The sequence below is a fragment of the Triturus cristatus genome, chromosome 8 (assembly GCF_964204655.1).
Source record: "Triturus cristatus chromosome 8, aTriCri1.1, whole genome shotgun sequence".
In the NCBI taxonomy this organism is placed as follows: Eukaryota; Metazoa; Chordata; class Amphibia; order Caudata; family Salamandridae; genus Triturus; species Triturus cristatus.
The window spans coordinates 8,211,712-8,283,800 of NC_140591.1; positions in this window are offsets into that span (position 1 = coordinate 8,211,712).

Genomic DNA, 72,089 nt, shown 5'->3' on the forward strand with positions numbered 1-72,089 from the left:
CTCCTACCAATCGGCGCTCCTCTCCCTTTCCACTGCCCTTAGGGCCCATGCACCCTGCTGGGCAGCGTGATTGCGCTGATCCTCTGCCTGTGTCCAGATACAATGGCCTCAGGACCTGGTGTCAAAGGTGAACGTGCACAGAAATATCCCGCGTGCACGCGCCACTGTGTGCAAAGACGGCAACATCTGCGCTGGAAGATACAGAGGGGCAGATTTACAAGGCCCTTGCGCCACTTTTGCGTCACTTTTAACATGGGAAAAGTGACGAAAAAGTGGCGCAAGGGGCTTGTAATTCTGCCCCAAAGTCTGCGGACAGTCTCCGGCGCCTTTGGGTGTCTCACAGGGCAGTGAACACCACCCCGTAGTGCAAATAACAGCCTTCCACGACTGAAGGCGAGCGCAAACCAGCAAACTGTGCAAACGGAGCGAATGGAGAAAACTGTGAACTTCGCAAAACGTCTCGGGTATCACCCGCACCTGCGTGCCCTCCATGCTTTTGGCACCCATGCCCAAGGGTTGCCCTCTCTGTTCACATGACCTGCCCCGCTGCTGGCACAAGCGAGCCCCAGTCTTGAGCCGAGTGCCAGCCAGGGAGGACTGAGGAAGGAATGACTGATGAAGGAATGACTCCTGCTGTAAATATCCGCGGATGTCTACAGATGAGTGACATGCTGGTGAAAATAATAGTTCACAGAGATGGCTAAATTATCCCATAATCTCCCTTAAACGGCCTGAAATATGGAACATGCTTCGTCGGTAAACGGAGTCAAATAAACTCGGACAATTCTGCATACCAGAGGCCTCCTGGAATCAATTTCCCAGACCTGCCCTGCTTGAGCGGTTCAAGCAGCCCTGGCTCTTAGCTCCCTGTCCCATGATGCCAGGAACCCCCGGTATCACTGGGGTCTCATCAGGTGCGGGGTTATCTCCCTCCCACCCCACAAACTTCAGAGATGAGCCCCGAAAATGCTGACTCTTAACTGATGCAAGATTCGTAGTGACGTCATTTTTTGATAGAAACGTCTTCAAACGTGCAGACGCGACCTAGGGTGCGGTTCAAATGTATCAGCATTCAAGGGGGGGGGGGGGCGACTGGCTTTGCTTATAAAGTTTTATAGAGATCTAACATCACCCTTGTAAAGAAGAGAAAACAACACATTTGTAAAATTTAAATTTTAAATTTTAAATTAAATTTATTTGATTTGATTTAGTTCTCTACTGAGAACAACAAATAATTCGATAAGACATTAAAATTACATTCATAATTAGTAATATTTGTAAACACTTATCTTAATACAAGTTTAAAAAAGTTTAAAAAAAAATGTAAACAGGTTATGGGATACAAATTCATTAGGGGGTGATTTGAGACTGGAAATCAAACTCTGTACATTCGCGGAGTTACACTTTGTTTGAATTGGATTTAAAAATCGTTTTCTGGCGACAGCCACTGTGGAATTGGGACAAACAAACAAAGCATGCATCAGACCTTGAACCCCTCCCGTGCAAAGGTCACATAAACTACTAGAATTATTATCATTTGTCCATTTACAGATTAAAGATTTAAGAGGGAGAATCCCAAACCGAAGTAAGATCATACAACGCCGGGCACCGTGTCTTAAAGTAAAAGTGAGGTATTGTTGCCGTTGTTTGAATTCCATTTAATCGGCATAGACCTTGTAACATTGCAATTTTGTACAGTGCTGGAAGTCGAGATCGTAGGTTATCCTTGGAGTCAAATGTTTTAAAAAGAGTTTGAAATGTGCCGGGGTCCAAGTTCTCAACAGATCAATTGTACATTCAGACAACTTCAGTGCAAACATTAAATTTCGATAAAGGACATATTTTGAGGATCCTTCGTCAAAGATTTCCAGTTTTAGTAGAGCTCTCAAAGAACCTTGTTCAGCATGTAAAATGTTATATGCCCATCGAATAATACTGGTGATTCCTCTAGCGTATGTACTAGTTAGAGAAAACTCGAGGCGCAGGGCCTGCACAGGAACAGCTTGAGACATTTTGGTTAATTGCCGAAGAATCTTACTCTCTTTGAGTTGTACTGGATGCCCTTGATTTATTGGAGAAAACAACAACATATTGAAGAGCGGAACTGAGTGTTGTAGCTCCTAATCTGAGGCAAGAGACCCCCACCAGGCCCGAGCCGACGCGTCATCAGACACGATCGAAACAGGCGAAGAAAAACACTCATGGGTGTGGTCACTGTGTCACTCATGGGTGTGGTCACTGTGTCACTCATGGATGTGTTCACTGTGTCACTCATGAGTCTGGTCACTGTGTCACTCATGGGTGTGGTCACTGTGTAGCTCATGGGTGTAGTCACTGTGTCACTCATGGATGTGGTCACTGTGTCATTCATGGGTGTAGTCACTGTGCCACTCATGGCTCTGGTCACTGTGTCACTCATGGGTGTAGTCCCTGTGCCATTCATGGGTGTGGTCACTGTGCCATTCATGGGTGTAGTCACTGCGTCACTCATGGGTGTGGTCACTGTGTCACTCATGGGTGTAGTCACTGTGCCATTCATGGGTGTGGTCACTGTGCCATTCATGGGTGTAGTCACTGTGCCATTCATGGGTGTAGTCAGTGCGTCACTCATGGGTGTGGTCACTGTGGCATTCAAGGGTGTAGTCACTGTGTCACTCATGGGTGTGGTCACTGTGTCATTCATGGGTGTGGTCACTGTGTCATTCATGGGTGTAGTCACTGTGTCACTCATGGGTCTAGTCACTGTGTCACTCATGGGTGTAGTCACTGTGTGTAGGAGAGTAGGGTCTGCTATCCTATGGTCACCCCAAATTTTTGCTTTTTGCTTCACTGGTTTTTGACATATTGAGGCTGTGGGCCTGCCAATCAGACCCCCAGCCTGCTGTTCTCTCTACTAAATTAAAACTATGCACCCTAGGTGCATAACCAATTGGAAGTGGATCACCCTGTCAGCCCCTGTACCAGTGTACACTAGGTACCCAGGGCATTGGTGTACCCAAGGCCTGCCAGGGGCTGAAGCATGTATTATGCCACCCCAGGCTTGGCCTAACAATTTGACACAACTGGCTGATCACTCAGCTGGGGTAAGTTGGTGTAATCACCTCTTACTTAGGTGTAGTATACCTATACCTAACCTTAAATGGGACACCTGGTAACCTATAAGTCACTCCTATGGCAGGCCTTAACAATCCTGAAGGCAGAGTGCTTGGTTCCATGTGAGATGGTGCTCTAGCATGAGCTGAGCCTGTCTGCAGTGGTCGGAACAACTTCCTTCTACTGTTTCCAGATATCGTCATACCATATACTCTTAAGTGCATTATGAACCTCGCGGTTAAATGCTATCTTTGGTTTGGCTTTATCAAAACATGTCGAGTAAGGTGTCATACGAATTGGAATACTAACCCCTCGCCAATTCTGGCGACGGGGTTAGCATTCCACCCTTCTAGAGGGACACGACATGTACAGTACCTGAAACCAGGGTAAAATCAGACATAGCCTCAGCTCCACAAAATGGATGCTGCCACCACAGACACAAGTCTGCCCTCCTGCTGCTGGGAGTCCTTCCAGCTTGGGAGGTGTGGACAAAGGGTTTCCTGCGAGGGGAGGTGCATGCACCACCCCAGACAGGATTTTGTGTATTGGTCAGGTAGGGCTTGAAAGAAACCAGACATGCCTGTGGCTCACAAGGAGCCTCGGTGCATATGCCAGTTCAAACCGGTCCTGGGGCACACCAGTCCCGGGCCTGGGGCGAGCTGGACAAAGGATTGGGGGTGTAACCACCCCCCTTCCTGGTCCCACCCATAGGGAGGGACCTAGCAGGTAGTCCGGCCCCTAGAATCCGCTTAAAGGTAGGAGCTGTGTCCTAAGACTTCAGACATCCTGGAATCAACTTGAAACTAAGAAGAAGACGGGAACTTCGACATTCTGCTGCACAGAAGACTGAAGGAAATCTCCCCTGTGGTCAGGGAGTGACCACCTTGCTAACGCAAGCACCATCCAGCGAATCAACATCTGCTTTGCCGCCGCCTCCCGCCGGAGCCCGAGCCCAGAGACTGACAAGACCTGGACCTCCAGACTTCTCACCGCCCGATCCACAGTCCCTGAAAAGAGGAGACCCGTGGAGGCACCGAGACACGTGGAGTCAGCCATCTTGAAACGACCACGACAAGCTGACAAGTGCAACAACCGAGGCTCCCTCCAAGTTGTGCTTTGGGATCTGAGAAGCCCAACCCTCGAGCAGCATCTGCACCAAAGGTGAGCCCTCCAGCATCTCCACGATCTGCGTGGGGCCCTTCTGCATTTTGCCACTCGACGCGCCTACCCGGTTGCTGGCCCGCTGGTTAGTAGCCATCTTGGCGATGAACTTTACAAAATACTCCGCTGGTCTGGTTGCTCCAGACTGGCCCTTGCTCCCCTCCAAAGGAGCAGTCCCTCTGACCTTGCTGGTCAGAACCATCAGCTTATTTCATCTCCTACAACAATTGCTTTTGCCAAGGCTTGTTTGCTTCGATCAAGTCGCGGACCCCGCCGGCAGCGAGAGCCTGCGTGGGACAGCTCGTGAACCGACTCCTGGACGTCGTCGACCCCCATGGACCACGTGGCTGCAGAGACAAGCTACACCTTTCTTCCTGTTTGCACCCGACATTGCCTGGTACCCACCTGGTGCCACGCTGGTCACTGGCTAGTGACTGTGAACACTGTCCCCTCTGCTTACAGGTCTTCAACATCTCCGATCCACTCTTGGATCCACCGCATCTCTCCCGGACCGACCGCCTGCAGCATCTTTGTCTTCAGGCTCCACGGAACAGATAGAAGAAACCCGACGCACTTCGAGGCCTATGCACCCGCTTCCTGTGGTTGAGGTAAAGCTGGCACTCCTGTGCCCAAGTGTAGTATTACATCTCTAGTGCCTGTGTTCCAAATCTTGAGTTCCTAGTCCATCCGGAAGATCCTCTTTGCAGTAACTTTGTACTTTTTACGCACCCATTGAAACCTATGGGAGCACGCGTGTGACTATTTGCTCTGCACACGCCACCCGTGGACCTCCTGGTCACTAACTGAAGTTAGCTCCTTGTAGGCCCAGCGATTCTAGAGGCCCTAGGCCTTTTCCCTTTTCTGTTCGTGGTACTTATACCACTATTTTAGTATATGGTTCGAGCGGCCACCAGGGCCTATCCATATAAAGTGCAACTTCTGTGTATTCTACTGTAATCTTGTTTGACGATTTGTGCTCCTGTGCTCATAAAGAGACTAGGGGTTACTTTGAGAAATAAATACATATATATTTTGAATATATATCTGTGTGGTGTCCTTTCATTGGTATAAAAGGGGGTTGCATTTGGTAAAACAGCTGGCTTAACACGCTTCACGAGTTTAGCCTCAAAGTCTGCTTAGCCTACGCTACCACTAGGGCAGCTAGTCCGAAAAGGTTGACTTACAACCACACCATAAGGGTTGCTTGGCATGGTACAAGGTGATCACTTTAACTAGTGAGCATCATATTCCAGGCCAACTTCTCACATTGGTGAGCAGCGGTTGGATTTGAGCTTGCTGTGTTTTACCATTGTAATCTCTTGGTTACCAATTGAAAGATCACATAGGTACCTGTAGGTACATATAAAACAAGATTAGATATACATAAGTTCTACTGAACTTAGTTGTTGTAGAGCAAAGGGAGTAGCACACCCTGACTACAACTACTAGATAGGTTTAGTAGGTAAACCCAAGTGTAGGTAGATTGCAACACATCCACCCACACTTAAGAGCAATGTCTGGGGCAGAGGGGTCCACTGTACCCATCTCTTTTGAGAGTGACCCCCAGAGGGCACCATCCATCTTTGCTACCCTTAATCAGAATGAGCTCAGGCATTTGGCAACTCTTAGAGGCCTTAAACAGCCCAAGACCCCTACCTCTGCTGAGCTCAGAGAACTCTTGCAAAATGATGAGAATCAGAGAGAGCTCAAGAAAGCTTCCCAGTTAGCCCCCTTAGGGACAGGAACAGGAGGCCCCCCTTCTGAAGATGCTACAGAGGTACCCAGTTCCAATAGTCACCCCTTAGATGGCAATAATACCACAGAGGATGAGAGTGATAAAGGTGCTGATACAGAAAGTAGTGATGATGAAGGGAGAACTAGCCCAGTGCCAAGTGTTATACTTGGCCCAGCTAAACTAAGGCTATTGGGGACTGACAATGGGTTTACCCCATTGGATCTCCCCAGTGGACTTAACACAGGGCTTGGGAGGCAAAGGAATCGTTCAGGTGACTCCAATGCTTCTCATGGCTCTAGAGGCTCTCAAGGTCACTCCAGGAAAAGGATGACCACCCCTCAGAGGAGGGAACATGAGGCCAGAATGCAGGAAGCCCAGCTGAGGATCAGGAAGCAGGAGCTAGAAGTAGCCCTGATGGAAGAAAAACTGAACAAGGCTAGGCAACCTAGAGAGAGTGGGTCTATACCCACTGGTGGCAGCATTGTCCCTAAGGACAAAGATAGGGTCTTTGATAATAGGAACCTGTCTAAGGTTGTGCCCCCCTACAAAAGTGGGGATGACATCCACAAATGGATAACTGCTCTTGAGAGAGCCTGCAAAGTACAGCAGGTTCCTGAAGACCAGTGGGCAGCAATCCTCTGGCTCTCCTTTGAAGGAAGAGGCAGAGACAGACTCCTCACTGTTAGAGAAGAGGATGTCAGAAATTACAGAGTCCTGAAGAGTGTTCTGGTAGATGGGTTAGGCTTAACCACTGAACAGTACAGGTTAATGTTCAGAGACACCCAAAAGACACAGACTCAGGACTGGTCTGAATATGTTGAATGTGCCACTTAGGCTTTGGAGGGTTGGTTGCTGGGAAGTAAGGTATCTGATTTTACAGGATTGTATAATTTGATGATGAGAGAACAGATTTTAAATAACTGTCAAAACCAGCAACTGCATCAACACTTGGTTGACTCTGATCTGACCTCTCCCCAAGAATTGGGAAAGAAGGCAGACAAATGGGTCAGAACCAGGGTTAAGCAAAAGAACCAGAACCAGGGCCAAGAGGGTGATCAGAAGAAAACAGACCAAAAGGGTGGAGATCAGAAACCTAAAGACCAGAAGTCTTCAACAGGGCCCCAAACTACTGCTAAGGAGGGTGGGTCCCAACAACAAACTAAGGGAAAGAAGAAAGAAGGTCAAAAGAAACCCTGGTGCAATCATTGCAAGAATACAACTCACTGGACTAGTGATTGTAAGAAGGGTGGAGCCCCCAACACTGTTGCCCCTAAGGCACCTGCTCCCAGTACTACTGTTAGCAGTGTTGGTCCCCAGACAAAGGGTGTGGTGGGAATCACTATGGGAACTGAAGGAGATTCTGACTTAGACAGAACCCTGACACAGGCAGTCTTGATCTGTGATGGGGACATTGATTTGTCCCTGACTGTGAGCCCCAGTAACCTGGGCAAGTACAGACAGACTCCTTTAATTAACGAAAAAGTGGCTCAAGCCTACAGGGACACATGTGCCAGTGTCCCTATGGTGACACCAGGCTTTGTGGACCCTGGACAGTACATACCAGGTGAGAACTACCTGGTGACCAATGCCAGCAATGCCACTACTTCACATAGTGTGGCAGTTGTTAACTTCTCATGGGGAGGGGTAACTGGCCTCAAAAGGGTTGTGGTTAGTGCAGACCTCCCAGTAGAATGTTTGTTGGGCAATGACCTAGAGAGTTCTCTATGGTCAGAAGTGGAGTACAGGACTCATGCGGAGATGTTAGGTATATCATCACATGTCCTTGCTGTGACCAGGTCACAGGCCAAACAGTGCCTCACTGAACCTCAGGTCTTGGATCCTGGAACAATGGACCAAGCACCTACCAAGAAGAAGAACAGGAGGGTCAAGGCTGTGCCTTCCCCCCTGCCTCAGAGTGATGATCAGCCTTCCCAGGAAGCTGATCTAGAGGACCCTGAAGGAACTGTCCCTGAAGAGCTTGCACCTGATCAGGTTGAGTTTCTGGGGACAGGGGGACCTTCAAGGGCTGACTTGAGGCAGGCTCAGTTATCCTGTCCCTCTCTTGAACCCCTCAGACAGCTGGCTGCTGCTGAGGCTGCTGGGAATGCTCAAGGTACCCATAAAGTGTATTGGGATGAAGGGCTCCTTTATTCAGAGGCTAGAGACCCCAAGCCTGGTGCCACCAGGAGGTTGGTTATACCTCTGCAATTTAGGGGCTTCCTTCTTACCTTGGCCCATGATATTCCTTTAGCAGGACACCTAGGCCAGAACAAGACCTGGGACAGACTTGTCCCTCACTTTCACTGGCCTCACATGAATGAAGATACAAAGGAGTTTTGTCGCTCCTGTGTGACCTGCCAAGCCAGTGGCAAATCAGGTGGCACAACAAAGGCCCCCCTAATACCACTACCTGTGGTGGGGGTCCCCTTTGAAAGAGTGGGAATAGACATAGTGGGTCCCATGGATCCTCCCACTGCATCTGGGCACAGATTTATACTGGTGGTAGTGGATCATGCCACCAGGTATCCAGAGGCAATTCCCCTTAGGACCACTACAGCTCCTGTTGTGGCCAGGGCCCTGCTGGGAGTATTCTCCAGAGTGGGGTTTCCTAAGGAGGTAGTATCTGACAGAGGTACCATCTTTATGTCAGGATACTTGACAGCTATGTGGAAGGAATGTGGTGTCAACTACAAGTTCACCACCCCTTATCACCCACAATGCAATGGGCTTGTTGAGAGATTCAACAAGACCCTAAAGGGTATGATCAAAGGATTACCTGAAAAGCTCAGGCGAAGATGGGACATCCTTCTACCCTGCCTTCTGTTTGCTTACAGAGAGGTCCCACAAAAAGGAGTTGGCTACAGCCCCTTTGAATTGCTGTTTGGGCACCCTGTAAGAGGCCCACTGTGTTTAGTGAAGGAAGGATGGGAGTTACCTCTCAAAAAGCCTAAGCAAGACATAGTGGACTATGTACTTGGTCTCCGCTCCAGGATGGCTGAGTATATGGAGAAGGCATCCAAAAACCTTGAGGCAAGCCAGGCCTTACAGAAAGCTTGGCATGACCAAAAGGCTGTCTTGGTTGAGTTTCAGCCAGGACAGAAGGTATGGGTGTTGGAGCCAGTGGCCCCAGCAGCTCTCCAAGACAAATGGTCTGGACCCCATACAATCCTGGAAAAGAAGGGAGAGGTCACCTACTTGGTGGACCTAGGAACTCCCAGGAGTCCCCACAGGGTACTCCATGTTAACAGGCTTAAAGCATATGTTGACAGGGCAGACATGGGCTTGCTCATGGCTACAGATGAGGGGCAGGAGGAAGAGAGTGACCCTCTCCCAGACCTGTTGTCTCAGAACCCTGAAGATGGCTCAGTTGAAGGAGTGACCCTTGGAGGCAACCTCACTGCCCATCAGCAGACTGAATGTAGACAGGTTCTACAATCATTTTCACATATGTTTTCCTTAATACCTAGTCAAACTGACTGGTGTACCCATGTGGTGGACACTGGTGACAGTCTGCCTGTAAAGAACAAGCTTTACAGACAACCTGACCACGTCAGGGACTGTATAAAGGCTGAGGTACATAAAATGCTGGAATTAGGTGTCATTGAACCCTCAGAGAGCCCCTGGGCTAGCCCAGTGGTTCTGGTCCCCAAACCTCACACCAAAGATGGCAAGAGAGAGATGAGGTTCTGTGTGGATTACAGAGGACTCAATGCTGTCACCAGGACAGATGCACACCCTATTCCAAGGGCAGATGAGCTCATAGACAAACTAGCTTCTGCAAAGTTTTTGAGCACATTTGACTTAACAGCTAGCTATTGGCAAATCAGATTAGCTGAGGAGTCTAAGGCCAAAACAGCATTCTCAACCCCAGGTGGGCACTACCAGTTTGTGGTGATGCCCTTTGGTCTGAAGAATGCACCTGCCACCTTCCAAAGGCTGGTGAACCAAGTCCTTACTGGGTTTGATCACTTTTGCGCAGCATATCTTGATGACATTGCTGTCTTTAGCTCCACCTGGGAGGATCACCTGATCCACCTGAAGAAGGCTCTTGAGGCTCTGCAAAGGGCAGGCCTCACTATCAAGGCTACTAAGTGCCAGATAGGGCAGAGTAAGGTTGTATATTTGGGCCACCTTGTAGGTGGAGGCCAAGTTCAACCACTGGAGAGTAAGATACAATCCATCAAGGACTGGTCCCCTCCAACCACCCAGACTCAAGTTCGAGCTTTCTTGGGCTTGACTGGGTACTACAGGAAGTTTGTTAAGAACTATGGGTCCATTGTGACTCCTCTTAATGATCTGACATCCAAGAAGATGCCCAAAAAGGTTCAGTGGACAGTAAGCTGTCAAAAGGCATTTGATGACCTGAAGGAGGCCATGTGCTCTGCACCTATCCTGAAAAGTCCTGACTACTCCAAAGAGTTTATTGTCCAAACAGATGCTTCTGAGTTGGGTGTGGGAGCTGTGCTGTCACAACTTAATATAGATGGTCAAGACCAACCCATTGCTTTTATTAGCAGAAGGTTGACCCCCAGAGAGAAGAATTGGTCAGCTATTGAGAGGGAGGCCTTTGCTGTGGTGTGGGCCCTGAAGAAGCTGAGGCCATACTTGTTTGGCACTCACTTCAAGATTCAGACCGACCATAAGCCCCTCTTGTGGCTAAATCAGATGAAGGGTGAAAACCCCAAACTGCTTAGGTGGTCCATTTCCCTACAGGGGATGGACTTTACAGTGGAGCACCGGCCAGGTACTGACCATGGGAATGCAGATGGTCTCTCCAGGTACTTCCACTTAGGACATGAAGACGAGACTGGTCAAGGCTAGTTTAATGTCCCAGCGTTTGGGGGGGGGGGTTGTGTAGGAGAGTAGGGTCTGCTATCCTATGGTCACCCCAAATTTTTGCTTTTTGCTTCACTGGTTTTTGACATATTGAGGCTGTGGGCCTGCCAATCAGACCCCCAGCCTGCTGTTCTCTCTACTAAATTAAAACTATGCACCCTAGGTGCATAACCAATTGGAAGTGGATCACCCTGTCAGCCCCTGTACCAGTGTACACTAGGTACCCAGGGCATTGGTGTACCCAAGGCCTGCCAGGGGCTGAAGCATGTATTATGCCACCCCAGGCTTGGCCTAACAATTTGACACAACTGGCTGTTCACTCAGCTGGGGTAAGTTGGTGTAATCACCTCTTACTTAGGTGTAGTATACCTATACCTAACCTTAAATGGGACACCTGGTAACCTATAAGTCACTCCTATGGCAGGCCTTAACAATCCTGAAGGCAGAGTGCTTGGTTCCATGTGAGATGGTGCTCTAGCATGAGCTGAGCCTGTCTGCAGTGGTCGGAACAACTTCCTTCTACTGTTTCCAGATATCGTCATACCATATACTCTTAAGTGCATTATGAACCTCGCGGTTAAATGCTATCTTTGGTTTGGCTTTATCAAAACATGTCGAGTAAGGTGTCATACGAATTGGAATACTAACCCCTCGCCAATTCTGGCGACGGGGTTAGCATTCCACCCTTCTAGAGGGACACGACATGTACAGTACCTGAAACCCGGGTAAAATCAGACATAGCCTCAGCTCCACAAAATGGATGCTGCCACCACAGACACAAGTCTGCCCTCCTGCTGCTGGGAGTCCTTCCAGCTTGGGAGGTGTGGACAAAGGGTTTCCTGCGAGGGGAGGTGCATGCACCACCCCAGACAGGATTTTGTGTATTGGTCAGGTAGGGCTTGAAAGAAACCAGACATACCTGTGGCTCACAAGGAGCCTCGGTGCATATGCCAGTTCAAACCGGTCCTGGGGCACACCAGTCCCGGGCCTGGGGCGAGCTGGACAAAGGATTGGGGGTGTAACCACCCCCCTTCCTGGTCCCACCCATAGGGAGGGACCTAGCAGGTAGTCCGGCCCCTAGAATCCGCTTAAAGGTAGGAGCTGTGTCCTAAGACTTCAGACATCCTGGAATCAACTTGAAACTAAGAAGAAGACGGGAACTTCGACATTCTGCTGCACAGAAGACTGAAGGAAATCTCCCCTGTGGTCAGGGAGTGACCACCTTGCTAACGCAAGCACCATCCAGCGAATCAACGTCTGCTTTGCCGCCACCTCCCGCCGGAGCCCGAGCCCAGAGACTGACAAGACCTGGACCTCCAGACCTCTCACCGCCCGATCCACAGTCCCTGAAAAGAGGAGACCCGTGGAGGCACCGAGACATGTGGAGCCAGCCATCTTGAAACGACCACGACAAGCTGACAAGTGCAACAACCGAGGCTCCCTCCAAGTTATGCTTTGGGATCTGAGAAGCCCAACCCTCGAGCAGCATCTGCACCAAAGGTGAGCCCTCCAGCATCTCCACGATCTGCGTGGGGCCCTTCTGCATTTTGCCACTCGACGCGCCTACCCGGTTGCTGGCCCGCTGGCTAGTAGCCATCTTGGCGACGAACTTTACAAAATACTCCACTGGTCTGGTTGCTCCGGACTGGCCCTTGCTCCCCTCCAAAGGAGCAGTCCCTCTGACCTTGCTGGTCAGAACCATCAGCTTATTTAATCTCCTACAACAATTGCTTTTGCCAAGGCTTGTTTGCCTCGATCAAGTCGCTGACCCCGCCGACAGCGAGAGCCTGCGTGGGACAGCTCGTGAACCGACTCCTGGACGTCGTCGACCCCCAGGGACCACGTGGCTGCAGAGACAAGCTACACCTTTCTTCCTGTTTGCACCCGACATTGCCTGGTACCCACCTGGTGCCACGCTGGTCACTGGCTAGTGACTGTGAACACTGTCCCCTCTGCTTACAGGTCTTCAACATCTCCGATCCACTCTTGGATCCACCGCATCTCTCCCGGACCGACCGCCTGCAGCATCTTTGTCTTCAGGCTCCACGGAACAGATAGAAGAAACCCGACGCACTTCGAGGCCTATGCACCCGCTTCCTGTGGGTGAGGTAAAGCTGGCACTCCTGTGCCCAAGTGTAGTATTACATCTCTAGTGCCTGTGTTCCAAATCTTGAGTTCCTAGTCCATCCGGAAGATCCTCTTTGCAGTAACTTTGTACTTTTTACGCACCCATTGAAACCTATGGGAGCACGCGTGTGACTATTTGCTCTGCACACGCCACCCGTGGAACTCCTGGTCACTAACTGAAGTTAGCTCCTTGTAGGCCCTGCGATTCTAGAGGCCCTAGGCCTTTTCCCTTTTCTGTTCGTGGTACTTATACCACTATTTTAGTATATGGTTCGAGCGGCCACCAGGGCCTATCCATATAAAGTGCAACTTCTGTGTATTCTACTGTAATCTTGTTTGACGATTTGTGCTCCTGTGCTCATAAAGAGACTAGGGGTTACTTTGAGAAATAAATACATATATATTTTGAATATATATCTGTGTGGTGTCCTTTCATTGGTATAAAAGGGGGTTGCATTTGGTAAAACAGCTGGCTTAACACGCTTCACGAGTTTAGCCTCAAAGACTGCTTAGCCTACGCTACCACTAGGGCAGCTAGTCCGAAAAGGTTGACTTACAACCACACCATAAGGGTTGCTTGGCATGGTACAAGGTGATCACTTTAACTAGTGAGCATCATATACCAGGCCAACTTCTCACACTGTGCCATTCATGGGTGTAGCCACTGTGTTACTCATGGGTCTGGTCACTGTGTCACTCATGGGTCTGGTCACTGTGTCACTCATGGGTGTAGTCACTGTGTCACTCATGGATGTGGTCACTGTGCCATTCATGGGTGTGGTCACTGTGTCACTCATGGGTTTGGTCACTGTGTCATTCATGGGTGTAGTCACTGTGTCACTCATGGGTCTAGTCACTGTGTCACTCATGGGCGTAGTTACTGTGTCACTCATGGGTGTGGTCACTGTCACTCAAGGGTCTGGCGACTGTGTCACTCATGGATGTGGTCACTGTGCCATTCATGGCTCTGGTCACTGTGTCACTCATGGGTGTGGTCACTGTGTCACTTATGGGTCTGGTCACTGTAACACTCATGGATGTGGTCACTGTTCCACTCATGGGTGTGGTCACTGTGCCACTTATGGGTGTAGTCACTGTGACATTCATGGGAGTAGTCACTGTGCCATTCATGGGTGTAGTCACTGCGTCACTCATGGGTGTGGTCACATTGGCATTCATGGGTGTGGTCACTGTGTCACTCATGGGTGTGGTCACTGTGCCATTCATGGGTGTAGTCACTGTGTCACTCATGGGTCTGGTCACTGTGTCACTCATGGGCGTAGTTACTGTGTCACTCATGGGTGTGATCACTGTCACTCATGGGTCTGGTCACTGTGTCACTCATGGATGTGGTCACTGTGCCATTCATGGGTCTGGTCACTGTGTCACTCATGGGTGTGGTCACTGTGTCACTCATGGGTCTGTTCACTGTGTCACTCTTGGATGTGGTCACTGTGCCATTCATGGGTGTGGTCACTGTGCCACTCATGGGTGTAGTCACTGTGCCATTCATGGGTGTAGTCACTGCGCCATTCATGGGTGTAGTCACTGCGTCACTCAAGGGTGTGGTCACTGTGGCATTTATAGGTGTGGTCACTGTGTCACTCATGGGTGTGGTCACTGTGTCATTCATGGGTTTAGTCACTGTGTTACTCATGGGTGTAGTCACTGTGCCATTCATGGGTGTAGTTACTGTGTCACTCATGAGTCTGGTCACTGTGTCACTTACAAACAGAAACAAAATAGGGAGTAGAGAGGTACCACTTGTCCGAGTGGTGGAGGTGGATACTTCCTCCCGGTCAGATGCTATTAAACATAGGGATCCACCCGTTGGTTCAGTATGTCAAGAAACTCCCACAAGAAAATATTATGTATCCCACAGCCGTGGAGAATACAAATCAGTTGTTTAAATACCCCTCACACACCAAAAGGGCCCTTGGTGTCATGCTTCATCATAGGGGTCTTCCCGCCCCTCTACGGGACGGGGCGTGCTACAACCTACGTCTATGTGGGAGCACTGTTATTAATGAGACGACTATGTGTGATGCGACTTATGCAGGTGGTCACTGTGCCATTCATGGGTGTGGTCACTGTGTCATTCATGGGTCTGGTCACAGTGTTACTCATGAGTGTGGTCACTGTGTCACTCATGGGTCTGGTCACTGTGTCACTCATGGATGTGGTCACTGTGCCATTCATGGGTGTGGTCAGTGTGTCATTCATGGGTGTGGTCAATGTGTCATTCATAGGTGTGGTCACTGTGCCATTCATGGGTGTGGTCACTGAGTCACCATGAGTGTGGTCACTTTGTCATTCATAGGTGTGGTCACTGTGACATTAATGGGTCTGGTCACTGTGTCACTCATGGGTGTAGTCACTGTGTCACTGATGGGTGTGGTTGCTGTGCCATTTATGGGTGTGGTCACTGAGTCACTCCTGGGTGTGGTCATTGCATCATTCATGGGTGTGGTCACTGTGCCATTCATGGGTGCGGTCACTGTGCCATTCACGGGTGTAGTCACTGCATCATTCATGGGTGTGGTCACAGTGCCATTCATGGGTGTGGTCACTCCTGGGTGTGGTCACTGCATCATTAATGGGTGTGGTCACTGTGCCATTCATGGGTGCGGTCACTGTGCCATTCATGGATGAGGTCACTGCCTCATTCATGGGTGTAGTCACTGTGTCATTCATGGGCGTGGTCAGTGTTCCATTCATGGGTGTGGTCACTGTGTCATTCATGGGTGTCGTCACTGTGCCATTCATGGGTGTGGTCACTGAGTCACTCCTGGGTGTGGTCACTTCGTCATTCATGGGTGTCGTCACTGCGCCATTCATGGGTGTGGTCACTGCATCATTCCGGAGTGTGGTAACTGTGTCATTCATGGGTGTGGTCACTGTGTCATACAGGAGTTGGTCACTGTGTCATCATTCATGGATGTGGTCACTGCGTCATTCATGGGTGTGATCACTGTGGCTTTCATGGGTGTGATCACTGCATCATTCATGGGTGTGGTCACAGTGCCATTCATGGGTGTGGTCACTGAGTCACTCCTGGGTGTGGTCACTGCATCATTAATGGGTGTGGTCACTGTGCCATTCATGGGTGTGGTCACTGAGTCACTCCTGGGTGTGGTCTCTGCATCATTAATGGGTGTGGTCACTGTGCCATTCACGGGTGTAGTCACTGCATCATTCATGGGTGTGATCACAGTGCCATTCATGGGTGTGGTCACTGAGTCACTCCTGGGTGTGGTCACTGCATCATTAATGTGTGTGGTCACTGTGCCATTCACGGGTGTAGTCACTGCATCATTCATGGGTGTGGTCACAGTGCCATTCATGAGTGTGGTCACTGAGTCACTCCTGGGTGTGGTCACTGCATCATTAATGGGTGTGGTCACTGTGCCATTCATGGGTGCGGTCACTGTGCCATTCATGGGTGAGGTCACTGCCTCATTCATGGGTGTAGTCACTGTGTCATTCATGGGCGTGGTCATTGTTCCATTCATGGGTGTGGTCACTTCGTCATTCATGGGTGTCGTCACTGCGCCATTCATGGATGTGGTCACTGTGTCATCATTTATGGGTGTGGTCACTGCGTCATTGAGGAGTGTGGTCCCTTTGTCATCATTCATGGGTGTGCTCACTGCGTCATTCATGGGTGTGGTCACTGTGTCAATCATGTGTGTGGTCACTGCATCATTCAGAAGTGTGGTCACTGTGTCGTCATTCATGGGTGTGGTCACTGCGTCATTCAGGAGTGTGGTAACTGTGTCATTCATGGGTGGGGTCACTGTGTCATACAGAAGTTGGTCACTGTGTCATCATTCATGGGTGTGGTCACTGCGTCATTCATGGGTGTGATCACTGTGGCTTTCATGGGTGTGGTCACCGCGTCATTCATGGGTGTGGTCACTGCGCCATTCATGGGTGTGGTCACTGCGTCATTCATGGGTGTGGTCACTGCGCCATTCATAGGTGTGGTCACTGTGCCATTCATGGGTGTGGTCAATGCGTCATTCATTGGTGTGGGCAATGTGTCATTCATGGGTGTGGTCACTGTGCCATTCATAGGTATGGTCACTGCATCATTCATGGTTGTGGTCACTGCACCATTCATAGGTGTGGTCACTGTGCAATTCATTGGTCTGGTCACTGCGTCATTCATGGGTGTGGTCACTGCGCCATTCATGGGTGTGGTCACTGTGCTATTCATGGGTGTGCTCACTGCGGCATTCATGGGTGTGGTCACTGCGCCATTCATAGGTGTGGTCACTGCGTCATTCATGGGTGTGGTTGCTAGAGCAGAGTTTTCAGTTTGAAAATTAACTGGGTTTTGAAGCTCTGGCATGTCTATTTGTTATATTAATTTATTAATTATTAATTATTAATTATTTGTCTTGTGTAAGTGTTTATACTAATCAACTCGTTTGTTTTAACAAGAGAGAATTACACGTGGGAATGCATAAGTGTGCTGTTTAACAATAATGTGCATGTTTTCATGTTTAAATGTTGCTGAGTGCTGTTTATTTTTTAAGCACAAAACGCTTTTCGAATTAATGCTTTTCTATGTTGCAAGAGCTAGATAATTGCATACACATAAGGGTATTAGTGGGGTTAACACTGTTCAATCACTATGCTGTGGTAACGTTGTTTTTGTCTCTTTTAATTAAGATGGTCTATTGTGGCCTATTGTGGCCTAAACAAAGATGGCCGATATGTAAAACCTGGCCTCGAGTAGAATCTGTGACGAGAGAGAGCCTTGCTGAATATGGTCCTGAAGTCAGCTGACCACAGTCCTTGCTTTGCCTGGTTGAAATTTTCCGTGAGGACAGCAGCAGTTTTGGGCGATCTCCAAATGAAATGAAGCGTCCTTGGCAGCTTTGGGAGACAAAGGAGCTTTAAAGAAAGACTCTGAACTGTGATCTCATTGCCGAGGAGACGTGGAAGTTACAAGATACAAATGTATTTTTTGGTTCCTGTTCCGTTATGTTTATTTTGTGATTTTTCCTGAGCGGAGATTTTCAAATGTAGCGATGCTACATCCTTTCCTTCTCGCTTTGCTCAGAGGTTTGACGGAAGAAGTTAATACAAATTATATTTTCCTTTGTTCGACTTGCTATAAGAATTGTTAGCCTAGAGAGGGCTTTTGCCACTTGCCATTTGCCTTTGCCGCGTTCCGAATCTGCGTTGGTGAGGATCGTTGCTGAGAGGATTTCGTCTTGAGAGACTTTACCGAGAGACTTGTCCTGACCCGTTCTGACATTTAGCTAGAATAGGTAACTATGAGAAAAATGATTTATTCTGATTGATTTTCTTTGACTAATTTTAGATAAAGCAATATAATTTTGAATATGGTGTTGGTTATTATTTCTTGTCAATTATTGAGTATCCTATTTTGATTATTATTGTATAGATTGTTTAGATTATGTTTAAGGGCAGTCTCAATAACCAGATCTTATTGACCTCGATATAGATGCAGGGTGTTTAGGAGTTTTCTTTCCACAGGTTATTGCTGGTAGAGTATTTGAGCGTATGTTAGTGAAATGGGCCCTAGTGTATGAAGAATGTATGTGCGTGTAACTGTGAGATTACTCTATCCGTGGAAGTAGGGATATTATATACACCCTGATCTCTATCATGGTCACTGTGCTATTCATGGGTGTGCTCACTGCGGCATTCATAGGTGTGGTCACTGCGTCATTCATGGGTGTGGTCACTGTGCTATTCATGGGTGTGCTCACCGCGGCATTCATGGGTGTGGTCACTGAGTCACCCATGGGTGTGGTCATTGTGTCATTCATGGGCGTGGTCACTGCGTCATTCATTGGTCTGGTCATTGCGTCATTCATGGGTGTGGTCACTGCGCCATTCATAGGTGTGTTCACTGCGACATTCATGGGTGTGGTCACTGTGCTATTCATGGGTGTGCTCACTGCGGCATTCTTGGGTGTGGTCACTGAGTCACCCATGGGTGTGGTCATTTTGTCATTCATGGGCGTGGTCACTGCGTCATTCATGGGTGTGGTCACTGCGCCATTCATAGGTGTGTTCACTGCGACATTCATGGGTGTGGTCACTGTGCTATTCATGGGTGTGCTCACTGCGGCATTCTTGGGTGTGGTCACTGAGTCACCCATGGGTGTGGTCAGTGTGTCATTCATAGGTGTGTTCACTGCGACATTCATGGGTGTGGTCACTGTGCTATTCATGGGTGTGCTCACTGCGGCATTCTTGGGTGTGGTCACTGAGTCACCCATGGGTGTGGTCAGTGTGTCATTCATAGGTGTGGTCACTGCGACATTCATGGGTGTGGTCACTGTGCTATTCATGGGTGTGCTCACTGCGGCATTCATGGGTGTGGTCACTGAGTCACCCATGGGTGTGGTCATTGTGTCACCCATGGGCGTGGTCACTGCGTCATTCATGGGTGTGGTCACTGGGTCAAATCTGGGCAAAAGAGTCGAGTTTGTGTGAACTCGAGCAAACATTTGTTTCAACCAAAAGTGCCAGTGGATTTACTACTGAAACCTGCAAATCTATAAAGAGGCAAAACAGCGAAAAATCGAAGGATTTCGCAGTAAAATAGCGACGGTAACGCTGCGCACATTAGTTACAATTTGTTTCTAGTGCTGAAAAGGCAGTGATGGCGAAAGAAGGCGCTCCCAGCAATAAAAGCATCAAGGCGCCATTACTGGAGCGCGGTCACACTGACAAGACACTGAAGAAAAACTTTCACTGAGGAGCCCTATAGCGCCGAGAAGCCATTGATGGAGATAAAGGGCACTGACTGGGGACTTAGCTGTATCCGAAGGCATCGAGAAGTCAGTAGGAAGCATAAGGAAAAGGACAAGGTTTATTGGGCCCTGATCCATGCTCGTTCTCTCCCAAAGCACAGATACGACATAGCAGAGGTTTTAGATACCTATCATCATTGCGGAGACGTGGGCGACCCCTCAGCAGGCCCGGACTTCTGTATCGTTGCACCTGACGGCTTCTCTGCAGAGGGGGAGGATTGGGCCTCATACCCCGAAACGATCTACCGGCAAAGATAGAGATGCTCCCTCCATGGTATGCGAGGCCTTTCATTTCCACATAATGCTCTCCAATCATCAATACTTGAAGGGGACCCTCCTATACTGCGCACCGGGCCCTAGGGGAGACTTTTTATCATTGGTAGGAAACTCACTGGAGCCCGCCACTGGTGATTCAAGTTTTACCATTCTTGCGGATTTTAATTTTCGTTTGGAAGCCACCGAAGACAGGGATTCTGTGTCCCTTCCCTCGGAGCTAGAGGCGTTAGGACTCTTTCAAGGAGTCGGTGGCCCTTCCCTCGCAGCTAGAGGCGTTGGGACTCTTTCAAGGAGTCTGTGGCCCTTCCCTCGGAGCTAGAGGCGTTGGGACTCTTTCAAGGAGTCTGTGGCCCTTCCCTCGGAGCTAGAGGCGTTGGGACTCTTTCAAAGAGTCAGTGGCCCTACTCACTCGGAGCTAGAGGCGTTAGGACTCTTTCAAGGAGTCGGTGGCCCTACTCACTCGGAGCTAGAGGCGTTGGGACTCTTTCAAGGAGTCGGTGGCCCTGCTCACTCGGCACTAGAGGCGTTGGGACTCTTTCAAGGAGTCGGTGGCCCTACTCACTCGGAGCTAGAGGCGTTGGGACTCTTTCAAGGAGTCGGTGGCCCTGCTCACTCGGCGCTAGAGGCGTTGGGACTCTTTCAAGGAGTCGGTGGCCCTGCTCACTCGGCGCTAGAGGCGTTGGGACTCTTTCAAGGATTCTGTGTCCCTTCCCTCGGAGCTAGAGGCGTTGGGACTCTTTCAAGGAGTCAGTGTCCCTTCCCTCGGAGCTAGAGGCGTTGGGACTCTTTCAAGGAGTCGGTGGCCCTTCCCTCGGAGCTAGAGGCGTTGGGACTCTTTCAAGGAGTCGGTGGCCCTTCCCTCGGAGCTAGAGGCGTTGGGACTCTTTCAAGGAGTCGGTGGCCCTTCCCTCGGAGCTAGAGGCGTTGGGACTCTTTCAAGGAGTCGGTGTCCCTTCCCTCGGAGCTAGAGGCGTTGGGACTCTTTCAAGGATTCTGTGTCCCTTCCCTCGGAGCTAGAGGCGTTGGGACTCTTTCAAGGAGTCGGTGGCCCTACTCACTCGGAGCTAGAGGCGTTGGGACTCTTTCAAGGAGTCGGTGGCCCTTCCCTCGGAGCTAGAGGCGTTGGGACTCTTTCAAGGATTCTGTGTCCCTTCCCTCGGAGCTAGAGGCGTTGGGACTCTTTCAAGGAGTCGGTGGCCCTTCCCTCGGAGCTAGAGGCGTTAGGACTTTTTCAAGGATTCTGTGTCCCTTCCCTCGGAGCTAGAGGCGTTAGGACTCTTTCAAGGATTCTGTATCCCTTCCCTCGGAGCTAGAGGCGTTGGGACTCTTTCAAGGATTCTGTGTCCCTTCCCTCGGAGCTAGAGGTGTTGAGACTCTTTCAAGGAGTCGGTGGCCCTGCTCACTCGGAGCTAGAGGCGTTGGGACTCTTTCAAGGATTCTGTGTCCCTTCCCTCGGAGCTAGAGGCGTTGGGACTCTTTCAAGGAGTCAGTGGCCCTGCTCACTCGGCCGGGCACACACTGGATGGTCTTTTTATGAACAATGAGCAGCTCTCGGTGAGTGGGGTCCTCCCTCTGACGTGGTCTGATCACCATGCAGTACTTTTCGGTATTAGTACTCGGCACCCTACTCCCTTACACTCCCGCTCAATCCCCCACACACGGTTGGAGGGGTATGGACCAGGCTCCTCTCAAGCAGCATCTAAGTGACACCCAGACAGAAGATGCTCCAGACCCAGGACTGGCCACTACAAGCTCCACGCACTGGCTCCAAAACGCTTTCGCCAAACTAGTACCGTAAAACAGTTTCCAAAAACAGGAGGACTCCCTGTGCCCAGTGGTTCTCTGAGGCGCGGAGGTTGGAGAAAGAACGGTGCAGGAAACAAGAGCGCGCTGGCACCTAGATTATGACAACCAGGAGAAATCAACCTACAAGTTGGCACGGGCAACCTATAAACGTCTTATGCTGACAGAAAAAAGTAACTACTACACTCGGAACATAGAAACCGCACAAGGCTCCTCCAAACAGCTGTTTCAGGTGGTTTCTAAGTTGGCACGGCCCGCAGGTAGCTCCGCCAAGATAGCATCCCAAGCACTTTGCGATTCGTTAGCCCGCAGCTTTCAAGATAAGGTGGGGCAAATGTATTGGAACTTTACTGCCCCCGCTGTGGGCAGGAATCAGCTGGATTGAAATCGCAAGGGATGGGACAGCTCCGACTTCATGGAATGTAGGCAAGTCTCAGTGGAACAGATAATTGATCTGGTTAACACGGTCAAATCAGGCTCACCATTTGAAAACCGTGCCACCCCCCTCAGCTCTGAAATTGATCACAGACCTAATAGGCACCAACCTGGCCAACACTTGCCACTCTGAATTCAGCTCGGGCACCGATCCTTCCCAAGGGAGCAAGGCCTCCATTCGTCCGTTGTCAAAGAAACCCGATTTGGATCCAGGGGAGAGGAACAACTCTCAACCCATTGCACTCTCATTCCAAAAACGATGAACACTCAGCAGGCTCAGTTTATGGAGGAGAATAAGCTGTTGGACGACGCACAGTTTGGCTTTAGGAAAGGCCACAGCACAGAAACCGCCCTCATTAAAGCGCCTGGCGAAATTAGGTTTGTGTTAGACAAAGGAGGCGCCGCAGTACTGTTGCTATTGGATCCACCGGCGGCATTTGACACGGTGGATCATGCTACGCTGATAGGCCAAAGCCCTTCTGTCCTCGTTTCTATCTAGTCGCACCTGTGGGGCATATTAGCAAGACCGGCGATAAAGTTTTCGCCGTTGGGCTTGATAATATGCGTTATATAATTCCAATAGAAGCCCAGGTTAGATGTCCTGATGAGGAGCCCTATAGCGCCGAGAAGGCACTGATGGAGAAACACTGCGCTGGCAGTGACCCCAGCTGCATTCTGAGGCATCGAGAAGTCATTACGAGAGGACGGTCACACTGAGGACGCCCTGTAACACTGACGAGACACTGAAGAAAATCTTTCACTGAGGAGCCGTATAGCGCCGAGAAGGCTCTGATGGACATAAAGGGCACTGACTGGGGACTTTACTGTATCCTCAGGCATCGAGAAGTCATTCCTGAGGGAAGGTCACACTGAGGAACAAAAACTTTCACTGAGGAGCTGTATAGCGCTGAGAAGGCACTGCTAGAGGAGGATGGCACTGCCAGGGATTGGTATTGTGGGGCACCAAGAAGCCATTACTGGAGAACGGTCACACTGACAAAACAATGAAGAAAAGCTCTCCCTGCGTGGGTGCACTAGCGCCCAGAAGACTCTGCTGGGCGAAGCTGGTATCACAAAACCACAACACACACTTTCGGAAGCTTTGCACTGCCCCGAAGTGAATGAACACACGTTTCTTGCACAACAGGCACTGCGCACAGCACTGCGCAGCTCTCTACCACTGAAAGGCGGAGGATCATGTGTCCAAGATCAGAAGATATGTCGAAATGAAGAAGCCAGGATTCCAGCCTCCAAGATTGCTGTGTGACAGGCATATGCAGTGTCCTCCACCACGGAGGGTCGCTCAGAGCCCCTCTGCCAGGAGTTATTGCCAGCCCCAGCCCTCCACGCTTGCCACAAGCTGTGACGTGTCCGGCTCCTGGGAACGCATCTTGTTTTAAATATTTTCTCATGATTTTAAAGTTCTGAACATCACGGCAATCTCCAAAAGCTTCAGAAAATCCCAATCTCTGAATGTTCTAGAAACAGATATATCCTCATCTGCTGCCTGCTTTGGGATTGGCAGTGGGTTCTTGTTGGGTGGGCAGAGCGCCTTTGCTAAAAGAGAGACCCTGCAAGTGCCGCCACTTCGCCTTCCCACAGATCCTCCTCCCCTCACATGCTGTGGGTTTGTTGCACTTTTATCCGTCCATCCAGGCCAGCGTCCACCCTCAGAATGAGGCATAACAGGACATGGCCGTTTTCGGACCCCGTTACCATGCTTTGCTACCTTGAGACACTTTCCTTTGCACACCCTCTCTTTCCCAGACTGTTGACTGGTAATACCACACCGAGGAAATCCAGATGCCGTAGGGTGCAGTATGTATCGGCTGCGGTAATACCCAACAGGTTGGAATGAGGGTATTCAGACAAAATATTGAAATTAAAATATCGTCTCCAAATTCTTATGATTTGGAAATACCATCTGCAAGAATATCGTTGTCAAGAATATAGATTTTAGGGTAAGAAATGTTGATTTTTAAAATATCAGTCATTAATATCGTTTTCAAAAATATAGCTGTTTATAATATCGTTTTCTAATTATAGTTATGTATTTTAGTTTATATTTGAAATGTATATGATATGAATTTTTTGTATAATTATTGTTAATGTTTTTTAATATAGTTGTTACATTTTTAGTCGTTATGAAATGTAATTTAATTATATTTTGTGATTTTTAGTACCGTAGCGGGTTGTGGGTTTATAGAGGTACAGGGTGGGAAGTAATTTAATTATAATCAACTAAGCATTTGTTTTTAACTAATAATATTTATGTAATTGGTAATTAATTATGTTAATTATGCATTTTGTTTATTTATTTACATTTTAGGTGTGGGTTATACGGTTTATAGGGCTACAGGTTGGGAAGTAATTTAAATGTAATTAATAATTACTTGTTATTTAAGATTATTTCATTAATAAGTAATTATGTTAATTGTGAAAATATATATATTTTTAATTTTAGGTACAGCTTGTGGGGCTTATACGGTACAAGGTGGGAAGTAAAATAATTCTAATTAATTAATAATTAGTTGTGAATTATTTAATTGATAATGAATTATGTTTATTGTGTAATTCTTTTTTATTTATTTTTTTAGTTGCGGGTTGTGGAGTTTATAGGGGTACAGGGTACGTAGTAAATTACTTTTAAGTAGTTAATATTTCATTTTTAATTAATAATTATTATTTAATTGATAATTAAGTATGTAAATTATGCAATTACAGTTTTATTACTTACATTTCAGGTGTGGGTTGTGGGTTTTGTAGAGGTATAGGGTGGGAAGTAAATTAATTTTATTTAAGTTATAATAATATTTTTAATTGATATTAATTATTACATTAATAATTAACATTGTCATTTTGTAATTCATGTTTTAGTAAAGTTACTTTTTAGGAGTGTGCTGTGAGTTTTGTGGGGTTATATTATAGTAAGCAAATTAATTATAATTAAGTAATAATACATTTTTAATTAATGATAATTAGTTTATTAATAAATATTTATGTTAATGGTGTAAATAATTTGATTTTTAAAGTTGTATTCTAGGTGTGGGTTGTGAGTTTTGTAGAGGTTTAAAGTGGGAAGTAACTAAATAAAATTCTTTAATAAATATTTTTTGTTAATACATTTTTTGAAATACATATTTGTAGTTATTTAGCATATGTATTTAACATTGTAATATGTATTTAATTTATTTAATTTTTAATATAGAATATATTTGTATTTTTTTTTTACATATATGTTTATTTTTTTACTATACTATAATTTATTGTGTTGAAGAGAATTTGTTTGTTTCTAATGTTGAAATGACTGGAATGGGAATAGTAAATTTTACCCCAATCGCAATCCAACACTTTCACCAACTGTTGCACTGACTAGATTCGAAATAGTACGTTTTACCACTCCTCTATCCAACACTTTCTCTACTGTTGCACTCATTGGAGTTGGAATAGTAAACTTTACCCCTCTGGCGTTCAACGCTTTTCCTGCTGTTGCATTCACTGGAGTGGGAATAGTAAATTTTACTCCTCCGCTTTCAAACACTACTGTTGCATTGTGTGAAGTGGGAGTAGTACATTTTATACATCTTTAGTAGAACATGTTGCTTACTTTAGAATAAATTGTAGTGGTAATAGTATATGTATTAAAAATAATTATATCATTTATTTTATATTGTCACAATTTATATTGTTATGTTTTTGCTTGTTTAAAATTATTTTTTTAGTGTAAAACATTTTTATAAAATTGTAAGAAATGTATGTTGTTTTCTTTTCTATTTGATTTAAAAATATTTTGTTAATATTTTATTATATATATATATATATATATATAATATATATATATTTGTTAAAAGTTATTTGTTATATTATTACATATTATTGCATTATTAAAAAAACTGAAATTATAATTTAAATTATTATTATTAGATTAATAATAGTTTTAAACTTGATGTGAATATATATATATAAATATATATATATATGTGTGTGTGTCTTTAACTTTTTAATGTTTATTTGTAATATTAGTTGAAATATATATTAAATCAATTGTATTTTTATTAAATTGATGTTACTATGTAATATATTTAATATTTAAATTCATAAATATATTTAAAAAATGAAATTTTATTACATTGATATTAATAACACCAATATATTGTGGCATATTCTCAACAAACTGCGATAAATATCTCAGAGCGCGCTTAGCGCGTTTTTTCTATCGCGGGCTATCACTGGATTTCATCGCAGAGTTAGCGCGGTATTATGAACGCTTATCTCAAAGGCGATAAAAGATCCAGCGATAGCAGCAAAACGCGGGAATAGCGCGGGAAATGCTGCGATATTATTTTAGCGATAATGAAAACCTCACTGATTCACCCCGTGGCCTTAGCCTTGCAATCCACTTCCCATTATTAAGCTGGCTAAGTCAACTTTATAGCAGGAGTTAAAATCCTGCCATAAAGGGGGCTTAGCGCGATTATTATCATCGCTTTGCGGGTCTGCTGCTGACTTGATAATATCGCGAAGCCGTGTTAGCGAGTTCTCCCATGCTGTTTTACTCAGAAGCGCCTACTTTGCATGTCATTAGCGATGGCATGCAAGGCGATAAAAAAAGGCAACCATCGCGCGAAAACAAGCGCTAACAAGAGTTAGCGTGAGCTTGTTAATAGTGCGATGAATATCTCGCCGCTTTTTTGGCTTTTAAAGCCAAAAAAGGTGGCAATATGGACCTTGATAATATGCCCCGTTGTTTTTTGATATTTTTGTACGTACCATTATAAGTATAGGATGACGATATTTTTTACATCGATATTTTGGTCGCGCTATTTTAGTTTGGCGATATTTTGTCAGTGAACTTAGAACGAGGCATAACCTGTGGCCCTGGAGATTTTCACTGAGACCCACTGGTTTCGACCCTTTCTGACTGTTTTTCTCATACTAATATCACCAGGGCTTGCCGTGAGACTCAGGAAATAATACCGTTTTGTTTGTGGTCAGTATTACGTCACGGAGTTCTGTAAACATGGCTCCCTTGGTGTTCCTACCGTTAGTTAATATTGGATCTGTGTGCAGCACATACCTGTTGGACCTTGACCTGTACCTGCTTCCCAGAAACAAAAAAAGGGTAAATCAACGAGTCACGTGAAGGGAAAGCAGGGGCAGCGCTGGAGGCTCGGCCCACTTTCTCGATTCTCTGGACCCCTGAAATATCAAGGAGCCTGTTTCATGAATCTAGAGAAGTTGTAAATCCCCTTGTGTGCTGCTGCTGCTGCTGCTGCTTCTGCTGCTGCTTCTGCTGCTGCTGCTGCTGCTGCTGCTGCTGCTTCTGCTGCTGCTGCTGCTGCTGCTGCTGCTGCTGCTTCTGCTGCTGCTGCTGCTGCTGCTGCTGCTGCTGCTGCTGCTGCTTCTGCTGCCGCTGCTGCCGCTGCCGCCGCTGCTGCTGCTGCTGCTTCTGCTGCTGCTGCTGCTGCTGCTTCTGCTGCTGCTGCTGCTGCTGCTGCTTCTGCTGCTGCTGCTGCTGCCGCTGCCGCCGCTGCTGCTGCTGCTGCTGCTGCTGCTGCTGCTGCTGCTGCTGCTTCTGCTGCTGCTGCTGCTGCTGCTGCTTCTGCTGCTGCTGCTGCTGCTGCTGCTTCTGCTGCCGCTGCTGCTGCTGCTGCTGCTGCTGCTGCTTCTGCTGCTGCTTCTGCTGCTGCTGCTGCTGCTGCTGCTGCTTCTGCTGCTGCTTCTGCTGCTGCTGCTGCTGCTTCTGCTGCTGCTGCTGCTGCTGCTGCTGCTTCTGCTGCTGCGGCTGCCGCTGCTGCTGCTGCTGCTGCTGCTGCTTCTGCTGCTGCTTCTGCTGCTGCTGCTGCTGCTGCTGCTGCTGCTGCTTCTGCTGCTGCGGCTGCCGCTGCTGCTGCTGCTGCTGCTTCTGCTGCTGCTGCTGCTGCTGCTGCTTCTGCTGCTGCTGCTGCTGCTGCTGCTGCTTCTGCTGCTGCTGCTGCTGCTGCTTCTGCTGCTGCTTCTGCTGCTGCTGCTGCTGCTGCTGCTGCTGCTGCTGCTTCTGCTGCTGCCGCTGCCGCTGCTGCTGCTGCTTCTGCTGCTGCTGCTGCTGCTGCTGCTTCTGCTGCTGCTGCTTCTGCTGCTGCCGCTGCCGCTGCTGCTGCTGCTGCTGCTGCTGCTTCTGCTGCCGCTGCTGCTGCTGCTGCTGCCGCCGCTGCTGCTGCTGCTGCTTCTGCTGCTGCTGCTGCTGCTGCTGCTGCTGCTGCTTCTGCTGCTGCTGCTGCTGCTGCTGCTTCTGCTGCTGCTGCTGCTGCTTCTGCCGCCGTCGCCGCTGCTGCTGCTGCTGCTGCTGCTTTACGCCTACTTAGAGGGACCATTTACAGGCGTAAAGAATGTGGAAACCGGCCTGTGGACTGGCCTCCTCAGACTTGTCCCTTCCCTCCTAGAGGTCCACTGGGGTCTTGGAGGGCAAGTGTTCACTCATTTATTTATTTTTTATTTTTATATAGTGCTGTGCATTGCCTTTTGTATTCCTCAGAGTGCGGCAGGTAAGAGTCTAGGGCAGATTTACAAAAGCGCAACGCAACGCAGCACAGCAACCAATGCTGGCATGCTGGGCTGTGCCAAGTCGAGAGCAGCGTGGAGGGTTGTGTGATGGAAACGCACATGCGTTTACCACGCTTGCCAGTTTCATACCATCTCAACAACGCAAGTCTTAACCACGAAAATGACTTTACCACGCACGCCTTTACAACGAATTATGCATTGTTAAAGCATGTATGGTAAAGACATATCGAGGTAAGTCTTAACCCCCTGACCCCGACCTGACTCCTAAAACTATCCCCTCCCCCTGTAAACGAACCCCTTCCCCAGTCGTAAAAAGTCCCTGCCCCCAGTCCTAAAAACTACCCCGCCCTCCCCTAAGCCCTAAAACCTACCCGAGCCCTAAAAACTACCCTGCCGCCCTAAGCCCTAAAAAGTATTACAATAACTGCCCACCGCCCTGAGCCCTAAAACGGCCCTCCAAGCCCCTGTCCTGACATCTAAAACCTCCCCCTCCCTCCTAAAAATAACACCCTTCACTCAGCCCTGAAAGCTACCCCCAGCCCTGAAAACTACCCCGAACCCCCAAGCCCTAAAAACGACCGACTCCCGCCAAAAAACACACTAACTAACCCCCTCCAAATCCCGGCCCCAGGGCCAGTCCCACTTACCTCACCGTGTTGGGTCCTTTCCCCATCCTTCCTGCTTCTGCCAGCCATCAACTACACCGTGCACTGCTTTAACCACGCACATGCGTGGCTAAGGCATATGCGTCGTTAAGGCAGCCGTGGTAGCGCTTGTGAAGTTGGAACACGCGTGGCTCTTCCCGCGTTGTTCCAACTGTTTCTCGAGTGGAGCCAGCGTAGAGTCATAGTTACTAAATATATCCTGCTACTGCTGTCTCCCCTTCACTGGTGCACAGTCGTCCTTGTGCCACATCCACATCTATGCACCTTGCACCATAGTTCATATGTGTGGGTATGATGCCTAGCACTGGTCTCATAGTGGGTGAAATTCCTTCTAGTACACAATCCTACACTTGGACTTTTTTTCACATTTCACACACTTGATATGTGCTTTACAATGCACTGCTTGTGCCATAAGTGAAACATTTGGAGAAATTAAAAAATGTCCCCACCTTTGCATGTTCAATCAAGGAGGAGCTATTTTCTGACAGAAAACCTGGTCTGTCAAACTTTCTTTTTGCTTTGCACTAAAAACCATGGGTAGTGGCTTTGGAATGCCAATGTGCCGTCAATGGAACGTCCACACACCCATGTGTCATCCATGTACGGCCCACACGCCTTTGTACCATCCATGGCACACCCACACACCCATGTACCATCCATGGCACACGCATGTACAATCAATGGAACATCCACATACCATCCATGGAATGCCCAAATGTCCATGTAGCATCCATGGAATGTCCACACACCCACATACTATCCATGGAATGCCCACACACCCACATACCACCCATTGAATGCCCACACGCCCACGTACCATCCATGGAATTCCCACGTACCATCCATGGAATGCCCACATACCAACCATGGAATACCCACACGCCCAATTACCATCAATGGAACAACCACACTCCTGTATACCAACCATGAATGCCTATGAACCATCCATGGAAGGCCAACACACCCATGTACCATCCATGGAACACCCACACGCCAATGTACCATCCATGGGACGGCCATATGCCCATGTTCCATCCACATACCATCCATGGAATGCTGACACACCCACGTACCATCCATGGAATACCCACACGCCCACGTACCATCCATAAAAAGCCCACAAACCATCAATGGAACACCCACACACCCACATACCATCCATGGAATGCCATGGACCATCCATGGAACGCCAATGTACCATCAAAGGAACATCCATACATCCACGTCCCATCCATGGAACACCCACACACCCATGTATTATCCATGGGACACCCACATACCATCCATTAAACGCCCACGTATCATCCATGGAATGCCCACACACCCATGTACCATCCATGGAATGCCCACATGCTCATTTACCATCCATGGAATGCCCACACGCCCACATACCATCTATGGAATGCCCAAGTACCATCCACAGACTGTCCATGTACCATCCATGAAAAACCCACATACGATCCAATGAACGCCCACGTCCTATCCATGGAACGCTCAAGTACCATCCATGGAAGGCCCATGTACCATCTATGGAATGCATACGTACCATACATGGATGCCCACGTACCATCAAAGGAGCTTCCACACGTTCATGTCCCATTTATGGAACACCCAAACTCCCATGTACTGTCCATGGAACTCCATGTGCCATCCATGGAACGCTCACATTTCCACGTACCATCCATGGAACGCCCACGTACCCTCCATGGAACGCCCACGTACCCTTCATGGAACGCCCACTTACCATCCATGATAGGTTCATGTACCATCCATGGAACGCATGCGTACTATACATGGAACACCCACATACCATCAAAGGAGCTTCCACAAGCTCATGTACCATTTATGGAATACCCAAACTCCCACGTACTGTCCATGGAACTCCACGTGCCATCCATGGAACGCTCACATTTCCACATACTATCCATGGAACGCCCACGTACCCTCCATGGAACACCCATGTACCATCCATGGAAGGCCCATCTACCATCTATGGAATGCCCATGTACCATCCATGGAATGACCACGTACCCTCCATGGAACGCCCACGTACCCTCCATGGAACGCCCACGTACCCTCCATGGAAGGCCCACATACCCTCCATGGAAGGCTACATACCATACATGGAGCACCCACGTACCATCAAAGGAGCTTCCACACGCTCATGTACCATTTATGGAACATCCAAACTCCCACATACTGTCCATGGAACTCCACGTGCCATCCATGGAATGCTCACACTTCCATGTACTATCCATGGAAAGCCCACGTACCCTCATGGAACACCCACGTACCATCCATGGAAAGCCCATGTACCATCTATGGAACGCATACGTACCATACATGGAACGCCCACATACCCTCCATGGAACGCCCACGTACCCTCCATGGAACGCCCATGTACCCTCCATGGAAAGCCCACGTACCATACATGGAACGCCCACGTACCATCAAAGGAGCTTCCATACACTCATGTACTATTTATGGAACACCCAAACTCCCACATACTGTCCATGGAACTCCACGTGCCATCCATGGAACGCTAACACTTCCACGTACTATCCATGGAACACCCACGTACCCTCCATGGAACGCCCATGTACCATCCATGGAAGGCCCGCATACCCTCCATGGAATGCCCACCTACCCTCCATGGAACGCCCACGTACCGACCATGGAACGCCCACGTACCCTCCATGGAAGGCCCACGTACCATACATGGAACGCCCATGTACCATCAAAGGAGCTTCCACACGCTCATGTACCATTTGTGGAACACCCAAACTTCCACATACTGTCCATGGAACTCCACGTGCCATCAATGGAACGCTCACACTTCCACGTACTATCCATGGAATGCCCTCGTACCCTCCATGGAAGGCCCACGTACCATCCATGGAACGCCCACGTACCATCAAAGGCGCTTCCACACGCTCATGTACCATTTATGGAACACCCAAACTCCCACATACTGTCCATGGCACTCCACGTGCCATCCATGGAACGCTCACACTTCACGTACCATCCATGGAACGCTCATGTACCCTCCATGGAATGTCCACGTACCCTCCATGGAAGGCCCACATACCATATATGGAACGCCCCACATACATCAAAGGAGCTTCCACACGCTCATGTACCTTTTATGGAACACCCAAACTCCCACATACTGCCCATGGAACTCCACGTGCCATCCATGGAACGCTCACACTTCACGTACCATTCATGGAACGCCCATGTACTATCCATGGAATACCAACTTACCATCCATGGAAGGCCCACGTACCATCCATGGAAGGCCCACATACCATCCATGGAAGGCCCACGTACTATCCATGGAATGCCCACGTACCATCCATGGAAGGCCCCTGTACCCTCCATGGAACGCCCATGTACCCTCCATGGAACTCCACGTGCCATCCATGGAATGCTCACACTTCCACGTACTATCCATGGAACACCCACGTACCCTCCATGGAACGCCACCATACCATCCATGGAGCGCTCACGTACCATCCATGGAAGGCCCATGTACCATCTATGGAACGCGTACATACCATACATGGGATGCCCACGTACCATTAAAGGAGCTTCCACACGCTCATGTAACATTTATGGAACACCCAAACTCCCACGTACTGTCCATGGAACGCCAACGTACCCTCCATGGAACGCCCACATACCCTCCATGGAACGCCCACATACCCTCCATGGAACGACCACATACCATCCATGGAAGGCCCATCTACCATCTATGGAACGCCCACGTACCATCCATGGAACGCCCATGTACCCTCCATGGAACGCCCACCTACCCTCCATGGAAGGCCCACGTACCATACATGGAACGCCCACGTACCATCAAAGGAGCTTCCACACGCTCATGTACAATTTATGGAACACCCAAACTCCCACATGCTGTCCATGGAACTCCACAAGCCATCCCTGGAACGCTCCCACTTCCACATACTATCCATGGAACGCCCACTGACCTTCCATGGAACGCCCATGTACCATCCATGGAAGGCCCACGTACCCTCCATGGAACGCCCACGTACCCTTTATGGAACGCCCACATACCCTCTATGGAAGGCCCACATACCATACATGGAATGCCCACATAGCATAAAAGGAGCTTCCACACACTCATGTACCATTTATGGAACACCCAAACTCCCACATACTGTCCATGGAACTCCACATGCCATCCATGGAATGCTCACACTTCCACGTACTATCCATGGAACGTCCACGTACTATCCATGGAACGCCCAAGTACCATCCATGGAACGGCCACGTGCCATCAAAGGAGCTTCCACACGCTCATGTACCATTTATGGAACACCCAAACTCCCACATACTGTCCATGGAACTCCACGTGCCATCCATAGAACGCTCACACTTCCACGTACCATCCATAGAACGTCCACGTACTATCCATGGAACGCCCAAGTACCATCCATGGAAGGCCCATGTACCATCCATGGAAGTCCCACGTACCATCCATGGAACGTCCACGTACCATCCATGGAAGGCCCACGTACCATCCATGGAAGGCCCACATACTATCCATTGAACGCCCACGTACTATCCATTGAACGCCCCCATACCCTCCATGGAACGCCCACGTACCCTCCATGGAAGGCCCACGTACCCTCCATGGAAGGCCCACGTACCCTCCATGGAACGCCCACGTACCATCCATGGAACATCCACGTACCATCCATGGAAGGCCCACGTACCATCCATGGAAGGCCCACATACCATCCATGGCACGCCCACGTACCATCCATGGAATGCCCACGTACCCTCCATGGAACCTCCACGTACCATCCATGGAAGGCCCACGTACCATCCATGGAAGGCCCACGTACCATCCATGGAACTCCCACGTACTCTCCATGGAACGTTCACTCGACGCAAGGTAGCAGAAAGCGCTGTTTGCGCTACCTTACATAGGAATTTGTAAACCAGAAAAAGGTTTTGTACTAAAATGTAAGGGGCAGATTTACAAGCCCCTTGCGACACATTTACGCCGCCGTTGCATCACTTCTGTGACGCAGCGGCAGCGTAAATCATGCACCATGTTGCGCCGTATTTACAACGTGACACATCTAGGGAGATGCGTCACGTTGTAAACCCCTGCGCCACATGAAATCAGGTTTAATGTGGGCGTTCCAGCGCAGGGTGGGCGTTCCCTCGTAGGTACGCCTCGTAAAAGTGATCAGTGAAATCTAAAAGATTTCACTGAGTCACTTTTACGGCCATGCTGCGTCAAAACCCTGCGCCTGCTTGAAGCAGGCGTAAGGATTGACGCAGCATGTTAGCCATGTTAGCACCCCCGAACCTTGCTGGAGCCGCATCGCGCTTGCGACGCGACTCCAGCAATGTGCCGCATTTCCACCAGGGGATGCGACACGCATCTGCCCATCCATGCGCCACGGCGCGCCGCATTGTAAGTGCGGCGCATCAGTGGTGGCGCACGGGTGGTTTTGCGGGTCGCAAGTATTCTGGCGCATCCCTGCTGATTTGCAGAGATGCGCCAGACCTTGTAAATCTGCCCCTAAATACGACGGGGCAGATTTACAAGCCCCTTGCGCCTCATTTACGCCGCCGTTGCGTCACTTTTGTGACGCAGCGGCGGCGCAAAGCATGCACCATGGTGCGGGGTACTTATGTGACGGATCTGGGAGATGCGTCACGTTGTAAAGCCCTGCGTCACATGTAGGCGTTCCTGCGCAGGGGGGGCGTTCCGGCGCTGGAACGCCTCCTAAAAGTGGCTGAGTGAAATCTACAAGATTTCACCTAGTCACTTTTAGGCCCATGCTGCGTCAGAACCGTGCGCCTGCCTGAAGCAGGCGTAGGGATTGACGCAGCATTAACGAAATAGGGCCCCCCAGAGCATTGCTGTAGCTGCGTCGCGCTTGCGATGCAACTCCAGCAATGCGCCACTTTTACAGCACAGATGTGTCACGCATCTGTGCCGTTTTTGCCCCATGGTGCGCTGCATTGTAAATGCGGCGCATCCATGGTGGCGGAGCTGTGGCGCACAATAACTGGCGCATCCCTGCCGATATGCAGGGATACGCCAGTTATTGTAAATATGCCCCGTAATGAAGACTTTGCAGCACTTTGTGCAACTTTTCACCGGTGCAGCAAAGTGTTGATAGATCTGTCTTTTGTTGTTGTGAAGATGGGGAGTGTAAACACTAGAGACGACCTGCAAAGGTGGGGGGGGTGGTGGGGGGGAGCAGCACCATTAACGTCAGTCACTAGCTCAGTTTGCCTGGCGCTCAGTCATAGCCGACGTGGAACAGTCAGTTTAGCACGGCCCTCTCTCCCTTCTAGCGCCTCGATGCTCCTGGAGCTTGACGCTAAGGTCCATAGCGCCTCTCTTCAGGAGGCGGCGCTATGTGGCGCCCGCCCCAGCGCCACGCTTTCTCGGAAGCGCTGCAGCCCTCGGCCGGGCTGCCTTGGGGCCAGGCTGGATGTCTTCATAGCCCCTGGCCGGCTCGCCAGCAGCTGGGGGGGCTCCGGGCCGCCCCCACCACCTGTTGGAAGGACACACACAGCACTTAGAAGCCCTCCGCCGGCTCACGGCCGCTCATACTTCACATGACTGAGGAAACGAAAATGCATTAAAGTGAATGGGATATGGCAGAAGTGTCGGGAGCAGCTGGCCGCTGCCCCCCGTGGCCCCCACGTCAGCTGCGCAGGATCACCCACCCATCTCCGGCCCGGCGCGGATCCCGCCGATCGGGTTTCGCGGATCCAGAGCCGCTCACGCAGCCTCCTGCGCCGATATAATTAGTAATTAGCTGAAAAATGCTGCTGGCCCCTCAGCATAAACAGATATTCAAGAGCTGTCAGTCAAGCGCGTCAATCCGCCGAGTGTGAGGGCTTCGAGGCGCGCACGGGGCCGGCGCCTCTCCTGATGACATGGCTGGCCTTGGAGCGGTGTCTGCAGGGCCCAGCCCGGCCCTTGGGCTGAGGTCACCCGTGTCCGAGCCTCAAGCAGTTGGGGGTCCTGACTGTGTGAGAGTGGGGGGGCGGGGTCAGGAATCTACTGGAAGAGGCAATGTGGCCTCTGCCTCCTAGTGCCTGGACGACGCTATGGATCCGCTAGGAGCTAGCAAACAGCCAGGACCCCAAACCCTCGTTGGGATCCAAAACCAACATCACAGGTGTCACAAGACCAGCGGGTGTCTGAAGCCTACGTCACAGGGGTCAGAAGACCAGCGGGTGTCTGAAGCCTATGTCACAGGGGTCACAAGACCAGCGGGTGTCTGAAGCCCAAGTCACAGGTGCCACAATACCAGCGGGTGTCTGAAGCCAACATCACAGGTGTCACAAGACCAGCGGGTGTCTGAAGCCAACGTCACGGGTGCCACAAGACCAGCAGGTGTCTGAAACCAACGTCACGGGTGCCACAAGACCAGCAGGTGTCTGAAACCAACGTCACAGGTGTCACAAGACCAGCGGGTGTCTGAAGCCAACGTCACAGGTGTCACAAGACCAGCGGGTGTCTGAAACCAACGTCACAGGTGTCACAAGACCAGCGGGTGTCTGAAGCCAACGTCACAGGTGTCACAAGACCAGCGGGTGTCTGAAGCCAACGTCACAGGTGTCACAAGACCAGCGGGTGTCTGAAGCCAACGTCACAGGTGTCACAAGACCAGCGGGTGTCTAAAGCCAACGTCACGGGTGTCACAAGACCTGGGGTGTCTGAAGCCACAGGTGTCACAAGACCATCGGGTGTCTGAAACCAACGTCACAGGTATCACAAGACCTGGGGTGTCAGAAGCCACGGGTGTCACAAGACCAGCGGGTGTCTAAAGCCAACGTCACAGGTGTCACAAGACCAGCGGGTGTCTAAAGCCAACGCCACGGGTGTCACAAGACCAGCGGGTGTCTAAAGCCAACGTCACGGGTGTCACAAGACCTGGGGTGTCTGAAGCCACAGGTGTCACAAGACCATCGGGTGTCTGAAACCAACGTCACAGGTGTCACAAGACCTAGGGTGTCTGAAGCCACAGGTGTCACAAGACCAGCGGGTGTCTAAAGCCAACGTCACAGGTGTCACAAGACCAGCGGGTGTCTAAAGCCAACGTCACGGGTGTCACAAGACCAGCGGGTGTCTAAAGCCAACGTCACAGGTGTCACAAGACCAGCGGGTGTCTAAAGCCAACATCACGGGTGTCACAAGACCAGCGGGTGTCTAAAGCCAACGTCACGGGTGTCACAAGACCAGCGGGTGTCTGAGCCGACGTCACAGGTGTCACAAGACCAGCGGGTGTCTGAAGCCAACGTCACAGGTGTCACAAGACCAGCGGGTGTCTGAAGCCTACGTCACAGGGGTCACAAGACCAGCGGGTGTCTGAGCCAACGTCACAGGTGTCACAAGACCAGCGGGTGTCTGAAGCCCAAGTCACAGGTGTCACAATACCAGCGGGTGTCTGAAGCCAATGTCACAGGTGTCACAAGACCAGCGGGTGTCTGAAGCCAACGTCACAGGTGTCACAAGACCAGCGGGTGTCTGAAGCCAACGTCACGGGTGTCACAAGACCAGCGGGTGTCTGAAGCCAACGTCACAGGTGTCACAAGACCAGCGGGTGTCTAAAGCCAACGTCACAGGTGTCACAAGACCAGCGGGTGTCTGAAGCCAACATCACAGGTGTCACAAGACCAGCGGGTGCCTGAAGCCAACGTCACAGGTGTCACAAGACCAGCAGGTGTCTAAAGCTAACGTCACGGGTGTCACAAGACCAGCGGGTGTCTGGAGCCAACGTCACAGGTGTCACAAGACCAGCGGGTGTCTGAAGCCAACGTCACAGGTGTCACAAGACCAGCGGGTGTCTAAAGCCAATGTCACAGGTGTCACAAGACCAGCGGGCGTCTAAAGCCAACGTCACAGGTGTCACAAGACCAGCGGGTGTCTAAAGCCAACGCCACAGGTGTCACAAGACCAGCGGGTGTCTGAAGCCAACGTCACGGATGTCACAAGACCAGCGGGTGTCTGAAGCCAACGTCACAGGTGTCACAAGACCAGCGGGTGTCTAAAGCCAACGTCACAGGTGTCACTAGACCAGCGGGTGTCTAAAGCCAATGTCACAGGTGTCACAAGACCAGCGGGTGGCGTGTCTAAAGCCAACGTCACAGGTGTCACAAGACCAGCGGGTGTCTAAAGCCAACGTCACAGGTGTCACAAGACCAGCGGGTGTCTAAAGCCAACGTCACAGGTGTCACAAGACCAGCGGGTGTCTGAAGCCAACATCACAGGTGTCACAAGACCAGCGGGTGCCTGAAGCCAACGTCACAGGTGTCACAATACCAGCGGGTGGCGTGTCTGAAGCCAACGTCACAGGTGTCACAAGACCAGCGGGTGTCTGAAGCCAACGTCACGGGTGTCACAAGACCAGCGGGTGTCTGAAGCCAACGTCACGGGTGTCACAAGACCAGCGGGTGTCTGAAGCCAACGTCACGGGTGTCACAAGACCAGCGGGTGTCTGAAACCAACGTCACGGGTGTCACAAGACCTGGGGTGTCTGAAGCCACAGGTGTCACAAGACCATCGGGTGTCTGAAACCAACGTCACAGGTGTCACAAGACCTGGGGTGTCTGAAGCCACAGGTGTCACAAGACCAGCGGGTGTCTGAAGCCAGTGTCACAGGTGTCACAAGACCAGCGGGTGTCTGAAGCCAAGGTCACGGGTGTCACAAGACCAGCGGGTGGCGTGTCTGAAGCCAACGTCACAGGTGTCACAAGACCAGCGGGTGGCGTGTCTGAAGCCAACGTCACAGGTGTCACAAGACCAGCGGGTGTCTAAAGCCAACGTCACAGGTGTCACAAGACCAGCGGGTGTCTAAAGCCAACATCACAGGTGTCACAAGACCAGCGGGTGTCTGAAGCCAACGTCACGGGTGTCACAAGACCAGCGGGTGTCTGAAGCCCACGTCACGGGTGTCACAAGACCAGCGGGTGTCTGAAACCAACGTCACGGGTGTCACAAGACCTGGGGTGTCTGAAGCCACAGGTGTCACAAGACCATCGGGTGTCTGAAACCAACGTCACAGGTGTCACAAGACCTGGGGTGTCTGACGCCACAGGTGTCACAAGACCAGCAGGTGTCTGAAGCCAACGTCACAGGTGTCACAAGACCAGCGGGTGTCTGAAGCCAAAGTCACAGGTGTCACAAGTCCAGCGGGTGTCTAAAGCCAATGTCACAGGTGTCACAAGACCAGCGGGTGGCGTGTCTGAAGCCAACGTCACAGGTGTCACAAGACCAGCGGGTGTCTGAAGCCAACGTCACAGGTGTCACAAGACCAGCGGGTGTCTGAAACCATCATCACAGATGTCACAAGACCAGCGGGTGTCTAAAGCCAACGTCACAGGTGTCACAAGACCAGCGGGTGTCTAAAGCCAACGTCACAGGTGTCACAAGACCAGCGGGTGTCTGAAGCCAACGTCACGGGTGTCACAAGACCAGCGGGTGTCTGAAGCCCACGTCACGGGTATCACAAGACCAGCGGATGTCTGAAACCAACATCACGGGTGTCACAAGACCTGGGGTGTCTGAAGCCACAGGTGTCACAAGACCATCGGGTGTCTGAAACCAACGTCACAGGTGTCACAAGACCTGGGGTGTCTGAAGCCACAGGTGTCACAAGACCAGCAGGTGTCTGAAGCCAACGTCACAGGTGTCACAAGACCAGCGGGTGTCTGAAGCCAACGTCACAGGTGTCACAAGACCAGCGGGTGCCTGAAGCCAACGTCGCGGGTGTCACAAGACCAGCGGGTGTCTGAAGCCAACGTCACAGGTGTCACAAGACCAGCGGGTGCCTGAAGCCAACGTCACAGGTGTCACAAGACCAGCGGGTGTCTAAAGCCAACGTCACAGGTGTCACAAGACCAGCGGGTGTCTGAAGCCAACGTCACAGGTGTCACAAGACCTGGGGTGTCTGAAGCCACAGGTGTCACAAGACCAGCGGGTGTCTGAAGCCAACGTCACAGGTGTCACAAGACCAGCGGGTGTCTGAAACCATCATCACAGGTGTCATTACACCATCTCCCCGGGGGTCTGAAACCAACATCACAGGTGTCATAAGGCCACCATCCTGGGTGTCTGAAACCAACGTCACGGGTGTCACAAGACGACCATCCCGGGTGTCTGAAGCCAACGTCACGGGTGTCACAAGACCACCATCCTGGGTGTCTGAAACCAACGTCACGGGTGTCACAAGACGACCATCCCGGGTGTCTGAAGCCAACGTCACGGGTGTCATAAGACGACCATCCCGGGTGTCTGAAGCCAACGTCACGGGTGTCACAAAACCACCATCCCGGGTGTCTGAAGCTAACGTCACAGGTGTCACAAGACCACCATCCCGGGTGTCTGAAACCAATGTCACGGGTGTATTGTTTTTGTGCTGATGACGCAATGTTTCACATGAGGACGCTTCTATTTGTCATTAATCATAATTGATGCCAGAAGTCAGTGTCCTTCAGATACTGTTGTACTAACAATGGCACTTTTCTATGTTGTCCTTTGACCGGCATTGTTTGTGTTTATGAAATGTGCTTGTTGAATTGGTGATGCCTCTGTACCTAGCGCGGAGCTCGTAGGATCAGTAAACGCCCATGTGTATTTTCCTCATGAGTCGGATCGTAAGTTCGTAACCAGTGAGTTCCTAAAACAAAGCAGCTAAGGTACCTTGTCCTTTAAAACTACCAAACGTATCATGAAGTCACCCTTAAAGCACATTCAAGCCAGGTTCCCACACAGGCTAAAAGAAACCAATAAGATTTGACAAGAATGGCACTCGCACACAAAGGCACATACATTTCATTGGCCAAAGGAGGGAACTTTTGACACTGACATACTTGAACACATGAGAACACACATATGAACCACAGGCACAGGGCAAACGAAAGACAGAAGAGAGGCATTATTAGAACTATGGGCCATCTTCGAGGAGTCCCAGACCGACAGACCTGCGCTACAGATAGTAAACAAGGCGTCAGCACCCCTCTCACCACATGCAGGTATGGGGGTGCTCTCGCCCGCTCTCCCTGCATTAGGATACTCCAATCTACCAGTTGAAGAGGCTGGCTGGCCCCCCACCAAATAACTAGCAGACATGAGAGACTAACAGGCCAGCAGGCCCAAGCAGTCACAGAGAAACCCCAGCCTAGTGCAGGGGCTCCCAGAAGTTTGACCCCCCCCATCCATTGCACCTGACACTTAGAGCTAGGCCTAGGCGGAGTTTGTGGTGTTTCCTTACTCGAAACTCTGCGAAATGACGCAAAATCTCTGCCGTGCTATGCAGAGATCCGCAGGCGGCCAAGTGAGATACATCATGTCGTTCGCACTGACTTTTAGCGCCAGGTGTTCGTCCCGCGCTGCAAAATCAGCGGAAACAGCACCATGTGCAGGGCAAGCGGGCGCTGCTTCTTTCTGCCGCTCGAGTAGATGTTTTTCTCGAGTGGCAGCTTGCTCAAAGCGAATGGAAGGGTTCTCAACGCAAGCGATAGTGACCATTCGCGACCGCCCGCGTTGACAAATATCGGCAGGAGGTGGTCTGGAGCAAGATTTTCCCCCGAGCGAAGAAAAAACTCTGCTCTGCAGAGTTTTTTGGAACCACTAGTGGAGCAGAATTTCCACCCAGGCCTGCATAGAAGCCCAGCAGCATGGAGAACAGACACCCTCACTGATGTAGGTGAGCACAGGTTCTAGACAGAGATACAGCTAGCGGCATGAGGAAGGGGTCCCTAGTGCTCCGGGATCCAGTGACGAGGGTGGAGCTACTGGACTTTCCCAATTAGCCAAGGAAGCAACATAGAGTGAATTGGTGGGCAAAGCCCAGCCGCAAAGTACAGCGCACAGCTCAGAGCGAAGGAGGCAACCTAGACAGGTTGTAGAAGAAAGGCACGAGCTAAGCAGTGTGAGAGAAAGAACTTACACCCGGAAGCACAGAGCACAGAGTGGCGCCCCCCCTATTTGAGGAGAGTGGGGGTAGGCACAGGGCTCCAATCGGGGAAGAGTCAGACACGGAATTAGCTGAGAGGCTTTTGGATGGTATCCGAGCCTCAACAAATTTTCAGTGGAGGATAGGGGCTGACTGGGAAATCAGGGGCCAAGGTAGCCTGGTGCTGGCCCAATCAAGACATAGGAAAAACGGGATGACAAGTTTGCACGTGCACAAGGGGAGCAGTGACGAAGACATGCGCTTACTCCACCCGAACACACAATATAGATAGACTGACCCCAAGGGAGATAGTGGCCAGAGAGAAAGGCTATACCTTAGTGCCCCCATTCTGCCACCTGCTAGCCCACTGGACCGAGGGAAAAGACTAGTACGATAGACCCTGGCCAAAGGAGAGACCTTCAAACCAGAGGACATGGCCATAGCAGAAGACTACATCCGGCACTGAGGTGGACGTCCCAAGTGGAACTTCCCCTACATGCAGCAAAGCCTAAGACGATGGGAACGCCATGTTAAGGAGAAACCAGTACAGTTACCCAAAGCAAAGATGTACGCACTTTTACAGAAGGGCACATCACGGACCATCTATGTGCCGTGGGCTCAGATGGACTCGGAGGGGCACAGGACAACGTTTCTGCTGTTGCTGAATGGAGCAGGGAAATGGATTTCATGCTCTGGGAAGAACGCTGCAGGAATAAGGCTAGAGATAGGCGATATCAAGAGCATGCTAAGTAGCCTTATCGGAGAGTGGACTAACACAGTGCTCGTCCGAGCTCGCATCCCTGCAATCACGCGGACAAATATTTAGCGTGTGGGAGCTGCGTTCAATTCCCACAGGCACTGAATGTGGAGGCCCCCTTTCAGTTTTAAAACAAAGCTGTCCTGTAGTGGGGGGATCCAGGGTTCCCGTATGCCTGGGACAATGAAGACATCACAACCTTCACAGCACACGGACAAATGTCAATACGTTGCAAACCACCTGGATGGTGCTGAGCCGGTCGAGAGTTCGTCAGGTTAACCAGACGTCCCAGAATTGCGAGGCAGTCCTGGTCTATTCATCACCCCTAGGCAATATTCGGCGAGGATTCTTGGCCTTAGCCACGAGCTTCCCACATTCTAATGATCCCCGAAATGTTTTTTGTTATTTCCTTTCGGGTCTTTTGAATATCTGAATTCCGGTCACCAGGCCAGCTAGTTGGAAGTCCCTAGCCACAAGCCAGGATCCACAGATCCAAATGTGACTGAGAAGACGTGGTCTGAGGAAGAGGGGGGTGCCTGGGAGAGGGGAGGCAGCACAGTCCATCAAAGCTACAGGAGAGGGTAGAACACGGACTGCGCTGTATCAGGCCAAGCAATTGACCAGATGCACCAGGCCTCACATACACCATCCGGAGAAAGCAGTAAGCCCCGACCTTGAACATCAGAAGACAGCAATCATGGGTACATGGAAGCCATAGAGCCACTTTCCGACTCCCTTCACCTCACGAACAGTGAAATAGCAGATTGTGGAAAGTCTAGGCAAGTGCCCAAAACCCAACAAAAGTAGCCCAAAAGTTAGCTCTAAAAGAGAGGCCTCTAGAGAAAGGATGGAATAGAGATATATGGCAACACAAGGGAGGCGCATGTTGCACGCCGCATGCTGAGACACTCATGAGCTCAGGGCGCGTTGCAACCACCAACAACACTTAACAGCGACACGCCCCCTCCTCGCAAGTGTAGGTTGATAGTTACCCAGAGAAACAGGGTCTAGGGAACATTGGTGATGCCCATAAAAACGCTGGATAAAAACTGATCTATCCGTCCCTATGACCACAAGAACACTCCTTGAGCACTGATCCAAACACCCAGCTCAGTACAAAGTCTCATCAAATGGAAGAATCCACCTGATTATCCAGAAGATTCCTTTTAGCTTTTAACCATCAAACAGATACCAGGGCCCCCCCCGGTGCCCCACAAGAAGAATACCAAATGGACTAAATGGAGTGTGAAGAAGACACCCCTGAGGCAAATACAGGAACCCAGAAAAAATTATCATTAACCACGGCGCACATGCAGTGTTTTTCTGAATTGACAAACAAACCAAGGTCTTATCCAACAGGTCTGCAATCGAGCCACCAAGTGCACCACCTTTCAGCTGCCACGTTTTCACCCCAGCCTGGATCTAAAGTGTGTGAATCAAACGTTCAAACTACAATGTGAACCTTTTTAATTGAACAGTTGAATGAAAACACCCGATTACAAGAGGACCACAGCCATCTCCCCTGGATCCATATCAAAAACCTGCAAATTTTAATCACAAGTTATGTATTTTTGCACTTCTGTGTATCCTCTGTCTAGTTTGGTTGCAATTATTCGGTGTCAAAGAGCCTCCTGGCCAAATCACATCGCTTGTGCAAGGGTCTCTCCCTTATAATCACATTGACCCAAACACTAGCATTCCACACATACTACACAGCACCCTTTTACACAACACGCGGTATCAGCTCATGACTGCCGTGGGCTCGAAGACATCAGCCGGGTTGTGTTACGTCTGTTCGCTGATACCGCATGCAGTAGGCGCAGATAGACTTTACCTGTCCCAAGAGGTGGCCTCTGGAAGAGCAAAATGCCTTTTCCATCTGTACCTATGCAGGATCAGGGCCAAAATCCAGCCCAACAAGGTAGAGCCCCTCAGAGTTGTAGTGAAACGGACCCGTTACAAGACCAACCTGATGGCTCTATACCCAGTTTTCACAGAGCCTAGGGATATTCAAACTGAGCTAGACAGGAGGATGCTCGGGAGGGGGACCATAGGGGAGGAGACTGTTTGGCCCGAGACTTCCCAGAGAAGATATTCTTGGAGGTAGCAATCAATGTACAAACACATCCCCTCCTGCCTCCATGTGTGGTCCAAGGGCAGCCCTTAGCATGTGTGGATCAGTCTTCTTTAACAACAAGTGGACCCCGACATGGAGTTCCTGTGTAGGGCCGTCCAGCTCAATAATACGAAGGGACATAGGTCTCGCAGAGGAGGGTTGAATGAAAGCATAGACACACCATGTTAGAAAACCCGGGATACTGAGGTGGGTGGATACGCTTGGCTAGAAGAGAGACTGTGGCACAACCCTGCACATTCTGAATATGCAACGGGGCACCTCCACACTGATGGATAATTACTGTCAGTGTGGCGAGTTTGCCTGGACTCATCCCCAGATGGCATAGACGTTGATCTCTTGTCACCATACACATCCCTACTCTTGTCATTCCTGGAGACGAACTAGCAGACTTGTATCAGCACCCACTAAGGAAAAAGACCACCCTGCTGCATCAGACTCTTGAAAAAAGAACTGCGGATTATTTATTTTGGCTGTGCTCAGTTCAAGAACATTCCAGAAGAATTTAGACTGTTCTCAGACTCACAAGTAGGGGTGGGCGGAATTTGCGTAGTCACGCTATGCAAAGCTCCGCAAAATGATGAAAAATCTCCGCGAGCACGCAAAAGTTCCGCGAAGACGCGGAATTGCTTGCTCCGCCCATTCGCGATGCTTTTTTCCTGTTCGCGCATGCTGTTTGCGTGCTCGGAGAGAAATAGCTTGCGAACACGCTTTTTAAAAGCGCGAACAAGCAAAAAATTCCGCAAGCGGAACGGAATTTACGGCCCAGGCCTACTCACAAGTGTCGGTGAGAGGGTCCATACTCTTCTTCGCCATGCAGATGAAAGCTAATGCCCACTGGTTCAAAATATCCCGGTGGAAAATGCTTAAAATGATGAACAGCTCTGAGCTCAGCCTTAATTTGATCAAAGAAGAACTAAGAGCAATCCGCCTCATGCTGATGCAGCATTGGTATGTGTTAGACTTAATGACCACGATAGAGGGAGGGTGTGCACCAAGATTTGTGCATCATGCCGCACATTTATTCCAGGGAATGACTTGGATAATGGGACATTGACACCATCCAAGCACTGCAACATTTACAAAGAGATGTGTGTGAGGAGGGAGGTGCCACCGAGCAGGAGGGGTTCTCAAATGGGCTCTCCTAGCTCCCCCGCTGGCTTTATGGATTGTGCACGTCATTGCTACCTGTTTTCATTGTGTTCCTGTTTATATGTGGCTCTGTACAATTGGGGATTTCCTACTGTAAAAACGCAGTCCTCAAGTTGGGTAAAATGTAAGTAAATAGGAAAGTGATAATTGTAAGAACCGAGGAACAACAGTCCCCCAATAAAGTAACTGCCATGAAGTAAGATCTAGATAGTGCAGGTGAAAATTCAACTAGAGAGGTGAAAGTTAATATTGCACAAGTGATGTTAATATGAATAATGATACATTCATGTATAAAAATAAAATTAGATCTCTATTCACAAATTCGCCCGTTGTGAACTCCATTTTAACCCTGATTCAGAAATATGTATCTAGGCAGGCTATGAGACCCAGGCCGAGGTCACGGATTGAGAGATTACATTGTGGGGTGGCACGCAGCCGGCAGACAAATGCTTGAACAGGAAATCCTAGATCGATCCCACAGATAGGCACAGTGACACCACAATGGTCCAGGGAGCTTGGGCCCGATAAAGCACACATGGCCGCAGTTGTGCGCCTCAGACCTTATGCCTGTGCTCCCGGCCACATTGTTAAATTAAACAAACTGTTCCTGCTTTGCCAAACGCCTCCTGTCTCATGTGTTTTCAAGGTATTTCATGTTCAAGCAACACCACCACCCTGGCTGTTTCAAACCAATATCACGGGTGTCATAACACCACCATCCAGGGTGTCTAAAACCAATGTCATGGGTGCCATAACACCACCCTTCTGAGTGTCTCAAATCAATGCCATGGATGTCATAAGACCACCATCCCGGGTGTCTGAAACCAATGTCACGGGTGTCCTTAGACCACCATCCTGGCTGTTTCAAACCAATGTCACGGGTGTCATAAGACCACCATCCAGGGTGTCTCAAACTAATGTCACGGGTGTCACAAGACCACCACCCCGGGTGTCTAAAACCAATGTCACGGATGTCATAACACCACCATCCAGGGTGTCTCAAACTAATATCACGGGTGTCACAAGACCACCACCCCGGGTGTCTAAAACCAATGTCACGGATGTCATAACACCACCATCCAGGGTGTCTCAAACTAATATCACGGGTGTCATAAGACCACCATCCCGGGTGTCTGAAACCAATGTCACGGGTGTCATAAGACCACCATCCCGGGTGTCTGAAACCAATGTCACGGGTGTCATAAGACCACCATCCTGGGTGTCTGAAACCAATGTCACGGGTGTCATAAGACCACCATCCCGGGTGTCTGAAACCAATGTCACGGATGTCATAACACCACCATCCCGGGTGTCTGAAACCAATGTCACGGGTGTCATAAGACCACCATCCCGGGTGTCTGAAACCAATGTCACGGGTGTCATAAGACCACCATCCTGGGTGTCTTAAACCAATGTCACAGGTATCATAAGACCACCATCCCGGGTGTCTTAAAACAATGTCACGGGTGTCATAAGGCCACCATCCTGGGTGTCTTAAACCAATGTCACAGGTGTCACAAGACCACCATCCCGGGTGTCTGAAACCAATGTCAACCTGGGTTTAAACCATCACCGTTCTTTAGCCCACTCTGCCACCCCAGTTCAGACATGGCCATATGCAAATCAGTCTGACCCTGTGCCTCATTGGAACAGTCCAGTCCGAACTGCCAAGCCAGGTCTTCCCTGGACCGGAAACAAGCTTCCTAGGACCGGTTTCTGGCATTTCAGCCGTCTTCAGCCAGGCTTGCTTGAATCCAGTGGCAAAGTGAGCAAGGGACTCACGTCTGAGCAAACCCAGATCTGTTGACTGGGTGTGAGTGTTTGATTGGTTCTGATGCTCCGTCCATCACCACCCCCTTTTGTACCGCTTTGTTCGCCATAAGTTGGCAGGGTATGCTCAGACGCGAGTCCCTTGCTCACTTTGCCACTGGATTCAAGCAAGCCTGGCTGAAGACGGCTGAAATGCCAGAAACCGGTCCAAGGATGCTTGTTTCCGGTCCAGGGAAGGCATGGCTTGGTAGTTCGGGCTGGACTGTTCCCATGAGGCACAGGGTCAGACTGATTTGCATATGGCCATATCTGAACTGGGGTGGCAGAGTGGGCGAAAGAACGGTGATGGATTAAACCCAGATCTGTTGACTGGGTGTGAGTGTTTGATTGGTTCTGATGCTCCGTCCATCACCACCCACTTTTGTCACGGGTGTCATAAGGCCACCATCCCGGGTGTCTGAAACCAATGTCACGGGTGTCACAAGACCACCATCCCGGGTGTCCCAACAAGTGCTTTACATGAAAACACAGAACTGTGAGTACTCATTACTAGGAGGACCTGTTTGCTCCTGAGAAGTGCTGGTACTCTCCCATCGCATGCATCTTAGCCCATTTAAAACACTGGTCCTAACACTATCATCATAGGTGTCCCAAACCATCCCCATGGCATTGTAAAGCCACCACTGTGAGTCTCCTAAAACCATCAAGGGTGTCCTAACACCATCATCACAGGTCTTTTAAAACCACAAACATAAGACTTGTAGAATCACCATCACAGTTCTCATCAAACCACCATCATTGGCCTTGCAAAATCCATCACCATGGGTCTCATAAAACCACCATCATTGGCCTTGCAAAAACCATCACCATGGGTCTCATAAAACCACCATCATTGGCCTTGCAAAATCCATCACCATGGGTCTCATAAAACCACCATCATTGGCCTTGCAAAATCCATCACCATGGGTCTCATAAAACCACCATCAAGGGTCTTGTAAAAACCATCACCATGGGTCTCATAAAACCACCATAATTGGCCTTGCAAAAACCATCACCATGGGTCTCATAAAACCACCATCAAGGGTCTTGTAAAAACCATCACCATGGGTCTCATAAAACCACCATCATTGGCCTTGCAAAAACCATCACCATGGGTCTCATAAAACCACCATCAAGGGTCTTGTAAAAACCATCACCATGGGTCTCATAAAACCACCATCATGGGTCTTGTAAAAACCATCACCATGGGTCTCATAAAACCACCATCAAGGGTCTTGTAAAAACCATCCCAATGGGTCTCATAAAACCACCATCAAGGGTCTCGTAAAAACCATCACCATGGGTCTCATAAAACCACCATCAAGGGTCTCGTAAAAATCATCACCATGGGTCTCATAAAACCACCGCCAAGATTCTCTTAAAATCCATCACTCTGGGTCTCATAAAACCACTATCAAGGGTCTCGTCAAAACAATCACCCCCCCTCGCCCCTCCACACACACAAGCATAGCAAACAGCCAAAAAGACCATCACGGATCTTCTAAGCCCCCCAGGGGTGACTGGACTCCCTCATCAGTAATTGGGCCCTGGGTGAGCAGGGGGTATGGGGAATCACCCAGCAGTAAGGGGTCCCTGAATGGGCAAGGGGTGAGGGAAGCCCCCAGCAGTCAGGGGACCTGGATGGGTGGGGGCGAGAGAGAAAGCCCCCAGCAGTCAGGGGCACTGGAAGGGGCTGGGAGGAGCAGAAGCCCCCAGCAGCAAGGGGGCCCTGGGTGGGCAGGGGGTGAGCGGAAGTCCCCATCAGTACCCTGGGTGAGGAGGGGGTATGGGGAATCCCCCAGCAGTAAGGGGTCCCAGAATGGGCAAGGGGCGAGGGAAGCCCCCAGCAGCAAGGGGGCACTGGGTGGGCAGGGGGTGAGGGAAGCCCCCAGCAGTAAGGGGTCCCTGAATGGGCAAGGGGTGAGGGAAGCCCCCAGCAGTAAGGGGCCCCTGGATGGGTGGGGCGTGAGGAAGCCCCCGGCACTAAGGGGGCACTGGAAGGGGCTGGGACGAGCGGAAGCCCCCAGCAGCAAGGGGGCCCTGGGTGGGCAGGGGGTGAGGGGGAGCCCCAGCAGTAAGGGGGCACTGGGTGTGCAGGGGGTGAGGGAAGCCCCCAGCAGTAAGGGGGCACTGGGTGGGCAGGGGGTGAGGGAAGCCCCCAGCAGTAAGGGGTCCCAGGATGGGCAGGGGGTGAGGAAAGCCCCCAGTAGTAAGGGGGCATGGGAGGAGGGGGGCAGGTGGCGCGCACGCGCTCTGGACATGCCCTCCCTGGGTCCCCACCAGTGCACGCTCTGTGAACTCTGGGACAGTCTGGGGTCTCTGGCAGCATTTAGCTGACCTCTTAACGCCCTGTCTCCTGCCTGACACAGCGGGGCCTGATATGTGATAATACAGCTATAACACACCCACAGGTGTCTGCCTGCCTCGGACCCTCCCCCACACTACAAGGGCCCGCATTGTCCACAGTCTGCGGCCAAGTCGGAATTAAATGAACTCCAATTTAGGAGGACACGGAGAGCCGATCGAAGGAAAATATTGACGTTTAATTAAATTAGTGCGGCGGGTGCGATCAGATGACAGCGCGAGATGTCAACAATGATTGTGTGAAGCAGGAATGCGGCCGCTGCTAGAAGCAGAAAGACCCCGCCTCTGGGAGCTGTGACTAACAACCCTCCTGATTTAATTACAAATTAATTGAAACCACTCGGCTCTCCGACGGGACGAACCGAGAGGCGGGGGCAGATGACACCTGGAGCTGGGGGGCTTGTATTACACTGTCCTGTGAGAGGCCGAGCCGGGCCCTGAGAAGTCCTGGGGGGCACAGGGTGTGTGTGGTGGCAGCTGGGGGTGCAGAGGAACAGAAGGTTCACAATGTATGAGTAGTGTTAGCTGGAGGGCACCATAAGACGACCAGTGAATGCGTAGTGTTAGCTGGGGGTTAGAGGACACCATAAGACTCACAGTGTATGTGTGGTTGTTGCGGGTGGGTGGAGGTCACCATAAGATGCACAGTGTATGCGTGGTGGTTGCTGGTGGGTGGAGGTCACCATAAGACGCACAGTGTATGCGTGGTGGTTGCTGGTGGGTGGTGGTCACCATAAGACGCACAATGTATGTGTGGTGGTTGCTGGTGGGTGGTGGTCACCATAAGACGCACAGTGTATGCGTGGTGGTTGCTGGTGGGTGGAGGTCACCATAAGACGCACAATGTATGTGTGGTTGTTGCTGGTGGGTGGAGGTCACCATAAGACGCACAATGTATGTGTGGTTGTTGCTGGTGGGTGGAGGTCACCATAAGACGCACAATGTATGTGTGGTGGTTGCTGGTGGGTGGTGGTCACCATAAGACGCACAGTGTATGTGTGGTGGTTGCTGGTGGGTGGAGGTCACCATAAGACGCACAGTGTATGCATGGTTGTTGCGGGTGGGTGGAGGTCACCATAAGATGCACAGTGTATGCGTGGTGGTTGCTGGTGGGTGGAGGTCACCATAAGACGCACAGTGTATGCGTGGTGGTTGCTGGTGGGTGGTGGTCACCATAAGACGCACAATGTATGTGTGGTGGTTGCTGGTGGGTGGTGGTCACCATAAGACGCACAGTGTATGCGTGGTGGTTGCTGGTGGGTGGAGGTCACCATAAGACGCACAATGTATGTGTGGTTGTTGCTGGTGGGTGGAGGTCACCATAAGACGCACAATGTATGTGTGGTTGTTGCTGGTGGGTGGAGGTCACCATAAGACGCACAATGTATGTGTGGTGGTTGCTGGTGGGTGGTGGTCACCATAAGACGCACAGTGTATGTGTGGTGATTGCTGGTGGGTGGAGGTCACCATAAGACGCACAGTGTATGCATGGTTGTTGCGGGTGGGTGGAGGTCACCATAAGATGCACAGTGTATGCGTGGTGGTTGCTGGTGGGTGGAGGTCACCATAAGACGCACAGTGTATGCGTGGTGGTTGCTGGTGGGTGGTGGTCACCATAAGACGCACAATGTATGTGTGGTGGTTGCTGGTGGGTGGTGGTCACCATAAGACGCACAGTGTATGCGTGGTGGTTGCTGGTGGGTGGAGGTCACCATAAGACGCACAGTGTATGCGTGGTTGTTGCTGGTGGGTGGAGGTCACCATAAGACGCACAATGTATGTGTGGTTGTTGCTGGTGGGTGGAGGTCACCATAAGACGCACAATGTATGTGTGGTGGTTGCTGGTGGGTGGTGGTCACCATAAGACGCACAGTGTATGCGTGGTGGTTGCTGGTGGGTGGAGGGCACCATAAGACGCACAGTGTATGCGTGGTTGTTGCTGGTGGGTGGAGGTCACCATAAGACGCACAATGTATGTGTGGTGGTTGCTGGTGGGTGGTGCTCACCATAAAACGCACAGTGTATGTGTGGTGATTGCTGGTGGATGGTGGTCACCATAAGACGCACAGTGTATGCGTGGTTGTTGCTGGTGGGTGGAGGTCACCATAAGACGCACAATGTATGTGTGGTGGTTGCTGGTGGATGGTGGTCACCATAAGACACACAGTGTATGTGTGGTGGTTGCTAGTGGGTGAAAGTCACCATAAGACGCACAGTGTATGCGTGGTTGTTGCTGGTGGGTGGAGGTCACCATAAGATGCACAGTGTATGTGTGGTGATTGCTGGTGTGTGGAGGTCACCATAAGACGCACAGTGTATGCGTGGTTGTTGCTGGTGGGTGGAGGTCACCATAAGATGCACAGTGTATGCGTGGTGATTGCTGGTGGGTGGAGGTTACCATAAGACGCACAGTGTATGTGTGGTGGTTGCTTGTGGGTGGTGGTCACCATAAGGTGCACAGTGTAAGCGTGGTGGTTGCTGGTGGTCACCATAAGACGCACAGTGTATGCGTGGTTGTTGCTGGTGGTGTAGGTCACCATAAGACGCACAGTGTATGTGTGGTGATTGCTGGTGGGTGGAGGTTACCATAAGACGCACAGTGTATGCATGGTGGTTGCTGGTGGGTGGTGGTCACCATAATATGCACAGTGTATGTGTGGTGGTTGTTGGTGGGTGGTGCTCACCATAAGACGCACAGTGTATGTGTGGTGATTGCTGGTGGGTGGAGGTCACCATAAGACGCACAGTGTATGCATGGTTGTTGCGGGTGGGTGGAGGTCACCATAAGATGCACAATGTATGTGTGGTGGTTGCTGGTGGGTGGTGGTCACCATAAAACGCACAGTGTATGTGTGGTGATTGCTGGTGGGTGTAGGTCACCATAAGACGCACAGTGTATGCGTGGTTGTGGCTGGTGGGTGGAGGTCACCATAAGACGCACAATGTATGTGTGGTGGTTGCTGGTGGGTGGTGGTCACCATAAGACACACAGTGTATGTGTGGTGGTTGCTAGTGGGTGAAGGTCACCATAAGACGCACAGTGTATGCATGGTTGTTGCTGGTGGGTGGAGGTCACCATAAGACGCACAATGTATGTGTGGTGGTTGCTGGTGGGTGGTGGTCACCATAAGACACACAGTGTATGTGTGGTGGTTGCTAGTGGGTGAAGGTCACCATAAGACGCACAGTGTATGCGTAGTTGTTGCTGGTGGGTGGAGGTCACCATAAGATGCACAGTGTATGTGTGGTGATTGCTGGTGTGTGGAGGTCACCATAAGACGCACAGTGTATGCGTGGTTGTTGCTGGTGGTGTAGGTCACCATAAGACGCACAGTGTATGTGTGGTGATTGCTGGTGGGTGGAGGTTACCATAAGACGCACAGTGTATGCATGGTGGTTGCTGGTGGGTGAAGGTCACCATAAGATGCACAGTGTATGCATGGTGGTTGCTGGTGGGTGGTGGTCACCATAATATGCACAGTGTATGTGTGGTGGTTGCTGGTGGGTGGTGCTCACCATAAGATGCATAGTGTATGTGTGGTGATTGCTGGTGGGTGGAGGTTACCAATACCATAAGACGCACAGTGTATGCGTGGTGGTTGCTGGTGGGTGAAGGTCACCATAAGACGCACAGTGTATGCGTGGTGGTTGCTGGTGGGTAGTGGTCACCATACGATGCACAGTGTATGCGTGGTGGTTGCTGGTGGGTGGAGGTCACCATAAGATGCACAGTGTATGTGTGGTGGTTGCTGGTGGGTAGTGGTCACCATACGATGCACAGTGTATGGGTAGTGGTTGTTGGTGAGTGGAGGTCACCAGAAGACGCACAGTGTATGCATGGTGGTTGCTGGTGGGTGGAGGTCACCATAAGACACAAAGTGTATGCCTGGTGGTTGCTGGTGGGTGGAGGTCACCAGACGCACAGTGTATATACGCTGTTAGCTGGGGATTAGGGGTGACAATAAGATGAACAATGTATGTATAATGTTTGTGGGGGTTAGAGGTCACGAAAGACTCACAGTGTATGTGTGGCATTACCTGGGGATCAGAGGTCACCAGAAGACAGATGGTGTATCTGTAGTGTTAGTAGGGGGTTAGAGGCCAACATAATACTTACAATGTATGTGTGCCAATGGCTGGGGGTTAGAGGTCACCATAAGACGTACAGTGTATACGTGGTGGTTGCCGGAGATTGGAGGGCAGCATAAAACTCATTGTGTATATGTAGTGTTAGTAGGGAGGGTTAGAGGTCACCATAAGACTCACAGTGAATGCGTTGCATTAGCTGGGGATTAGAGGTCACCTTAAGACTCATAGTCTTAAGTTCCGGGGTGTACTAGCTGACTCTTTTGCTGGTGTCTCTGTTCGTGGTTTTTTTCAGCGGGGCTACGGTGTTGGCGCAGTCATTCATCCAGCGTTCGAGGGTGAGTGCACCATCATCGGGGTTGGTGGGGTTGGTCGGAGAGTTGAGTGCGAGGCTTGTCTGTAGTTGTTCTTCAGTGACTTTGCCCCAGCAGCGGCGGGGGGTCTGTAGGATGCGGTGGTGTGTGAGGGGTTTTCAGAAGGAGAAGTGGATGCAGTGGTGGTCTGTCCAGGTGAGTTCGGACTTGTTCTTGTTGGCATTAGAAAATGTGAGATCAACTGTACGAATTGTAGTTTCCAGTTAATCCATGTTAACGAATCGACACTTTCCACAATGTATGTAATGCATAATTAATATTGACTATACAAATGTATGAATCTGGCATTACACAATGATTCCCCGAGTGTCTTGCCAGAGGTGAGTTTATTGAAATTCAAGTGGACCTATTAATTCAGTAAATGTTATAGATCTATATGTGAACAATTACCTGTATGATGTCATGCCGAATATTGCAACGTTGAATGTAATTTAATTGTGGTTCTATCATGACTGAATTGCTTTAACACTTGAATCTGAAGGGATCGTCTCGAATGTATGTACAATAATTGTTAAGTATCGGCTTGCAAAAACGTGATATAATGTCTAATTTATGAAATATATGATTATAAGACAGGCGAATAACATCGTAAATCACACTGCATGAATTGATGCTTTTAAAGAAATTCCCCCGCGGCATTAAATTATGAGCCTGCCAATGCCAAGACTGTTATCCCTGGGCATATACACATTTGAGAGATTGAGATTAATCTATCACACTTCACGTTGCTATGCAATAATCACCACGGACGACTGTTTGGATTTGGTTGCCTCGCAACGCGTAAATGGCACGCATGCGCATTAGGATCTAAATAATTATGACGCTGCCCTTAATGCTTGGCGGACCGTATGGTTTCCTATTTCGAGGAACAGTGATTACTACAAAAGGTGTGTGTAGACGTCACCGCCAAGCAGCGTCCTACTGACTCACAGACCATGTAATTCATTAGGGATTCGCCCGGATATGAACACTGGGCGTTCTACTTTGTTAAGACAACGATTACGTGAAGACGTGTATGGACGTCGTTACTTAGCAACATCTAATTGACGCAGAGACGCATGCGCATTGGTGTTATATATGCAAGCTCATTTTGAACGCGTCTTTTCATAGACGCGGACGAGCTGAGACTTTCGCATGCCGTTCCTTTCAATTACTCGTACCCAGGTAATCCTATGAATTAGAACTTTCTCTGTAACACTCATGATACAAAGATACACTAGAATAGCGTGTACTCAATTTAAAATCTTTATTTAACAGATCGAGTACAACAGCAGTTTGAGTGACGTTTTTTCGCCTCATTCGAGCCTTAAGAGGTGAGCACCTTCAGCACTTCTTTTATAATAATTTTAAATGGACTATACAAATGAAGAATAGTTGGATACAAGTATGACTCACTACATAATTTGTATCCTTTTAATTTAATTTAATGGCTTCTAGATTGGATCATTCTGGACCATTCTTTTCTTGAGAAGTAATAGACAAATTATCAACCTCGTGACTGAGTCATAATCACGACGGCCAATATTGAGGTGAGATTCAATTGCCACTAGTGCCATTTGCACCTAAATTATTAACACTGAATTTTTATGAGTATAACGAGTATGAGTCATGATCCCATTCTACTCGTTTATAGATACATTCAACTCTATTATTGAATCATCAACTGCGGAAAGGATTGAATACCCCGCCCACAGTATAGGTGAGTGTGATACCACCTTAATTACCTTTGAGTGGTAGTTTTCCCGTGACACTTCTGATTTTAGTTAATTTACTCTTCACAGGCCATCATCATGTTACTTTTGTCCTGATGAAGACCCGCACCGACTTACTAGTAGTGCATCCAACAGGGTTGAAACGTCGACAATTTCCCCGGACCAGTATTTAGAGTCTGCCTAAACTACTGAATTGCTTTAGTTCGCATGACTAATATAAATCTTTTGTTCGCTGGCCAGTAATAATTGATACTTTTTTACAATTACACTGTACTTTGTCTTGCACTTTATTTCACTGAGCACTAAGTTTCACTTTTGGTCACTATTTGTTATCATTCTGTACTGTGATGGCCTTTGCAAATGATCTTTGAAGACAAAACGTATAAATGAATGAATTTATATGAAAAAAAAATTTGGTTTTTGGTTCTTGTGTCACCTCTGATTCACTCAGACATTTTGTTGTATATTTAGTAGGATATGGTTTTACCCGACAGAACCATTGTATTTTTGATATAAGTCTGCCCAGGTTCTGAGGGATACTGGGTTACCCCATTGGTTGCTAAAAAAAGAGGTGAGTTCGGAGGCATGGCTGAATGTGACGTGGGGGCTTGAGGAGAAGATGGCATCTAGCGTGTGACCGCCGATGTGGGTCGGCGTCGTGACAAGCTGTTTCAGTCCGAGGTTGTCGAGGTTGTCGATCAGGGTGGAGGAGTTGTTGTCGTTGTTGTTCTCTAGATGATAGTTCAGGTCTCCGAGGAGGATGTAGTCGGTGGAAGTCAGCGCATGTGTGCTGATGAGGTCAGCGATGGAGTCGCAGAATTGAGGCCGGGGTCCTGGCGGTCTGTAGACGAGGGTGCCTCTTAGGGTGGTCTTGGGGTCCGTGTGGATCTGGAAGTGCATGTGTTTGGCGGTCATGAGGGTGTCGTTGGTGTTTGTTGAGACCCTGATTCAGAAGCAGGTACAGAAACATCTGGAGTAGGTCCTGGAAAGCCTGGAGCAGGAATTGTAAATTCTGGTGCAGGTACAGAAAAGCCTGCAGCATGTACACACAACGGATGGTTGGACATTACCTTCTGGGTCAGACCCACCAGTTCCATTAATGATGTGAGTGGGATCACACAATGAGACTGGATCCGGTGGGAATATTTCCACTCCAAATTGCCCAGCAATGTTTGTTCCGCCATGGACTGCAAGTCACAATCCATACCTACGTTGGACTACTTGAACCATCTCCTTATCATCTTAATTCACTTGTGACAGCTGCTAACCTATAGGTGGTATCGGGAATGATAGACACAAGTGGCAATGTCACTAAGAGGTGTCTCTGAGGCACTTAGATGGACAAATACTGTTGGCAATGTGTACAAGGTGGTGTCTCTAGGATACTACAAGTGGGGTCCTGCCGACACGTGGAGAGATAGACACAGATGTTATTGTGTACAAGGCGATGTCTCTGGGACACCTTGAGTGGGTTCCTGAAGATACGTGGACAGATATCCACAGATGGCGATGTGTAGAAGATGGTGTCTCTTCGACACTTTGAGTGGGTTCCTTCAGACACCTGCCTGTCCACCTCATGCAATCCCCGTCGCTGACGCAATTCAGGAAGGATCTCAAGACCTGGTCTTTGACTGAACCCCAGCACCCAAACGGATCAGCAGCCCCCCACCCCAATCAACACCTTGAGACCCTCACAGGTGAGTAGCAGTGCTATACAAACCCCTGATTGATTGATTGAAAGGGGAAGCCTCAGATTGGCAATGTATACGAGATGGTGTGTCTTGGACACTTTGAGTGGGTTCCCGCAGACAGTTGGACAGATAGCCACAGTTGGCAATGTGCACATGGAGATGTCTCCGGGACACTCTGAGTGGGTTCCCGCAGACAGTTGGACAGATAGCCACAGTTGGCAATGTGCACAAGGAGATGTCTCTACGACACTTTGAGTGGGTTCCTAAAGATACGTGGACAGATAGCCACAGATGGCAATGTGTACAAGATGGTGTCACTACGACACTTTGAGTGGGTTCCTAAAGATACGTGGACAGGTAGCCACAGATGGCAATGTGTAGAAGATGGTGTCTCTACGACACTTTGTGTGGGTTCCTTCAGACACCTGTCTCTCCACCCGTCGCTGACCCAATTCAGGAGGGATCTCAAGACCTGGATCTTTGACTGAACCCCAGCACCCAGACGGATCAGCAGCCCCCCACCCCACTCAACACCTTGAGACCCTCACAGGTGAGTAGCAGTGCTACACAAACCCCTGATTGATTGATTGAAAGGGGAAGCCTCAGATTGGAAATGTATACGAGATGGTGTGTCTTGGACACTTTGAGTGGGTTCCCGCAGACAGTTAGACAGATAGCCACAGTTGGCAATGTGCACAAGGAGATGTCTCTGGGACAGCGGGTTCCTGCACATCTCTGGCACAGGACTGGCTGCTCGGGTTACTTGCTGGACTAGGAAGAAATGAAGCCATTAATGGTAATTGCTCCCATCCCCCTAACCGCGAGCGGTGTTTAATGGCAGCATCCACAGGGGCCCTCTGTTTCCTGGTAGGACCCGGACAGCAGGGGGGAGCGGCACCTTTGTTTGAGTGAGTGGGGCTTTGAGGCAGGAAGTGAGCAATAGCTACAGGAAGGCCTACCTCGCCCTAATAAAATAATCTCTGAGACATAAATACATTACAAAATCAATCCATACGTACTGACGTTCAGCAGACGCGCTCATTGCTTTCCGTGCCTAGACTGTTGGGGGGAGGGGGCAGACCTTCTTGGCTAAGAGTAGTGTTTTTCACCTAAGTCAGTACTGACCCCCTCCCCTACCCCCAGCCCAGTCTCTCTCTCCTTACTTCAAAGCTCCAAGATGCCTAGACACCATTGCATCTGTTGGCTGACCGTGCTCCACGAAGGGGAACTTCATAAGAGGGCGGCCACCTTAGTGCCACATTAGGGCGCACATGGGTCAGTCCAGCGTTGTGGGACCCCCTAGGGGTCTGCGCGCACTGTTACTTCCAGTAGGGGGTGGGCAGGGGATGAGGTATAAGGGCCTCTCCCCACCCACCTGGCGGCCCCTTTGCAGCTGCCCTTGACACCGTTTGTCATGGTGCTGGTCTCCCGGGATCGTTGCCGTTAGAGCTCGCCGTGAGGCTGGTAAGTGGAGGCTCTGCCCCCACCCTCGACTAGGTCCCTACGTTTTGCTGCCCGGGCAGCTGGGGGTGGCCCGTTTCGGGTCAGGGGCAGAATGGAGGGATACTTTTCCCACCCTCCGTCGAGCAGGTGGTCCTTCCCCACTACCCCCAAGCAGGGGGGGTGACCAGCATTGGGCACCATCGAGGGGCGCACATAGTCGTTCGTAGTGCTCGAGGCCCTACGGGGGCCTCTGCCACGTGGGAAGAGGTCTGAGGCCCGATGGGTCCGGTCGAGAGGAGCCGGGGGTGGGGGGGCACAGAGTGCTTGAGGCTCCGTCCCTCGCACGGGACATCATGTGCCGGTGGGCTTGGGACAGGGTCCCACTCAGCGCTCTCCTGACCAGCTTGTGTCCCCAGGCCTCAGCGGGCGTAGGAACGGGCGAGGGGCGCTAGGCCCTGGCCCGTGGGGGTACCGAGGAGTACTGCGCGTTTATGATATGGCCCGGAGGGGTGGGGTGCTGAGCAGGCTTGTGCCCCCCCCCTTCCTTGGCTGCTGGTACCTGAGGATCATATGCCGCTGGCATCACCTGGTTTCCCCCGCGGCATGCGGCGCTTGTTGCCTGCTTCCCTGCTTCGCTCCTCCCCGGCACACTGTTTTAACGTGTCTCGCAATTTGCTGGTATCTCACCTTTTGATGTTAAATGGGTGCTGGCAAATAAGCCAAAATACAGCAAAGCAGATGATGCTTATTTCAGGCGGCAATGGAGGTGTTTTAAAAGAACTGTCTGCTCCTAGAAAACCGAGGTAAATGTTTGTTTTTCAGAGGGCCCAGCCACCAGTTTCGCGCAATAACCAATCCACACCGACTAGCTAGCGTAAAAGGCCATTTATTAGGACAGGTTTGACACCAAATATAACAATAACATCAACAACTCCAAACAATCCCCCCCAACCTCATGTCTTCCATTCCTCCATTCACTCCCACACTCCAACTACTCAGTCCCACATCACCCATCGACCTCTTCACTTCTCTTTCCAACCTCCTCCAGCATCTCCAGCCATCGCACTCCTGCGTGATGTACCCCCGCCTTGCACCTGTATCCCCCTCCCCGGAAGGGTGAGTATGCCCGTCATGGACTCCCCCCCTCCCAAATACCGCCAATCAGGAAACCCCCGTAGGGCGGTTACCTGCCCCACCCAGCTCAAGTGCACCTTTCGCCCTCAAATCCGCCTACACCAAATCGACTCGTTCCACAGCCCACTGATAACATCTCCATCATTGTAGGAGAGTAGGATCTGCACTTATGTTTCCCCCACTTTTTTTCTGAGGTATACACTGGTTTCTGGCTATAGTCTGGCTGGGTCCCTGCTAATCAGGGCCCCAGTCTCACTGATCTCTCTAAAACAACTTGGTGTGCATATTAGATGCACTAGTGATTGGATACTGTGGTACCTTATGAGCCCCTAGCATATGGTACCTTAGGTACCTAGGGCATTGGTACTTCACAGGCCTACCAGGGGCTGAAGCATGTATTATGCCACCCCTGGGAATCATTCTCAATCTGACACCACAGGCCTGCTACTGCAGCCTGTGTGAGGTAGTGTTAGCACTCCTTACTGAGGTATAGGTTCCTATATCTCACCATACACACACATATAAACCTATCAGTCACCCCTCTTGCAGGCCCTAACAATCCTGAGGGCAGGGTGCTTGGTTTACTATGTGAGGGGGTGCTTCTGCATGAGCAGGGCCCCTCTGCAGCTGGCAGAGCCTATTCTCTGCTGCTGTTTGTGGATGCGGTTAAACCATATACTCTTAAGTGCATTATAACCCCGCGGTAAATGCTAACTTTGGAATGACTGCATCAAAACATGTCGTGTTTGGTGTCAAACAGCTTGGAATCATATCCCGACACCAGCAACTGGTGTGGGAGTATGATCCCACCCTTCTAGAGGGGACGACATGTACCCATTGTATTAAACAATAGAAATCTCATAGAGCCCTGGCATCACAAAATGGATGCCACCAGCACAGACACTGGGCTGCCCTCCTGCTACTGACCGAAACTTGCAGTGGAGGAAGCCCAACAAAAGGCATCCTGTCACAGGGAGGTGTCACCACCTCCTAGACAGGATTTAGTGTATTGGAGCTGGGTGGGTGCACTCATAGAGTGTTTTGAAGTCCTGCACTGGGGGAGCAGTAGGCTCCTCTGTGCATATGCCAGCTCAAACCGGTTCAGGGGCTACCTGCCCCTGCTCTGGCGTGAAACTGGACAAAGGGAAGTGGGTGTAACCACCCACTACCCTGACCCTCCCACAGGAGTGGTCATAGAGCTAGTCCCTCCCCTATCTTCACTATAAGATACCAAGCATTGCCAATGCAATTCAGATTACCCTGGACGACGCTCTACAAAGAAGAATCCTGGCCCTTCGACGTTCCACTATCTCTGGAAGACTGAAGAATCTCCCTTGGAGTCCAGGAGTGACTCCCCTGCTTGGCAGGCACCAGTAACTTTGATCAATGGTTGCAAACTTCACTGCTCCCGCCAGATTCCAAAGTCCCTGCATCCCCTGAAGCAGATTTTCTGCCCTCTTGATGGCCATTTTGAGTCCCCAGCGAAGCTGTGGCATCTGGACCCCACGAGTGATGAGGAACAGCAATACCAGGGAACCGTGCACTGATTTTGAGTGCAAACCCTAAACAACGTTCTACGAACTTGTGCTTTGGACCATCTGTAGTCCAAGTCCCTAGCAGGTCTGGTACCGATAATCAGCATCCTACCCCATCCCGAGTGACCGTGGGCTCCTGTGGAACTTTTCCTGCAAAGGCATCTTCGCGGTTGCTTACCCGTTGGCTAGTGACTCACCTGAAGACTTTCTCATCAACTTCAAGGGCTCTCCTGGTTGCCCCGAGCCTGCCCTCATTTACCCTCGCTGGGTAAGTCCATCAGACCTTGCTGGTCTGCATCATCTTCAATCTTCAGTCCACATGAGACTTGCAGTTGCCAAAGCTTGTTGGCTCCAATCCGGTTGCCGACACCGTCATCAGCTGCAGACGTTGTGGGATACTCCGAATCTAGCTGCTGGTTATCGTCGATCCCTCCTGGACCTCGTGAGCGAAGAGACAAACCACCATCGACGACCTGAAACGACGTGACATCAGTGGTCATCCATCCTGCTGGCCACCGGTCACTGGCAAGTGACTTTGAACTCTGTCCCCTCAATTTTCAGGTCCTCTCCAACTTCAATCCATCTTCGGATTCCAGCGGACACCTCTCCAGTCGTCACAAGCAGCAAGTCTTCATGGGTCTCCATTGAAAACAGCGTCTCGACCCGACACCAAAAGACACCTATGCACCCGGCTTCCCTGGGTGAGGTAACTTGTGCACTCCGGTGCCCAAGTGTGTGTTGGCCCTCAAAATACTTACCATGTAAATGGCTTGCTTGTTGACTTCTCCGAAGTGCCCTAAAACCTTAAAATACAAACCGCGACTTACGCCATTGAAACCAATAGGAAACCCGCGGCTGTGTTTAGACACTGCACGCGTCTCCCGTGGGCTGATTACTTACCTGCTAACATTTTGCAAGTCGAGTTTGTTAACCCATTTTGTTAGTATATGGTCTGGTACGCCCCTAGGGCTACAGCCATATTTGTGCATAATTTATTGAGAAGTGTTGACATTTGAATGTGTATCTGGGTTCTAATCTCATAAAGAGATTAGTAGAGTGTATCTAGAAATAAATACATATATATTTGATATATATACCTGTGTGGTGTCCTTTTCATTTGGTAATTCAAGAGATTATAAGGTAAAACAAGCTGCTTTACATTCCTCAGAGACTTAGCCTGAAGGCTGCTCTCCACAGCTACCACTAGGATAGCTTTCTTTAAAAGGTTGTCTTAAACCTATCTACCATAAGAGTCGAATTGGACTGGTGCAAGGTGGCCACTATAACTAGTGACCAGCATATGCCAGGCCAACTTCTCACAATCATCTAATATGCATTACCCATGTGCGAAAGGTGCACTTCATCGTCTCGAAAAAGAAGGGGCTCCTCGAGCCGTATCCCCCTGTGATAAATCACTTTGATCCCAGCATTACCACAGAAAACTCTCATAGCCTTATTCAGCTTACGTCGAGCCCTCTCAACCGCTGCAGGTTTCAATGCTCCCCGCCAAATCCGGCGCGGTATGAATTCAGTCCACAAAATACAGGCGCCAGCCAGATTGGTACGCATCGCTTCCAAGTCTCTTTGCATCAGATGTAATAAGGACACCCCAGATTTCTTCACCAAGTCATTTTCCCCCAAATGGATCACAATCATATCCGGGCATCCTCTCTGCGATACTTTTTTGGTCAGCCAGGGCAATAGAGCCCCCCAGCGCATCCCACTCTTGTCCCACCAGTGCACTTCGTGATGACTGCTCCTCAGGCCGAGGCCACGGCCGTAAACCTGCCTGTCCGCATATTTGCACGCCCAGTGTACAAAGGAATGTCCCACAATCCAGGTAACCGTCTTGGCTCCCGGCTCCGCCACACAACCTACGAAAGAAACATAGATTAGAACAACGAAACCCAACCGTCCCTTCGCCACCAAACCATGAACTCCGCCGCCGCGCTCGCCTGCCTTCATTTACGCACATAGCGTTCACCGCAACGCGACCTCCACCACCCGATCCGCCTAATCTCCTCCCCAGACCACCCAAGCTGCGCAGCCGCTGTCGCCGCGCCGATGCGCAAAGAATGTGTCCCATACCTCGCCGGGTCCCTGCCTACCCGTCTCAGCGCCATGCGCAACACCGCCAGTAGCTGAAAAGCTGTAACGCGCCTCCTAGGGGCACGGCAAAATATTTCTCCCCCCCACCATCGCCTGCCGACAAAAGTCTCTCCATTCTTGCACTGGGCAGGCTCCCCCACAACCATTCTCCCTCAACCATACCCACTTACCTTTCCCCGCCTGGTCCGTTTTTGAACGACCCAACCATATACCATGACGCGCCTCCTCCAGTCTCACATCCTCAAACAACCTGCCAGCGGACCCCCTAGACTCAACCAGCTCCGACACCCGAAAAGCCCCAAAAAACATTCAAACATGCACAGCCTAAACAAGGCCAACTCCGACACATCATAACAACAATGCGGCAACGCCACTAGCACTTCTTCCAACAACTCAAACGTAATGGCCTCCCTAATGGCCCCCCCCAACCCCTCCCTTTTCCCTCCCCCAACCTTTCAACATTCTGCTCAGCAGCTCGCTTCTCGCTGGATCAAAACCAAAATGCAGCAAGCTATAAAAGGAAATCCCCGCCAGCTTACCCGCAATCGTGACCTGTGACAGCCCCCTATCCATGCAACGCAACACAAACTGCACGACCCCCCGTTCACAGCTACTCTGAGACAGCTGCCCAGACACACCACCCCCACCCATAAAAGCGCCAAACTCAGACCATGCCAACCGGTAGGAGCGCCGCGTGGAATCCACTACTGACTTTTCCACCAAGTCCACCACTCTCACTCCCCCCAAGCACAGATACCCTCCGGCACCTTGGTCTTGCAAGCCTCCGCTCCCGGCGCCAGCCTCCTGAAACGCTGCCACTGCGAACGAGAGAATGCATCCGCTATGTCATTGCTTGCCCCTGGAACATGTTGCGCGCGGAAAAGCACATTAAATCGCAGACATAGCAGCATACAACTGCGCAGCAGGCGCTGCACTCGCAGTTCCCTCGCCCTTTGCTTGTTCACCAGGTCCACCACTGTCTTGTTATCCACATGAAACAGAACAGACCTGTTCTGGAATTCCCTGCCCCACACCTCCAGTGCGACCAGCAAAGGAAAAAACTCCAGGAACGCAATACTCCTGTCCTACTGCAGCCAATGTTTCCGCCACGGCTCGGCGCACCACCGCCCGTCCCAGAAAATGCCAAACCCTGCCGCCCCAGCCGCGTCAGAAAACAACTGCACCTGCCACACCATCCTGTCATACGGGAAGTCCAAGGACACACCATTGAAATCCGCCAAGAAACAGTGCCAGATCCGCAAATCTGCCCTCACCCCCAGCGAGATACGTACCCGATGATGTGGCAGCACCGCCCCAGACATGGCCATGCCCAGGCGCCGGCAGAAAGTCCTTCCTGCCCTCACCACGCGACATGCAAAATTCAACAACCCCAACAGTCGCTGTACCTCTCACAACGCAATCCTCCGCCCCCCATCACATACAGCAAAAATTCCTGAATCTCCCCCACCTTCTGTTCCGGCAACCGTGCCGACCAGGCCACGGAGTCCAGTTCGATGCCCAGGAAAGTCAAACAATAGCTGGGCCCAGCCGTCTTTTCAGGCGCCAATGCCGCCGCACATTCGCCCGTCTGACCCTTTCGAATTAACAAAAAATCGTCCAAATAGTGCGACACCAGCCGGTGCGTGTTAGACCTGGCACCTTGGCGTGAGTCTCCCTTCCACTTTTTGTCGCTGTGCCTCATGTGTTTTTATGGTGTTGGCCGCTCAGTGCACTGTGCCACTGCCAACCAGTGCCACAGTGCAAGTGCTCCCTATGTAAAATGTATATGTTGGTTAGATTCCATGATTGGCTTATTTGGTTTACTGTCAGACCCCAGTAAAGTGCACCAGGAGTGCCAGGGCGTGTAAATACAAATGCCACTGGTGAGCTTGCAGCACTGGTTGTGCCACCCACAGAAGCGGCCTGGTAAAATATGTCTAGGTCTGCCATTGCAGAACCTGCGTGCAGTCTGGTACTGTCATGCTGACTGGGCAAGTGCACCCACTTGCCAGTCCCTAAACCTTCCCTTAACTTCATGTTAGTCACCCCTATGGTAGGCCCAAGGGCAGGGTGCATTGTAGCATAAGGTAGGACAAGCCCTGATGTGTGTGGCATGTCCTAATAGTGAATTACAGCCATTTTCGTTTTTCACTATTGTAAGGCTACCCTGTTCTCATAGGCCAGAATGGGCTGTTAAGATTGTTACATCCTATGATCCTAACAGACCCAGGGAACATGGTAGCAAAACCAAGTTTAGTATGCCTGAACTCAGAATAATAAGGTACATCTTTTCGTAAGGTTTATTTTAATATTCTGCGTTTGCAAATGCCACTTTTAGAAAGTTGGCCTTTGCTTGCCTGACCATTTCAGCCGCCTCTGCGTGATGTGTATCTGCTGTCTGGCTTGTGTGAGTGACAGGGCTGGGGAAACCCAGATGGGCAGGGCTAGGTAGCCTGGTGGTTAATAGAAAGATTGACCTGTAGATGGGTGGGAGGAGTACACCTGGACTCTGAATAAGGCTGTGCTCTGCCACCACAATGCTGGCTCCGCCCCCTCTGGAGCGTCTGATGGCTCTGCCCTGCACCCTGAAAGAAGAAGCCTGCATCGCATCAACAAAGTGCTCCAGAACTGGACTGAACTAGGCAAGGTCCCCCCTGGCCTGGACGAACAAAAGAAATGGTGTATAAAAGAAGGAGCCCTGCTCCTAAGAAATCAGATCTGCTTTGAACCAAGAAGAATCTCTGCCTGAGGAGGAGGCGCCAGGAAAGCTGTACGGAGGAAGACTGTCCCTATCCTGGGGGACTGGCCTGCAGTGGTAACCTTGCCGCCAAAGGAGAGAATAAGAACCATTACTAAGACTTGCTCCATTTTTATTTCAAGAACATTGTGCTTTCAAAATGATCTCCAAGGGCCTGGAGGCGAGCTTGCCCCCTGAACTGAGCCCCAGGACCATTGGGCTCATCCTGACCTTCACCCGCCTACTGCTGGACTGTGGTGTTCCTTCCCTCGCCGGAGCCGTGACTCTAGTGCTCCTCAGCCCCTCCTTTGGCCGTGACCGGGCTGCTTGGCCGCCCCTGCCTTGAGAAGAGCCTCGCTCGATCCGAGCCGCTCCCTCTATGCCGTGCTGGGCTGCCTCCGTCACCTCGCCCGCTGGTGGACCGCTGCGCACCTTCACCCCTACCGCCGGAATCGGAGCTGTGAGCATCCCAAAAGCCTCGGAGGGCCCGGACGTGGAAAACGTACCCGGCTGCCCCGCTCTGCTCACCTGCCCACCTGGACACACCACTCCCCCTGTAAGCCCGAAGGACCAGTTCCCCCCCGTAAAGCTTGGGAGCCCCGGACGCCACCTCGCCCTTCTGAAGAGCCGCTGGATGCCCCGCACCCGCCTTTACAAAGAAACAAGGTACTGTGACACACGAACTCGACCGCGAGCTCGCATCGGATCCAGGGTCCGCAACGTTTGTTTTCCCTGTCGACTTACACGTTCCACCCGGTCGCCGCATCAGCGCGAAGCACGCCGAGACCCACAGTTCACCTTGTTGCCTGCACTAAAAGAACTTTCCGCAATACTAAGATATCGTGGCCCCCCTTTCAAACGTTACTGGGTCTTGTTTTAAGTCTGCATAAAAGATAGAGATATAAAAGCCTTATATTTATATAAAACCTGCCTGGTGTCCGTTTGTGGTGCATGCAATGTATTTGCTGTGTGTATGATTGCAAATGCTTAACTGTGTACGCCCTGAAGTTTAGCCTTGATTACTCATGCCACGCACCTAGAGGGTGAGCAGGGGTTATTCTAAAGAGTCATCCTTCGCCGTGACTAGAAGTAAATGGTCCCTGCTTGTCGCTGGTACTTGCCTGCGCCAACCAGAAACGAACACGAAATCGCACAGCCCATTGGCAAAACTCTGTCCACAAAGATGGCACCCCCAAACTGTATGCCTAGCAGTGAGAAGTCCGCCGGATGAATTGGAAGGAGACGAAATGCAGATTTAATGTCACACTTTGCCAATTCTGCCCCTCGGCCACCCGCCCGGACCAAACCGATCGCATCATCTACCGAGGTGTAAAATACCCTAGAATCCTCCGCCGCAATGAAATCATTCACGGAGGCCCCCTCCGGCCAGGACAAATGATGTATCAGACGAAACTCCCCCTGCTCCTTCTTGGGTCCCACCCCCAACGGGGAAAGGATGAGATCCGGCATCGGCCACGACGCAAGGGGCCCCGCAATTCTACCCTCCAGACTTCAAGTTTTCCGCCCACCTCCGTTCCCTGGGACCTGATACCCCACGCAAAACCCCTCCGAAAAACCACAGTGGAGCTTCAGCGCCACTTCCGTATCAGGGTACCTCGAGAGCCATGGACCCATGGCTCCGACATCAACCGGCGTAGGAGCCCTTTGGTCCAGCCTGCCCCCGTCCTTACGTGATCCGCCACTGCTCGGAGGGAGTGGCCAGCGTAAAACATTGCGTGACCGGATGCCGCCCGCCGCACTTGGAACACTTGTGCTTAAATTTGCACGGGTAGCGGGTGCAAGAGCCCTTATTGTAGTTCCAACATGCCCCAACGGTAACTCCCCCAGGTTTAGATTGCTGTCCCCCTGTCCCTGTAGGCCCATTCTGCCCTCCCCCTGAACCACTGGAACCTCCGTGCCCCCCCGCCCCAGACTAAGCGGGACGCAACTGAAAAGGCCGATACGAAACCGGGAGACCACTAGCTGTATGCGTGGACGCTGCCGACTGCGTGGAAGACATCCATTGTACCCATAACTCCTGATCCACTTCCCCCCAAGGCTTGTCCGGATTAACGCTGACCTGTGCCCGAAACTCCTCGTCGTAACTTAACCATGCAAAGCCCCCAAAATGCATCTGAGCTTTGCGAATAATGTCCATATATTTCAGGAGCGCAATCGCCCTGTCCTGGTGTTTTTCGCAATATATACTTGCGTAAATCAAAAAGGCGGACGTCCAATTTTCCATATTAACCGGTACCCTCGGCCGCCTGGTCAATTCCCATTCCTCTTCCTTCGAACCCTCCTTAGCGTGAATTTCCCTGTGTAACAGCTTGAAAACATCTACGTATTCATGCTTCCAAATGCGGGACCGCGTCTTCTCCGACAAATGTGACCCTAACGGCATAGCCAAGCCCATATACGGTAATTTCTTCCGATGCTTTTCCCCAGATTCCTCTTTCCCCTCCATTTCCCCTGGCTTATCCGTCTGAACTCCAGCACCCACCAGGTGCTTCCCCCGCCTACTACCTCCGCCGCCTTGGCCGGTGCACCCCCATCCCGCGCAGACCCCTCCCTCACCCCCACAGACCGACATGCTTTCTTCCGCCCTTTAGCTCCCTCACCCCACGCATCCCACCATGCTTTCTCACCTGCCAGTTTCGGGGGCACCTCCCGGTCCTTCCCTCCTGCGACCGCAGACTGCAGGTTTTCTTTCCTGGTCCCGCTACCGCTGGCCCGCGGCGCCTGTAAAACACCAATCTTTCCGGTTGCTGCCTTTTCTCGACCCCCAACCCATTCACGCACTTCACCCTCCTCCAACTCCTCACTATCTCAGTCATAATCCAGTTGCTCCTCTTGCTCCACCTCAACATACTCCTTTCGCACCTCACTTACTACCCGCTTCGCACCTTTCCCTTTCATGCCAGGCACAAACTCACACTCCGGCACGACGATGCCCGCTCCCTTGATGGAGGACAGGACGCCGTGACCCCCCTGCTGCTTCGCCATGGCGTTTGGAGGCCGTCTTGTGCCCCACCGGCCCACCCTTGCCTCTGTCAGCTTCCACCGCTGGCTTACATCCCACCCCCCCAGACCGTCAAAGCCCGGGGGAGCCCCAGCACCGTCAGGCCTCTGCGTCACTGCAGTCCCTACCTCGTCCACCCAAACCCAGCGGCCTCGTGCCCTAGCCCCCCGGACCTGCTCACTCTCAGCGCCAGCGACAAAGCGGCACGCCGGCGGAACCACCCCCCCAGCACAGCCCCCCAGCCTGTCTCCCTGGCCTCACCGAGCGCCTGCCACCTCAATTCGGTGTCTTTGATAATCTGTCGCTGCTCCCGAATCTGCTCCTCCAGAGACATGGCGTCCCAACGTTCCGCCCATCGCCCCCTGGACACCGGTACCAGGCCCGCCTCCCCGCCACCTGCCGTAACTGCCGCGCTGTGCACCCAGTGCCCAGGGCCCCCCAGCACCACCTTCAGGGGGCCTTTGCCCTTGCCCCCTGCCCCCCCACCCTTCCCACCCCCAGAAAGATCAATTGGCTGCTCTCCCCCCCACCCCTCCTCTCCTCCAACCGAGTCACTCCCTGACAATACCAGCTCAAAATCGTCCCCCACCTGCTCCTCACCCCCGCTCAGCTGTCCCCCATCCCCTACACTGTCCTTGCTGTCCTCTTCCTGGAAATTGGCCCCCCCTAGAGCTGTCACTCCCGCCTCCTGCGTCTTGCCCAATACCTCAGCCTCCCCCGTACACACACGCACGCTGCGCGACTCACCCGCGGCCCCGCCCCCCCTCCCGCCGCTTCCGCAACCGTGTGCTCACTCGTGGCCTGCGCAGGGAGGCTCAGACGCCGTCCCCCGCGCTTCGCCCCCTCCGAATGCCGCCTGCCCCACCCACACACTGTTGTACCTGATTTCGGCGGTGGGGGCTCCTCCAGGCACGCTGCCACCGCCGCTGCTACTCCCGCTAAAGCGGACCGAGGCGCCCGGGTCATCCCGACCCACGCCTGGTCCAGTACGCCAGGCCGTAGGAGATCCAATCTCTCAGCCCAGCCCAACACCTGCAACGCCGCTCTCACCGCCGCCGCGTCTGGGTCCGCCATGCCGTACGCGTCGACCGCCGTCCCGAGGTCTCCCCTCAGGCTCCTTTCACGAAGCACGCACTGACCCCTGCGACGCTAACCACTCCGTCCACCCGGTCGACCGACCGGGTCACCAGGCCTAACCCTAACTCCTCAAACTTTCTAACTCCCTATCCTGACGGCGCTGGGAGGCAGGAAGAGGAAGAGCTTCCTCCTGTTGGACCCGGCCTCGTAGAATGGCCCTCCGTGCCCCCGCACCACCGAACCTTGGGCCTGCAGCCCAAGCACACGGCCCAGCCGACCCTTTCCACCAGGACACCCGCACCAACCCCGGACATCCCCGTCCATGGCCTCTCTCCTTTCGGCCACCCCGGGCCCGCGTGCCCACTCCATGCAACAAGATGGCCGCCCGGCCCCAGCGAGACCCGGGCCTCGAGGCGCCACTCCGGCTGGAGGACATCACGCTTCCAGGGGATGAGAGAGGGAGGAGCAGTTTCTATCGCACCTCTAACTCCCCTGGGACGATGGGTTTCGATCG